This window comes from Idiotropiscis lumnitzeri, chromosome 21, assembly GCF_059441095.1.
Source record: "Idiotropiscis lumnitzeri isolate Australia: NSW breed Sydney's pygmy pipehorse chromosome 21, RoL_Ilum_1.0, whole genome shotgun sequence".
NCBI classification, from domain to species: Eukaryota; Metazoa; Chordata; class Actinopteri; order Syngnathiformes; family Syngnathidae; genus Idiotropiscis; species Idiotropiscis lumnitzeri.
Genome location: NC_142411.1, coordinates 6,144,566 through 6,205,513, shown reverse-complemented (window position 1 = coordinate 6,205,513; position 60,948 = coordinate 6,144,566). Strand labels below are relative to the sequence as shown.

Here is a 60,948-nt window from a genome sequence, read left to right as displayed (position 1 = left end):
GTGTTTGTATGTGCTGCTACTCGGTTAGTGAGGGTATAAACGGGCACTAAGGAATGATTGAAAAAGTGTGTTGTTTTTTTTTTTTAAGTATAAGTGTGTCTTAATAAATTTGAATGAGTTTAAAGTGTGTGAGAGTGGTAAGGGGAATAATGAAAAAAATTCCAATGTTTTTTTTTTTTTTTGTTTTCCAATTTTTTTGTACTATTCTAGCAGAATGTAATATGTCCCAAATCTGAGATTGTTTCATTTTTTTTTTCTTTTTGTGTTAAGTGCCGCTCTAATACTCCTTTTCCACAGCACAGCTTGGCTAGGCGCAGTAAACTTGAAAACTATGCTGCATTACATGCATCAGAAATGATCAGCTGAGAAGGGGCTGTCTCTTAATTCCTCCGCAGCATGTGGCTACTGGCCACAGTACGGAGACAATTTGATCCGCTGTATGAAAGCAAAGAATGGGGAGTACAAGACTGCCGTGTAGAGCTACGAGACGAGCTATCCATCCATTTTTCATTATGCTTGTCCTCATTCGGGTCGCGAGTGAGTTGGAGCCTTTGCCAGTTGAGGTAATCTAATAAGTTTTGTTTTATTAACCAAATCATCTATGGGCACATTTTAACCTCCCAACTCTAATATATATATATATTATTATTATTTTTTTTTTCATTAATTGATTTTTTTTTTTTTTACCTCATCTACAAATGGCCCATCTGTCCGTTTCAAATGTTGCACTTGCGCTCAAAAGTTTGCGCACGCCCGGTGACAAACTGTTGTTTGTGCATCTCACACAGCGACAGAAATTCAGATTAGGAAAATTATTGTATATTTAATGTCAAAATGAAGTGGAGAGGTCCGTATCTCTTGTCACATACAGAGATCAGTCAGTATAAAAGAAAAAAAAAACAGCACCCTCCCAAGGTCACATTGCTATAAAGAATTGTATTAAAAAAAAAAAAAAAAGTGAAACTGTACAATGAATGTAGTGGGGACACAGCTGGAGGTACCCAAGGGTGCGGGGGACGGTCATCTCCTCTGGGTAAAGTCCTCGTAAGGGACGGTCTCTGTGGTGTCTGCCGCTGCTATACGACAGCATACTGCTGATACAGCAGATCCCGGATCTTGTAGTAGTCGTCGCACAGGCAGCCTTCCAGGCCGATGCGTCCTGCTTCCGTCTTGGATGTAGAACACACACAAAAAAAATAAACATAAGTCCTCATTTTCACCTTTTACACACTCGCAATCTTACTCGGCACAAAAACTAACGGAATCTTCACCGGTTTGACATCAAAGCTTCAGACGTTTCAAGTTTCCCCCCACTTTCATTGCGCTGACGCCGACTGCTCAAAGTGTCTCTTTGAGTTCATGTTCTGGGTTGCGTCTATTTTAAGTTCTTGTCAATTATACATTTTCATGTTGATGTCCTGGTTTGCTCCTGCTTTTCCTTTTATTTGACTTGTTAAGTTTCACTCGTGGTGGTTGTTTTTTTTTTTTTCCCTTTTCCTGAGGCGAGACGCTTCACAAGCCTCTGGGTTTTCTGCCCTACTTTGGCAAACTGCGCTTTTTTGGTTAGTTAATGTGACGTTGTGTTTCATTAAGAAACACTCAATTCTTTTCATAAAACAAAGGACTGGACACTCTATAATTTTCACTGAAAACATCTGAATATTCTTAATTTACTGGCGTTCTTTTAAATGACAGTTATGCATAATGTCTCATTTTAAAGCAATGCAAACAAATATTACTCACTCTGCGGACAGCCACCAGGTTGTTGCATACCAGCACGCCTCCCACAAACTCAGCCTGGATGCCCTCCCTGAGGAGGACCTGCTTAAAGTCGGACAGGCGGGGCTCGTTGATGAACACCGACTGATGTCCGGGCGCCTGGAGAGAGCAGAACCGCCGGATAGTGGTTGGACACAAACGCCAAGGACGGGCTGGATTGGTTTTATGCCCTTGTGAATGCATTACCTTCATACGAATAAAACTCATCTCAAGTCAGTGCTAAAATTTATAGCACCTAGACCTTGAGGACGCCCAAATACCAGCAGTGCATCAAACAGCCTGTCGCCTTCATAAAGAAGATGTGCAGTTTTGACTAACACTGTCACAGGGGTATTCATTTAACAATATCGTTGTGGGTTTTAGTCTGCTGCAATACATCACAGTGAGAACAGCGGCTAAGATTTTTTTCACATAACCAAATGATGTAACTGCACTATGTAACTTGTGACACGTAAGAAGATAGTCATTTTCATCATGAAAAGTGTGTTTGTGTCTACGTGACGGAGATCAAACATCCCTCTGTCGTTAAGCACACAAGAGAACATTGTTAGGGTGGAGTTTTAAGTCATTAATGTGAGACCTTTTTACAGAATAGACCAAAGAGTCATCTACTGCTTGGAGTTTCTCCTCGGGTTAAGGTTCATCAGTTAGTCTAACCTGAGAGGCGAAGGAGACGGCAAAAAAAAAATACATTAACTCATTCAATCCATCATCCACAGTCCCCGCCTCCCAAAGACGTATTTATACGTCTTAGCACTTTTTTTGGGGGGGTGGGGGCTTTATAGCTCCGTGTTTTTGTGTTTTTATAGCATTAGAACACAACGTTCTGTTGGCCTCACAAAATCAGTCAAAATCCAGAAAAACACTGGAATTGAAGGGTTTCCTCTTGTGAAAATTTCTGTGATTAAAGGAGTTAATTAATCAGTTCCCTCACCTCGTGTGAGGGCAGCGGCTCCAGTGTGGGAATGACATCACTCTCGTCAGACGGCTCCTTCTCGTCCTCTCCAAATAGGTTCTTCATGGCCCGTTGAGCCGCCACCATTGCAGCACTATGATCAATACCGAGATCTGGAGCGGTGTCCATGGGTAGCTCGCCATCCTCAGGCTCCTCCTTGGTGCCTTCCTCGAGCATCACGCCTGTGTCGACCTTGACTACGCGCATGTCCAGCACGCCGTCAATCCACGCCAACTCGGTGTCTTTGGCCTTGCAGAACTGCAGGGAGCTCACCAGGAAGTCTTTCAACCGCACCTTCACCACAAAATAAAATGCCGGTATAGTGGTTTTCACCCAGAAAAATTGAAATGCTACAAACACCACCAACACTTTATAACTAGAGGTGTGAGAAATTAATCGGTTAAGCTACAATTAATGCATCATCAAATTAATCGACAACCATGTTGATAATGGATTCATTGTTTAAATCCACTATTTCTCTTAAAATTGTCAAATACCTCCCAAATATTCTCAAATTTCTTTAGCCCTTCGTGAAAACAGACTGATTTTATTATATAAGACATTTAAATACATTTGAAGACATTTACAAATATCTGCTTTTCCTGCATGTTTTGCACCAAAGCATGAACTGAATCATAATCAATTTCTAGAAAAAAATTGAGATATGAATCAGTTTCAAAAACATTAGTGAGTAGAATTTCACTCCATATTTAAGACCATTGCTCAGCACCAAATAAACAAAAATCATTACTTAATAAACAGTAGTTGGGGAAAAAAAACATTTTTTTCAAATATATATTTAAAGCAAAATATTTTTGTATCCAATTATTCAACAAAATATATTCAATAGTGACAACCCAACAGATGAACTGTTTTTTTTTTTTTTTTTTAAAGGCAGTTTTGGCTTTGAAACGTGAACATTAATTGCCTTACTTTATTTAATGTGCCTCCTGTTTAAATTTATTCCACAGTCCATTTAGCTCAAAATTTAATTACAGGTGCCCTCTGCTAGTTGCTAAAAGTAAATCCACGATGTCCAAAAATGACAGGCGACTGTAAACATTTTTACAGACCAAGGATTGATAAGTTAACTGAGCGGGCCCGTCGCTAGCTGGAGAAGAGGATAAACTGGCTGACCTGGTAGATGTGCGTCTCGCTGGTGGCGTCCACCGTTTCCTGCAGTTTGGGCGTGTACACTTTGAGATCCTTGCTGAAAGCCTTGCAGGACTCGGCCAGGTCCAGACTGGCCTCCGGAGGCCCGTGGACAATCACCAGCTGCCTGGGCTTCATCTGGTTGATGATTTTCTTGATGGAGTCGCCGTCTGAGCGGCCTTCGTAGTCTATGTAGGTTATTCTGGCTCTACAAGTAGGCGGCAGAATGTCTCAATTATGTTTCTTGAATTTGAACCTGAACCGTTGAAGTTGGCGATCACTCACTTGATTTCAAGATTCTCAATACTAGAAATGCATTTTGTGGGAACAACAGAGAGGTCCTGGTCCATGGGCTCATCGCCGTTGGTCAAGCCGGATTCTAGTTTGCTTTTCTCCTCTTCCGCGGCTTGCAGCTCAGGAACCAGAAAATCTTCAATCCTGCAACCAAAAAGGATTACAGGCACATAACAGTTGGACCTCTCTTTTACTTTCCAAATGTTGCAGCAATTTCTCAAACGGGATACCTGATGATCTCTCCGTACTCGTCCCATTTGATCCTGTCTTCGTGTGTTGGGAACATCGGGTAGGACTTTTTGGCTTGTTTGAAGAAACTGCCTTTACGGCTTCCCTCGCTCTTCATCATCAAGTCGTGGTGTTTGGTTTTTACCGCCGTCGGCTGATCCAGGTCGTCGTCCAAGTCGCTCTCGTCGCTGGAGTCCACATCCACCCTGCAGGAGTGCAGATGTAAAATGTCAACTTTGTATCGTAATGCCACACTTTTGCCCACTTAGATACAAAGTTACTTTATCTTTAACATCCCGTAAAGATCAGACTAATTTGTATTTTTTTTCTCTGCATCTTAAACAAAGATGCAGCGCATTTGCCGATTTTCTAATCCTGGGAATTTACAGTTCATGATTTTTTTTAGGTCCATGTGGAAGTATTAGCTGTTCATATTTAAAAAATGTCTAATTTTCCTTATCATAAAAGCACTTTACAATCAACTTGACTTACTCCTTTGCCTGTTCCAGTTTCTTCGCCGCTTCTTTCTTTAATTTGTCATTCTCAAGGTATTCTTCAAGCTCCTTGCCTTCGAGCTTCACTCTTTTTCTCACCTGTCAGTACAAATAACAGAGAAACACGTTTGATTGTTTTATCAGTTCTTCCTTTTTTCCACAGGAAAAAAAAATGGAAATCGCCTCTTCGTATATTTGTCGTGTTCCTTCTTACCTCCAAATCCAGCATCTTCTCTCCCGGGTGGTCAATGAGATAGCGGGCCAGTGTTCCAGGAGTGGTGCGATACGTCAGGATGACCGAGTGTTTGCTGTCTTGACACCACTTGATGAAGAGTTCTCGAGAGAAGCCAGACTCGAGGTCCGGCTGGCTGCACAGCACCACTTTCGGGTTGGGAACCCGAGCCAGGTCGGCCAAACTATGACAGAGGGTCAAATGGCGGAACTGGAAGGGATTATTCCTCTTGTCCTCGAAACACCTCATGAGCTTGTCGCTCATCCACTCCACCTGAGGGTAAAATTGTGCATCAACTCAAGCTGTCGCATTTAAACTGACATGCAGAAAAGTGTAGGCGAGACCGATACCTGTGACTTTGAGAACTCCACAACATTGTAGCTGACATTGTTAAGTAGGGCGAGCGGGTAAGCTCCGAGGCCGGCATCTTTTGTCCTCCAAATCTGGTCCAGGAGCTGAGCCAGCTCCAACACCCGCCCAGCTGTATCCACAGCGATAAGCACATTGCCATCCCCACGGAGTGTCTCCATTACATTGGCTTTGCAGGGAGGTAATAAAAAAAAAAAAAAAGGACAGAGATGAGGGGGAAGCATGTTTAACACCTTGCTTTGAATTTTACCTTTCTCTTGCTGTACATCACATATTAGCTAGACAGGCGGAACTACAACAGTAAATGGACTTCGTGGTGTGCCTGAGTTTTTTTTTTCAACAATGGTTGGGGAAACTGACTAGATCAGGCGGGCATAAAAAGTAGCGTTTCACAATACTGTCGTTGCTACAGGTAACAATTACTTACTAAGTAGCTGCTCATCTCTTTGTTTGCGGCGCGGCTGTACATATGCTGCATTGAAGGAGTCAGTAATGAGCAAGGAAGGTCGACTGATGCTCTCCATAGTGCAGCCATTCAGGTGGCTTGAAAGAAAAGCATAGAAATGAAGAACTACTTTTATTTTTTATTTTTTTTAGCACTTGTTGTCATTAATGTTGATGGTGTGCTTGGCAAGCTGAGGTGAGAGGCGGAGTACAACCTGAACCGGTCCCCAGTTCAACAACAGGTCACACATATGCAGTAAAACCTCTCACATTCAAGCCTTTTTGCAATTTAGTGTCTTGACATGCAATATTTATTCATTCTTACATTTCTCTTTTGTGGTTGAAGTCCACAGCATAAACAACTTCCTCCTCCCCATCTTTCACAATCTTCCAAATGGTCCCACCAATCATGTGACCGGCAGGAAGTGGTGTAATTGAAAGACCGTGTCCTTTTCCTATCAGAAAGGGAAAAAATGACAATGACATTAGATGCAGCGGATATAAAGTCGACGAAACCTGAGATCACAAAAAAAACTGAATTTTTATATGCTCTGTGTCAAGTCCGACTTTTAGGACATGGCAAAATCAGAACACATTTGAACTCACCTTTCAGATTGACAATCTGTGAATATTTTAACTGCTGAATCTTATCAAAAGCACTGTCCACATCATCAAGGGTGAACAGAGTGAAATCTTCACTGTTGTTTCGGGACTGAAGAGGAAAACAGATGAGAGATGAATTAATTCTGGACGCAAACTTGAGCTTGTGAAATATGGAAATGCACCAGTGACTCCTTCTCACCTGATAAAGATCATACATGAACATTTGACCCATCTTGTAGACTGGTATCGTTGCATATATGGTACAATTCAGACCCAATTTCCCCACAGCATACGGCAAAGCTCCAAGGTGTATAGGATCAGGATGGGAGAGAAGCACGGCGTCAACCTGATGAACATGCCTGCAGGAACAATTATAAGCATCACACAGATTACTTCATGGTAAAGGAAGTGACACCTCTTTGCCTTGTACCTTGCGACTCGATATAAAGTATCACTCCAATGCCCAACCTGTCCAAACATTCACAATCTGGCCTCTAGCTTTTTAGTCTATGTTTCCCCTTTGATGAGCTCATTCCTGATCCTGTCCCTCCTCGTTAGCACTGCCACAGAGAATCTCAGCCTCTTCACCTCTGCCACCTCCAGCTCTGCATTCTGTTCTGTGCTACCATTCCCAAGTGTCAAAAGTCAATTGTCAATCTTTGCTTTCACTTGGGCAGGTGCTTTTCTGTCACAGATCACAACTGCGAGTTTCATCACCAGGTCCATCTTGCCTGTGCTCTATTTCACACTCTCCATCACTTAGAGCAGTTGATCCCCAAGTACTTGAAAGCCTGCACCTTCCCCATCTCTTTTCTTTATAAACTCCTTCCAAACAAAAAAAACAAATAATCCAATTACCTCTTTATGGCATCGATGATGTCCATTGAGAAGTTCTCATCCCAGCCACAGTCCAAAAGGAAGCGGAATTCATCCACCTGGAGAAGGTAGCAGAGGGCAGACTCCTCCTGAACTCCTGACAAAGCTGTCAGCTTGATAATGGACGTCATCGTGGCTCATTCACTTGTCTTTACGCTAGAAGACAAGAAGTGATTACAACCAACTTCAAACACGGAATTGCGAGCGAAGTGTCTGTCTGAGAAGATACAAAAAAATATATCGTTATCTAAAACTGTATCGTTCCATGTTGTAAATGCAAATCATTCAACTTCAGTCGCTAATTTGTAAACACATTTGAATACAAATATATATATATACTCACACAATAGCGGTTCACGCTTCAACAACTACCCGGTAAGTCTATTAGCCAACTGCATTTACGCTTTTGCGTACGATCGCTAAAATAACCTTTGAATTCTAAACGTACCATTAATTTAGATAACGTATAAATGTTTAATCCGGGTGATTCAATAAACAAATAACAACGTTTTATTCTTCGTTAATATCGCTTTTCGGACATTTTTGCTAGCGTCGTAGCATCACCATGAGCAGCCATGTTTGCCGCTGTATCATGTGTCAAAGTGCATGAGAGCGTACTAACTTACTATCAAATATTGACGAATATTATAACTTATAAGTAATTGTTTTCGGTTATCTAAAATTATTTGACTTAAATCGTATAAGATAAATTCATACATTTTAAATAAATAGTTGCCAAAGGCATATAATGTATTATATTGATGCCTATATCTCGCTTGACCACCCACTCTTCTCGGCACAGATAGTATATTCCAATGTCCTCTGTTGAGTGCTTAGCGGAAGGCCGTGTTTAGCTTTCTGGAAACAAAAGGTAATTTTTTAAAATAAAAATACAAGTTTGCTCTGTGACTGTTAACTCCCTTTTCCTGCTATAATTGTTCTTTAATTATTGCCATCCACTGTATAAGTATTAATAAGCATTGTACATTGTGATAGCTAGGCTAGGCGATAAGCTAATGTGGTGCTGTCAGTAAACTAGAAGATGGGCTATAAAACAAACATTTTAAAACATTCGGTAATGCAGCGCTTGTGAAATGTCCTTAAGTGAGCTTTGTTTTACTCACTGATCACTTTTACGGTAGTGTCAAGGTAGAATTGGCCACCGGTCTTGTAGAAGTGATTGCTACAATGCTATTTGTTATGAGTTTATGTCTAAGATATCACAGAAATCAACTTTACTAAATAATGTTTTAAATGTTAGTTTATAGTTTGGTAAATATGGACATTTTACTGAATAAGATCCACGCCGCAAAATGTTGTGATTTTTAATGCAATTCTTTATGCTTCATATATTTTAATTAAAGAAAGTAAATATTTACTTAATCGATCACTTTTAAAGTGTTGCTGGTGCTATGTACCGTATTTGCAGCAAACATGGTCAACTTTGTTGCTTTTGCCCGTGATCACTGGATGAACTTGCTGGTGCCCATGGGCTTTGTGGTCGGATGGTATCTCGACAAACAACAAGACAAGAAACTGACGGCTTTCAGGAACAAAAGTCTTTTATACAACAGGTTTGGAATCTTGTTGAGTTCTATAATATATTCTGAGGTGGACTCGCAAAGCAAATGCGTTGATTGTCTCGCAATTCATATTCTTTGCAGGGAGCTGAAGCCTGGCGAAGAGGTGACTTGGGAATAGACCTCTTCACCCCAGTGTTAGTCCACTATGTCTGCGGAGTGATGAGAATATTTAAAGACATGTGAGTCTTTACTTTTGAGTTGTATCAACCAATAATAAATATACTTTCAGATGAAACTCAATTGTTTTCTTTTTATTGAAAAAAAAAAATCAGATCCTGTACAAGACAGTTGCTCAGTTTGAACATTTAAGTTGAGTTCAATGGTGCAGATCGGGTCAAAGATTGGGAGAATCTCATTTAGTGTGTTACGCAAGTCTTCGAATCGTTCTTTCATTTTCTATTTATTTTGGGCATGTTTCTCACAATGCTCAAACTGTAAGAAACCAAACTTGAACACAGGGTTAAGACAGAGTATTCAAGAGCCACTGAAAAAAGAATGCTATGTGAATAAACTGTGGAACATCATCAATTTTTTTGACTGTAATTGCCTATTTCAGAGAAAAATCATCTGCTCATTTAAATTTCGACCTTTATTACCAGTGAGGCCTTAATGTTCCTTTATAGGAGAGCAACCAAACTTAAAATGCAATAGCATTCACTTGGAACTCATTTGGCGATCGTGTATTTCTTTTTTTTTTTTTTTCTGGGGAGTTCTTCAAATTATGTTTTCTGAAGAATGTGACGCCACTACTCCTGAAGTGATTCCATCTGGATGACGCCCTTCTTAAAAAGTAGCTGGGCCAAAGATAGCTGGTGAGGAAAAGAAGCACATGTACATGAGCAACATTCATCCATCCATCCTTCAATCATTCATTTCAGTGGCAAGCAAAACACGCACCTTCTCCTGTGCAGAATCGCATGGTAAATCTTCCACGCTTTCAAATTTAGGATACGAGTGGATCAGAAACTCAATGGCATCTGTGTACTGGAGGAAGGAATTTTTTTTAGGAAGACAGCGACAAGGCAACAAAGTCAAAAGTAAAAGTTAGTCTAGTCCCGTGCCTACCTCCGGTTTAATTTCAAAGCTTTTCGGCTCCTCTTTGTGATAAACTCTGGAGTTGTCTGTGGTGTAGTAAAGATGAACGGCATCTCCGTCGCTGCATAGCCTTAGGAGATAATAAATGCAAATACTGTGAGCTAAAAATCACTTCTTTGAACACATTCTGGAAGTCAAATTACCTGGCACATCCTGCTCGGAGGAGTCCGACTCGAGTCTGGCTTGTGATACACGCGCCTGCATCCCTCACGCTCCCGTCCTCCCACCTAGCAGGTGCTCCGTGCACGCTGCCGGCTGTTTCCTCTACATTTCAAACAGAGCTAGGCCCGATTACATGCTCAAAACAAATCCATGCTAGATTATTTTTTTTTTTTTTTACATTTTTAACTGAGAACTACAGTACATAAAAAAAAAAGCCTCACCTGCAGTGAGCTTCGGAGGCAAGCAGTCATGAAGGAAATCTCTGGCTTTAAGATCCACAGATGCGTCAACTGCAGCAAAATTCCGAAGCTTGTTCATTAGGGTATCGATTTTGGAGAAGAATTTTGTCCTCCGTGGGTCATCCTTGTCGGAGTTTTGAACGCCCATGTACGAGAGGTAGTCCAGGGGTAAGCCCTGACGGAACTCGACATCCTCCTCCATTGCGATTTCAAGAGCGGTGGGAACCATCTGGAGAGAGAACGGTAAAAGATTCACCCAACAAAAAGCACTTGAAAATTTGGTCCTCGTTTTGGTTATTATTGAAATCGTTTCACCTCCAAATAAATCCCTTCACAAAACCTAAGTCCTTTAACTGTATTTTAGTTCTATTTGTGTCATCTTGAGATTTGTAATTTACTGTGTAGATGCAAACCTTCTGCAGCAAATCACCCCAGCTGTTCTTCTGGAAGGACGAGACGGTGATATGCAGGGAGTGCGCATCAGGGAGGCAGTTGCCCTGGTGGATGAACCCTCGGGGAAAGTAGAGCAGATCACCTGGCTCCAGCACCACTTCCAAAATGGGCTTCCCAATCTCTGCCTGGTTAAAATTAGCTGGAAATGCAAAAAAAAAAAAAAAAAAAGTGTACGCAATACAACCACTAAGACAAATTACTTCTACTTCAATGTGTTTTTCTGATCACTTACGGCTTGAAAGCACTGGCAGGACTTCATCGTCTGACCTGGAGGAAAGTTAGAACGTGACATTTATTTTATATTCTTCATACCATACCATAATATGTCTTTGTTATTCCAATTTCACCAAACGTTGGATCGCGACGATCACACCGCTTTCAACACAATATCTGCATTTAATCTCTCAATATTTGGTGTCTTCTCACCTCGGGTTGTAGACCCTCCAGTGCTTCTTTCCCTCCAGCTGAATGACAAATGCCTCGATGTCGTCATAATGTGGGGCGAAACCTTGCGTTCCGGGTGGCGTCAGGTAGCTGGGGTGATAAAACATGACTGGGATTAAAAGCTAATCTTCCGTCGTGCCACAAGTAGATGTCTTACTCACACATTGGCGCCTGCCATGCTGCCAAAATGCTCCTGCAAGATGGACAGCACATTCCACACGGTGGAGGAGAAAGCCTGAGGATTCAGCATACGGAGAGAGCAGCCATTCTGGGAAAATAGTAATTTTTTTTTTAAGCATTTGAAGTTAAAATGAAATATTTTCAGAAAAAAAAAAATAAATAATACCTCATAGAAGTCCCAAACAGTGTATGGCAGAGCTCTACCAGGGGGGTTGTGTGTTTCCCTTTTGTCATCTATGTAGCTTGTGACATCTAAATTCACGCCATACTGAACATCCTCCTGTTTTTTTTCCCCCAAATAAAAAGTAAAATAGCACCAAAACCATGTAATTGATTTCGGTTTTGAAAATTAAAAAACGGACACTGAAGCATATGGGACTGTTTTTGAGGTTTTACCTGTCGAAGGATGCGATCAAATTCTTCCGTGGAAAATAATCCCTTGTAGTAATCTGGATTTTTACGCTGAACAAGAACAGGTTTCTTCTCCCATGTTTCCCTTGGAGATGAAAATAAGTTCGGGATAATCACCAATATAGAAAAAAAGACAATTACACCAGTGTAGGTCTTTAGCTTTTTAAGGTGCAAAGTTAATGCCGGAGGTTTGCACCAGAATTCTAGAAGGAGGTAATAAAAACTAAGAAAAAAACTTGATTAGAATTATGTTTTTGCCATGAGTATTTTCCATAAATGTAGGGGGCAAAAAAATGTGGATTTTAAGGCCACATCGCCCAGCCGTTGTACAAGAAACAAATGATGGTCAATTTTTGCCAAATGGTTTTATCTGTTTACCTGAAGAAGGCTTTGGTGGGAATAGGGTTGATCAGCCACTGGAAAAGTGTGCTGGCACGCTCCTTGCTGTTGTTCATTTGCGCCAACTCAGCCAGTAAAACATTTAGTGCCTCCTCGCCCGCGTTCACACACTCTGGCTGTATTTGAAACGTAACAATTCTTAAAAACCTAACCATATATTACAGAGTGCATAATGAATCCATAAAAAGCTTGGATCAATTTAGGTTTTGGTCTTACTTCAACCGTTCCCTGTATTGTAACCTCTGCTGCAGGATTCTTGGCTTTCGTTTTCTTCTTTTCCCTTTTTGTTACAGTATTAGCAGAATTAACATTTGCATTGTCATTCCCTCTTTTCCTTTTCTTAGATTCCATCTAGAACATGAAACAAGATGCAACATGAATACATGTAAAAGCATGGGAACATGTAAATAAATGCATTTATCTCTGGGATGAATTAGACACTGACATTACTTTCACTCAGAAAATAAATTAGGATACCATTGGCTACACTGCACATATATTTGATGTGCATTAAAATACTTTACGTCACGTTGCCAACATCACTTTCACAACCAGGTGCCTTGTTGGAAGAGCGCAATGACTCACATATACAAAACCTAAACGACCTAAAAATGATGACTTTTACCTGCACTGGACGCTTCTTAACAGAAGATAGCAATTGAGTTGGTAGCGTTTGATACATGGAGAAAGCTGACATGTGTTTTCTCTCCATTCTCCCACCGTGAGTGTTTACGTCATCAAACAGCGACTAGCTGCATGTCTTCTTCGGCCAATATGATGTACATTTGCACTGCAACAGACACTCTAGCGCCCTCGCAAATAATACACGTGCGTAGAGCACGTGTTGGATTCCGTCATCTAACTCGTATTTTTGAATTTGAATTGCGTCTTTTAAAAAGACACAACGGGAATGTTGCATTTGTAAATGAGAAGGAAGGGGGGAAAAAAAGAGCATCGCCCAACGTGGGGCTCGAACCCACGACCCTGAGATTAAGAGTCTCATGCTCTACCGACTGAGCTAGCCGGGCGTTATCTGCTCCTTCAATGTTTTACCTTTTATAGCTCTTTAAGTCTTGATTTTGAATTTTAAATATTTAATACTTAATTCCGTCGGTAAAAAAATAAGCGCCCTTCAGTGCATTAAAGTTTTGCATGAATATGCACCAGACACTTGCAGTACCATTTACAACCAGAAGATGACAGATTTTCCCATCTTTTTATATTATACGTGGTCCGACCGTACTGATTTCCCACAATGCGTTGCGGCACAGCGTCGCCGCTATTTGTGCTGCGGTAGCCGTAACAATGCAGTTTTTAATGATGATGCTATGCGCCACACCGTTACCCTGTCCTTAGAATCGCTTCGTTCCAAATTAACACAACTGGGGGAATTTACGAGTTGGCAAACCTTCATAGCGGCTGTGGTTTATGTTGTTGGACAACGCGTTGAACCCGGACGATCTGAGACGGGTGAGTAGCAACCGAAGCTAGCATTAATGGGCCAGTAAAGAGGATAGAACATCATGCGTTATGTTGTGACCACTGCTGGCGATAACAGGCTAGCTAAAGTGGCCAGATGAGGTGTTATGTTTTGCCTCCTTGTATATGTCCCTAGTTTCTTATTTTATGTTAGTAGCTTCCGACGTGATTACAGTTAAATAACGGTGGACTTATCGAGGCTAATACGGAAGGCTTGCTCGTGTTATGCAGCCAAGTCGTGTTTGTCTGTTTGGACCGAAGGCGCACGTCAAACCGGACCGATTCGGTGTACTGATCCGCATGCACATTTGGTATTTTGATGCGCACTATATTGTATGTTTTTTGTTTGAGTATCATGTTTGCCATATTAAAAAAAAGCCACAGCAATTACAATAAATAGCTTCTATTTATTTGCTGACAAGCATAATAAGTATCAAATACAATTTGGGGGATTAATGAGACCATGTTACAGTAGTTCTGGGTGACAAAACTGTATCCCAAGATCGGTAGATTTTCATCCCTGTTGCGATTTAGTATGTCAATTTTCTCAGTTTCTCCATTCTCCACACAAAGCACATTTAAATAGAAAACACAATGAAATCAAGAAAAATATTAATAAAAAATAGTGCCGAAGACAAATATCCAGTGGCCAACTACATACAATTTTAAATATGTGGTACTACTACTACCATGTTACAAAGCACATAATAAAGTGCAAAAGATTAAAACAAATGCAATAACAATAAAACACTACTACCATTGAACCGGTGTATGTGCTAATAAATAAACCGTTTCAGATGTTGAGTTTTTGTAACGCAAGTCTGTCAGCTTGTTCTGAAGGTCATGGTTTACTCGAATGTGGTGTGTCAAGGCCTTTTCACACTGCACTTGGCAAAATGTCAAAGAAACTGCGGAACGAGGGCTCACGGTGTGTTTCCTTATGCCCTTGAATTGACAAATATTCTTTTTAGCGCTAAAATGAATCCTCAAATAATTCACCTAACTTGATTTCAAAATAATAATAACGCAACGAGTAGTGAATATATGGCCATCAACGTCTTGGAGTGCTTTTATTTTGAAGTTCCCGCCAGCATGACTCGTTTTACGCTGACATTGTTTTGTGCTATTACTCGAGTAATCGATAGGATAATTGATTCTAAAATGATTAGTTTATAGCAGCCCTAGAAAAAAATATTCATTGTAATTTTCAGACAATTGCAATGAAATTTGATAACTTTTGTCTACAGAGACACATGAGTAAAACTTGCTCCATCTTCTCCTGTCAGCAACAGTGATTTCTGGTCACAATTAATAAGAGTGGTTGTAAAATTACATGACTATTTGATCAAGTGGTGTTTGTGAGATTTGCGTCCATCTCTGGCGAAACCCTTCTGCACTATTGCGACAGGGCTCCATCGATTGAATGTGACCTTGGCAGAATGAAACCAGTCCAGAAGCGTAACCCGTTTCAAAAGGTTAATACTGTGTCCACTGAGATATAACTCACCCTGTGCACAATTATCTGCAGGTCCATAACGGTTACATAAAAGCAAGCAGAACCCATCGTTCAGAAACTTCAGCCATATGGCGCGCTCCTCCAACCTTGGCAGCCTAAAACACAATGTGCTTGCACACTCAGCAGGAAAATGTACCTTGCTTGTGTGATTGCTTTCCCAGCATACTGCTAAAAAAAAATAATAAAAAAATACATTCTTAATTAAGGATGGTTCAAACGTTGTGGTCACTTCGAGTGCATTTTCACGCTTTTGCAGTCTGTCTCTCCCCCGAGTGGTAACGCTATTTGCTGATATTTTTTTACTTTAAGTGCGTCATCATGCTGATGAGCTTCCAGGTCATGACCACCTGCAAAGATTCAATCGAGGCAACTGGACTGTTTTTGTTTGTTGGAATTGATTGAAAAAATTTAAACTGAAGAAGCTTTTTGGATTACAAGTGAAACGAATAAATATGAAATATATTATTATTATTATTATAATTATAATTATTATTATTATTGTTTTTTCTGATCAACTAACTTGGAGTACGTATCTACCTTTGGATTAAAGCCCAACCAACTTTAACTTTAGAATTCACAAATGACTTCTTGGCTTCTCTTACATCCAGTCTTACAAAAGAGCTGCTAAGATACAAAAACTGTCTGACCTTATTGGCCTTTTCAGAGTTAATTTATTTATTGAGATTCTCTGTCAAAGCACAGAAGCTGTTCTTTTTGAATAGCATGTGACATAAGAAGACTGAGGTCAGAGACGCCATTGATTTTATTCGATTATTTTTTTTCATTCATTTTCATCTGACTTTCCTCACGAGAATCCACTTGCTTTCTAGTTTAATAAGAACTCCGTGAACTGCTGTCGCTCAGTGTCCTTGAATGTTTCAAGTTGGACTTCAATGTGAAAAATGCTATAGATTTTTTTTCCTCAATGTCCCTATTGACATTTTCTGTTGTTCCAAATGGATCGTACGCAAAGTGCAGAACAATGGCGGAATCAACACTGTGTGATCCTGTCATAATCTTCCATTATTGTGAATCTGGAGGAAAAGAACAAATTTCATTGACCTTCGCGATTGGAGATGACTATGAAAATAGGTTGCAAAACTAACGATCGCATTTAATAATAACACAAATATTAACGTTTCATTCAGTTTAATTGACATGGACTGACTCTTCTCTTCAATTGATTTAAGTAAAAGGTTTAATGACCTGCCTGTCAGGAGGCACTGATTTGATTTGATTTAGCTTTTTCTCAAGACACAATTAAAAATGTCTTTGCAGGTTGAAAATTCCAGACAGCTGAATGAAAACGCAGCAGTCCGTTAATAAAAAGAAGACAAAACCGTTTGCATCGGTTTTCAATCCTCACCCATTGCACAATCCAGCCCTAATGTGGGCTGCTGTAGCAAAAAAAAAGAGAAGAGCAGCAAAGAGGAAGACAGGAACTGATTTTTGAGCTGCCATCTGCTGTCGGCTCTGACTGGTTCACCAAATGCAGCTGCTGCCTACTCGCGTGGCCCTGCCCTCCAAAACCGCGGAATTGTCGCTAAAACCTTCTTCCTGTTTTTTTCAGAGATTGGGGACTGACTTGTAACTTCCTGTAAAGCGCGTGAGCCCAAACGAGCAAAGCCAAGTGGCATGACATGTCAGAGTTTTGACAGTGCCATCTCCTCACGGCGTTCCAACACTTAACACCAAAAGCAGGTGATAATGCATTTTGCTGTAATTGCGTGAGTGTGAGACAAGCGAGTGCCAGTCGACGACTATTCCGTTCAAAAGTCCATCATGTCGAAAACTAATCACTCTGGCTCGCCTCCCATCGGTGTACTGGAAGATGAGGCTTCCGTGGACTTCTGGCAGCTGTTGTCGGGCCTTTTGTCAATCTGGTCTGGTTTGTTTGGCGAGCAGAGACTCTCAAGAGGATTCCGCAACAAGGGCCGCTACCAATGCAAGATAACGTCGTTTATTTTTCAGAAATAGCGTTCGACAAACGCTTACCTAAGGCCAGTGAAGCTTAACTCATTCACTACCATCCGAAAAAAAAAAAAAAAAAATGGATCTTTGACGTCTTTATCCGTCAATGGCAGTAAATGAGTTAAAATTATTTAATGAGAGCCAAGGTACAACCGTGACATTTTCTTTTCCTCACGAAGGCCGTGGGAAGAAGTTTTAATCCTAACCTTGAGGTAGTTAAAAAAAAATTAATCGTAATACTTGGACGATATGGTAAAAACAATTATTCCTTATTCCGTTGGTCCAAAACGCAAATTGTTGAGTCATGGCCTCAACATCTGCGCCCTTCCCCAGCAGCTGCCGCCATATTTTCTCCCGAGTGAGCCGCCTCCCGTCTCCGCGTGCTCAATCACAGTTAATGACGACAAGGGTATGCTGCACGAGCAATGAGCCAGCGAGGACAATTCAGGAGGGTCGTTTGGCGTCCCAGCAGACACGGTGACATTTTCTTGTTGAGGCAGGTCACCTCCACAGCTCGTATTTCATTTTGTTTTATTTTTTTTTTCCTGAGACATTAAATCAGCCCGTGAGTCAATTCGGAGTCATAAAACACATTTGTACCACACTGAAGTGCCATGAAAGGAAAAAAAAATAATAATCTCCCTATCACCTTTTGTGTGCTCCTGTCACACGAGGGATTGTCCTTTGAAAAAAAAAAAAAAAGACCCTCAAGCTCACCTTGTGGAAACGAAAAAAGAAACCCGTATTATTGCCATGCCTCACATTTGACAAGCGTGTAATGTCAGAAATAAATGATATTCCCGCTTGATCTTTGAAATTATTTTTCATCATTAAAGGAAAAATAGACGATCCATGTGTCTGCCTCTTGGAACCTTGATACTTGAGGCCTCGTTAAAAATCCAATTTCTGTCTGATCTCAAATACTTCCATACAGTGCTCGGAGGCAGGAGAACAAAAGTTTTTATTCTCAAGTTGTCCTCAAATGTGGATGTTGCTTTTCATAATTGTAATCTAACACGATGAAAAAAAAAAAAAAGTTCAAACTCGACATAGCTGCTCTTGCTTCTCTTTCATGACAGGAATTAATTTTTGTCCTCAATTGCCTGCCAACCAGGTGGCGGCATTCATCTTTTGATATTACCGATAATGACTCATACTTTGCACAAATCAGACACTTGCAGCACTATTCAGAGCGGCTCACTGTTTTGCATTTCTCTCAAAACGTCGTCACAATCGTTTGGTAATCAGATTGCCGACAATGTCTCCGCTCCTCCTAAACCGCCAAAGATATTTGATTTTGATGCTCATAAATCATAATGTCTCGCTTAGCTTGTCCTATCAGGCTGATTCTTTGGCACAGTTTTCATGCCAGATGCCCTTCCTGATGCCACCCGAAACAAAAGTCAAATAATCCACTGTGTTCTTCGGTCATTTTCGATCTTCGTGGCAGGAAGTTATGACGTGCACGCTCCAACTGGAGGGATTAAGAATCAACTTTTGCCGCTGTGTTGTTGCGTTTTGGGACACAGATTAGGCAGAGAGGCAGAAAACATTTGCGAACATCTGTCTGCCATTACCCTTGCGTCACTGTACTCATGCTACAAGTAATCAGCCTGTCTATGTTTGACACACTCCCTCGTGACTGAGCAGCAGGATGCCAAGCAGCATTCTTGGGTCGGACTAACTTGCAACAGAAACAAATGACTTGCAATCATTTTCTAAAATCTGATTTAGAACAACCATCAACGGATTCAGACCGAAAAAGTCAAAGAAGTTTTATTGTTATATTGTAGTAGTTTTTTTGATAGATGACATCTTAGAATTTCTCCGACAAACAATTGAAAGAAGTCCGACTATCCGATTGATGAAGTGCTCTCGATCTGGGCTTCGTTCCAACTAGAAAGTAGTAAAACACCCACAGAGATGCACCCCATGCTTTGTGCTCAGGCTGTGATGATAATTTGATATCGATATTTATCGCGATAGTTGGGGGATTGGTATCAAGAGGAAATGATATCAATAAATTATCGATCAAAAGCCCCCCCCAAAAAAACCTAAGAGGCGCATTCGACCTATCGCGGTCGACTTGCGATAATGGCACGCAGCTCCATCACACGAGAGCTCCGGAGAAGCGAGGCCAGCGTACGTAGCATTTAAGCCGCGAACGAGCACCTTCCGCAGGCCGGCGTGCGTTTAATTTTTCCAGTTCATTTTGAAGGACAAATGTTACATTTTAAAATAAATTAAATCGGAATTCAGCCCTTTTCCTTTTTTTATTTTCAATCGTAAAAATAAATAAATAAATAATAATAATATATATAATATATATCAATATCGACCAATATGACATACTTGCGTCACAGTCAGATTTTCTGTTGCGACATTTGCATACTCACAAATTAATTTTTTTTAAAGATTGTCCAGCTCGACATTGCTAACACAGTCAACATGAACACTCGGCTTCCCTTTCGCCTATTTTATTTCGATCTTGTGAAAAGGATTTAATTTCATTTCCTTAGATTGAGTTTTCATTGACTCATTCTTTTGACAATTATTTTTCTAATCATTGACTTTGTTGTGGAGCCAACTCTGCAAATCCCTTCAACATTTATCTTTTTCTGTTCTTTCTCAGGCTCGGGAAGAACATTTTCCCGGGGGTCAGAAAATGGTTCGACTCCAGATGGAAGCAACGAGGCCACCCAGTTTTACCTCTCTTTGAGCCACCATGCTCAACCCTCATCACCCATCGAGGGGTGCTCCCCCCCTCAGAAGTGGAACTGTTTCCTAACTTGATTTGGAAAAAGTGCGTTGCATAAAAATGGCCTAAATCTGTTGAGGCTATCACAGGGTACGATCCAAACGAGTTCTCACTTGATAGTCACAGGACCCAGAGGAGGCAAACGCTGCCAGTTACCTTTTTTTTTTCTGTTGTTGAAGGGCAACGCATGAACCAAGCTTTGATGATATAACATCCTCCCACCCTCTGTCTGACAAGGTCGTATCATGGCTGCTGCAGAACCTCATAGCATTGATTTCTTGATGAGACAAGGGGCGGACTGAGTTAAATATGCAGCGCAACGGCGGCGGACTAGGGGGTGGTGGCCAGCCATGGGTGTTAAGGCGCGTGCGTCTCACCTGGCTCAGTTTCATGCTTTTCTTCATTCTGGTTTTCTTCCCCCTGATTGCCCACTACTACCTCACGACCATCGATGAAGCCGGCAGTCCCGATAAACGCATCTTCGGGCCCCGGCCCGGTGGCGAATTGTGCGAGGCTAAACACGTGCAAGATCTGTGCCGCATACGCGAGTCCGTCAGCGAAGAGCTGCTGCAGCTGGAGGCCAAGAGACAGGAGCTGAACGGGGAGATCGCCAGGCTCAACCTGCGCATTGAGGCCTGCAAGCGAAGCATCGACAGCGCCAAGCAGGACCTTCTGCAACTCAAGAATGTCATCAGTCAGACGGAGCATTCCTATAAAGAACTCATGGCCCAGAATCAGCCAAAGCTGTCCTTGCCTGTCAGATTGCTTCCCGACAAAGAAGACCCGGGGCTCCCACCTCCGAAATCTTCCCGATCCTGCCGCCTGCACACCTGCTTTGACTACGCCCGCTGCCCCCTCACGTCTGGATTCCCCGTTTATGTTTATGACGCCGGCTCCTATCCATGGGGGGAATATGTTGATCCACTGGTTAAGCAGGCTTTTGCCATGTCGGTTAAGAATAATATTTATGTAACGGACAACCCCAGCATCGCTTGTCTGTATTTGGTTTTGGTCGGGGAACTCCAGGAATCGCCTACTTCTTTACCGCCAAATCCGTCGGATTTGGAGAAGCAACTTAAAGCCCTTCCTTACTGGAGATCAGATGGACACAATCACGTACTGGTGCATCTTTCGAGAAAGTCAATGACGCAGAATTTCCTGTATAATGTAAGCACAGGGCGAGCGGCCGTCGTCCAGTCCACCTACCTGGAGACGCAGTATCGTGAAGGATTTGACTTGGTTGCCTCGCCACTGGTTCACGCCCTCTCTGAACCCAACTTTTTGCAAGTGCCTCACCAGGTACCTGTGAAAAGAAAATACCTCTTCACCTTCCAGGGGGAGCGAGTGGAGTCGCTGAGGAGCAGCTTGCGAGAGACTCCTCCTCAGTCGTTTGAGGACGAGATGGACGGAGATCCGCCGGCCGACTATGACGATCGCATCATCGGCACGTTAAAAGCGGTGCAGGATAGTCAGTTGGATCAGGTGCTAATAGAGTTCACGTGTAAAATCCCCAATCCGAGTTTGCCAACGGAGTGGTCTCTTTGCGGAGAGCGAGCGGACAGGCTGGATGTACTCAAGGCATCTACTTTTGCTTTGGTGATCGCTCCGGGAGATGGGCAGCTGGTTGCCTCAGCGGGTTGTGGAATGAGACTTTTTGAGGCTCTTGAGGTCGGGGCCATCCCCGTCGTTCTTGGCGACCACTCCAAACTACCCTACCACCAGTTTATTCGATGGAGTGAAGCTGCCATCATGGTTCCAAAGCCTCGTGTGACAGAACTACATTTCCTGCTGCGCAGCCTATCGGACAATGATTTGTTAGCCATGAGACGACAGGGTCGCTTTCTGTGGGAGACGTACTTTTCCACCTCAGAGAACATGCTTAATACTATCCTTGCCAACATTCGCACCAGGATTCAGGTTCCTGCCGCAGCCATTAGTGAAGAGCCTGCACAGGAAATCCCTCATAAAGCCGGGAAACTCGCAGGGACTGATGCCAACTTGGCAGACAATGGCGATCTGGATTTGGGTCCTGTAGAAACGGAGCCACCGTACGCCTCTCCGCGGTTTCTCCGCAACTTCACGTACACGGCGGTGGACATATACCAAACATGGAACCGTGCTCCCGGCCCTTTTCATTTGTTTCCCCATACGCCGCTGGACCCTGTTCTGCCCTCTGAAGCCAAATTCCTGGGCTCAGGTACAGGTTTCAGGCCCATCGGTGGAGGCACGGGAGGATCGGGGAAGGAGTTCCAGGCATCTTTAGGTGGGAATGTTCCCAGGGAACAGTTTACTATGGTCATGCTGACGTATGAGCGGGAGGAAGTGCTGATGAACTCCTTGGAGCGGCTGAATGGACTGCCGTACCTCAACAAGGTGGTGGTCGTGTGGAATTCGCCCAAGCCTCCTTCTGATGACCTCCTGTGGCCTGATATCGGGCTACCCATCGTGGTGAGTTTCAGTCCAGCGAACAAAAGTCCAGACTTTTCATTTTGCACTTTTCAACCTGAAAACCATTTTTCCTCATTCTGCAGGTCGTCCGCACCGAAAAGAACAGCCTCAACAACCGTTTCCTTCCCTGGGATGTCGTGGAGACCGAAGCAATCCTTTCGATTGACGACGACGCCCACCTACGTCACGATGAGATCATGTTTGGGTTCAGGTCTGTGATATTGACTCAAGTCAAGCGGTAAAATGCCTTTTTTTTTTAAACATGCACTCTCTGGGTGTAGGTCCTGTAAGAAAAGCGGAACATGATGATGCTGATAAATTATTCTGATCAAAGCCGAGGAGATAAAACCACATAAGGAAGTGAAATGAAAATGTTGGCATCTTGTTGACTAGTTATAGATGGTCTGTGGTTGAAGCCGCTCCCCGTCGCCTTCAAAATATGTCTGCACTAACAGCTTGTCTGGACTTGTGTGCGTGTGTGTGTGTACACGTGTGTGTGTGTGTGTGCGCCTACGTACACGGGATCGTTTGTGGGAAGATTACTCCAAAGTCCTCCAGAATTACTCTGGAATGTGCCCCGAGCTGTACTTGAGCGAGAGGAACAATTTGTAGTGTCTGCCTGCCAAGGGATCTCGCAGCAGATCACTCAAGGTGTTAAATATTTGCACCCAACGTTGTGTCTCACTGAGCATTGTGTACTGCGATCATTCTAAAATTTGTAATTCTTATACCGGGCTCGACTGCCTTGGGTCTGTCGAAAGCAGCCACGAAAGCCACGACGACTTGACTTTCACTGGCCTCCTGTTGCGTCTTTTCACACACTCTCTTGTTTGTTTTCCTTATCTCAGAGTGTGGCGAGAGGCCAGAGATCGTATCGTCGGTTTCCCTGGGAGATATCACGCCTGGGATATCAACCATCAGTCCTGGCTCTACAACTCCAACTACTCCTGTGAGCTCTCCATGGTCCTGACCGGAGCAGCGTTCTTCCACAAGGTTCGCAACCCCACTCCCTCCGGAGAATAATGCAAACCCACATCACAGGATGTATCTTATTGTGTTTCCCCGTCAGTATTACGCCTACTTGTACTCGTACGTGATGCCCCAGGCCATCAGGGACATGGTGGATGAGTACATCAACTGTGAGGACATCGCCATGAACTTCCTGGTCTCGCACATCACCCGCAAACCACCAATCAAGGTCAGTGATAGCGTGCGGTAAGCCGTGTAACACTCGTCTCCTCCCCCCGCCAGCTTTTGTTACCATAACGACCAAGAGCGGAATGTTGCGACCAAAGTGGCTTCTATTTGTGGAAGCAGCGAACCAGAGTGTGGAGTTAAAACCAAGCACCTAGAAGGACAAGAAAGGCATTTTTTTCTTTTAACTTTATACACACACGAGTGTGTCATGAGAGATCATCTGGGGGAAATTATCCAATTTGTGAGTGATTTTATTATTTATTAACTCATTTGAGTTCCCCATATTGCCAGCTGTTTGGCAGCATTCCGCAGGATATTGTGTTCTGGGACAATTTACCAAGGGTTTTTTTTTTTTTTCAAGCTTTTTGAGTTGTTTTCACCCAAAATACCCGTTTCCAACCCAAAAGTGGACAAAACAAGCTTTTTGTAAAAAGTGACTTCAATCAGAACGGTGACTTTTGACGCTAATATTTTTTGCTTTTATGGCTACTCAAACTGTAAATGAAAAAAATTATTTAAAAAAAGCAAGACAAGAAAGGGATCAGGATGGCAAAATTATTACCAGATGAAACGTAAGATTGCTTGTTTAGGCGTTTCAATTCCTGAAAAGGATTGTCATTTTAAATTAATTTGCATGCGGAAAATTGATTAGATATTAAGTATAAGTGAATTTGCTTAAAAGTTGGGTCATGGAAAAAATCAAATTTCTCCCACAAATTTCAGACATCTTGAATGGGAAGCTACACTGTTTTACCAATAAAACGTCAAGGACAAACAAAAATTTGACGTCGTCTGCTTCACCCCCCTCTCAGGTAACATCTCGCTGGACCTTCCGCTGCCCCGGTTGCCCTCAGGCGTTATCGCACGACGACTCGCATTTCCATGAGCGCCACAAGTGCATCAACTTCTTTGTCAAGGTGTACGGCTACATGCCGCTGCTGTACACGCAGTTCCGTGTGGACTCGGTGCTTTTCAAAACGCGCCTGCCACACGACAAGACCAAATGCTTCAAGTTCATCTAGCGGAGGGCCGAGGAGCCAAAGCACGGAAGGAAGCGATGATGACGTTGAATGGATGCTGGGAAAGGGCCCCACTGCCAACCTCGAGAAAAAGCCCTTCAAGTGGATCACTTTCCCCCTTTTTGTGTCCTCAAGCTTCGGCGTGAACCACTACGGATGTTTTATACTCCTGGAAGCGGTTGTACAGAGTGTACAGAAATGATCAACTCTATCTAAAGATGGAAACGACTTCGTCATCTACGTTGACCCGCCGACGGTTCCGTTGCCTCTGGTTGGTTGCATTTCACCGTAATGAACTGTACTTCCCGTACATGTATGTGACGAAATCACTGGTTGTCAAGTATTTTATTGACTGTTTTTTTATTTTGATGTGTAAATGGACATTGTTTCCATCCCATAGACTCTTGACTTAAGACGTTGACAGAAAGTTTGGGCTCCGTCGTGTTGAGTTCAGCAAGTCACCATAATGCCTCAATTTTGTCATGGAAACCAGCTGACGACCGTTTTGTTTTGTGTGCGTGCGTGCGTGCGTTTTGACAAGCACGTATTTTGCGGCCCGCTTTTTTAGTCTACTTTTATTTCCAGGAGTAATAGGGCCACGCTGGAAGGAAAAAAAAATATATACTAGAATTTTAAAAAAGCTGACAAAAGTCATAAAAAGTGCTGCGATTGGCAGATGACCAAGATTGTGCCCGGTCTCTTGCCCAAAGTCACCTGCGATATGTTTCAGCTCACGTATCAAAAAATGGATGAGAAAAGTCATAAATTAAAAAAAAAAAAAAAAGTGATGAGCAGATGTTCACCCCATGTCGAGACTGCGAATGAATGACGCCTGCGCAAAGTCACTCCTCCTTAGTATGTTCTACAGAATCCCTTTGACCAAAAAAAAAGAATTAAAGAATGGTTTGAAAAACAATCCAATTTTACCAATGTTTTAAGGAGGAAAAGTTTTACAAAACCAAAAAGGCAAAATAAGCGATGAATCCATTTTTCTTTTATGTAAGGAGTGAAGGGTGAAATTCTCTTTAATCCACTTGACTTTTTTTTTTCTAAAGTCACAATGGGAAAAAAAATGATAATACATATGGGGAAAAAAAATAACTATTCCAAATATAAAGTTTAAAAAAAATAATAATTTTGAAATAAAAAATGGAACAACTCCTTGGCTGTGCTATCGATATCGTCGAGAAATAATAACTACATTTATTTTTTTTCCCTCAGCGTGGCCCTCATATTCCTTTGTAACAAAAACCGCATTTCAGAAAGTGTCCCTTTGTGACGTGCACAAGCTCAGCTGCCAAACACCACGTTTGTTTTTTTCACCTTGGTGATGTGAAACTATTAGGATTAAGGTTAAATAATGTCGGTGCACTACAGAACACGGTTCGTCCTAGCGATGTATGACCCACTTGTACAGAACTCTCCCAAACACACATGTAAATGTCACTTTAAAGTGTCGCCATATTGGTTTCACTTTTATTTTTTTAAAAAAGTACTTGCTCCATGAATGTTTTGTTTGCCAAACAGGTACGATCGATGCAGTCCGTTACGCCCGCAAGCCATGTGATCCATTTGAGCATCATGCGATCCCAAAGGAAACAAACTCGATGTCGCAGCTCGTGTCGGGATGCTTTTTAAAGAAACATACGCGAGTCCATAGTTTCTGTATATTTATTGAATATGTTGTTTGTTTGTTTTTTTTTTTAATTGACACATGCAATAAAATGACAGGACATTGGAGTCTCTTGTCGATGGAGGGCCAAGGAAAACTAGCTCGTGCCATTTTCCTCTCAGGGGCGTGTTGCTGTCTCTAAACGTTTCAATCGGCAGGAGGGACAAATTTAGGTGGCAGTTTTTTCCTTAAAAGTTTCAAACTTCTCCACGGCTCCGATGCCCCTTCACATTTTTAATAGAAGACTTCCTGACTCTACAACCCCATCTGAGGCACTAAACGGTTCGGCTGTTTTTTTTTTTGTTTTTTTTTAACCCGCCCTCGGGGTGGGGACTTGTGGCACAGCTGGTTTTCCACGGCTCGGAGCAGGGGAACATTTCTGCGGAATGTTGCAGTCATTCTGCAAGGTGCACCGAGTAAATCCCATCCTCGGGCGCGTGGTAAAATGGCTCGTTATTCGGAACCAGCAGGAGACAAAAAGGCAGGTGAATGGAAATAAAAAAATATATATTAACATCATTTTGACATTTTTTTGTCTTGATTTAAGCGAGTCATCTTTTCGTTGATTCATGAATGTCATTGTCGTGAAGTAATTTCTGTTGAATGTGTGACAGATTATTCCATGCAGGAAGACTCAGCTTGGGTGCCACCCTGACACGAAAGGAAATATTTTTCTAGACCCACGCGGAGGGAAAATGCTCTTCTAAAGGTTTGGTATGTTTTACTCCCAATTGTGGAAACTCTAAAATTGAACATAATTTATTCTGTAACTACACCGCACTGGAGACACAGCTCCTCTCTTGGCTTCTCTGTACGGCAGTAATATTAGTTCTATGCGGAGGACAAAGAAAATATGCGTGAGTGCTTTTTTTATTGTCTGTCTCCATTTGAGTTAAGAGATTTGTACAAGTACGGCATCGTCACTCCCACGGAAATTTTATAGTTTTGTTTAGTAAGCTGAGAGAGGTGATAAATTTGAAGCCCATTTTTTTTAATGACTCATTCTAGCCGCTTTTTGTCATGAATTAAGTTGAGTCACTGGAATTTTGTGGCAATTTTAGTTTGTTTGTCTTTAAAGGTTCCACAGATGGATGCTCAGTTTTTTCAGTGAAATAAGACGGCCGACACGGCGGTTTGCATATCTCTCCGCAGAAAGTGCTGTGCATGAGTGAACTCGGCCCACTTGTTAGATGGCTGACTGGTTGAAAGAGGCTCGGTGCGTTTTGACACGAGAAGACGAGCTGCACTTGGATAACCCTCGCCGAGCAGCTGCGCCCGATTCTTTCTGGAAGACTGCAGAGACATGGTTTGATTCCGCTCCCTCGCATGACATGTAGCCAGTTTTGCGAGTTCATTGTGGAAATCTGGTAAACCTTTTTGACTCGTAACAAAAAAAAGGGTGAGCTTGCATAATGCATGTCAAGAAACTGTACAAAAAAAAAAGCACAGCTTGTGAGTGTAGTTGCAGCATGTAGTATAGGCCCCTTTTTTTTTTTTTTTTTTTTTTAACAGTCAATGTGTTTTTGCATGGCATTGGCTGTGACCCGTGAAGTGTCTGCTATGCTGGTGGCTGCAAAAGGAGGAGCCCGCCGGCCCCGTGCTCTTCAGTCCTTAAGGTACCGAGCATGACTTTTTGCTGCGTTGGAAAGGCTCCTCGTATTGTAAACGTTTGCTGCAGATTGCATGCAAATTACTGCAGGCATGATTGTGGACACTCGACCCTGTTAAAATACAAATTTTTTTTTTCTTTCTCTGATTCGTTCCAATCCCGTTTTAATGGAATGCTATGGGGAAATAACATACAGTGGTTAGCATATCTGCCTCACAGCTTTGAGGTTCTGAGTTCAAATCTCCCCACTCTGGCCAAAGCTGCTTTAATTCCCACGCTAGTCTAATAAAAAAAAAAAATCTTGTCTTTTAACAGGGGTGTGTTCTATTTTTTTTTTTTTACATCCACTATAAAAGTCGTCACTTTCTTCATGGCTCCTTCAGGATTTTTTTACTTCCACCCACAAGGGCTCAACAGGTAGCATCCGCCTCTTTTCCGACATTATGGGCCTGATTTACAAAGATCCCAAATAGCAGGCGCTAAATTGCACGCTCATGCTAACAGATTACGCAAGCTGTTCGTGGGCATCGGAGGCGTGATCAACACTCGGAAAACTGCTCTGGGAGAGAACCAGTTGTCACCGCGAGCTGAAATTGCCCAGGAAATGCAGAGTTGAAAAGAGATTTGCCATCGGTTATAAGGCAGGACTCCTTCTTGTGACTCAGCCATTAGATCACTCTAGCTTCAAAATTGCATTGCTGACTCGGCAATATGTCACGATAGTTTTTGCTTCTGCCGTTTCAAAAATGTTCAGGAAGATGAAAATGTCCTCCCCCGTTGGCTCTCATTTTGAAAACACAGAGGAGACACCCTCTGCTCAGGAGCCTTCGAACAGAGTAACCAACTGCCCCCAAAAATTGTCAACTTGTTTCCAAATGGGCAGTCTTCTTCCAGTTCTTCGAAACTAAACTCACTGAATTCACTTTCCGAGGTTTTGAATGAATTGTACAGCACTTTGGTCCACCCTGTTTCATATGTGCGCTATAAATTGAAAATTTGGATTGCATTTTGCCTGTACTGCTTCCTCGCCACAATTATGACACTGTCGCAATTTGTCTCAGGTTTGGTAAATCGCATTATTTGTCTATTAATAATAATCCCAATTTTTAAATTATTTATCTCACAACGTGCAAAATGTTTTGGTCATGTTTGGCAGGAGCGTTCCTGGATGCTGCCGGTTAGTAGCGTAGCTTCCACATCTGTTAGCGTGAGCAATCAAGTTGGCGCCCTTCAGTAAATCAGGACACTCAGTAAATCAGGCTCTTTGTGTCGGTGAGTGTGTGCCAGTGACACACCTGTTGGCCCTCAGCCTCCTTCATCTCGGTCCAGTGGGCCAGTTGTTCCTCGCTGGTGCTGCTGTGTCCCAAGGAGACCCAGCCCAGGCGCTCCCGGGGCCTCATGCTGCTGCGGCGGCAGAACACCGACAGCACCAGCGACACGTCAGACAGCTGGAAGAGCGTCACCTGGAAGACGAAAGTTTCCTTGTAGGCGGGGCTGGGCTGCCCTCGGCACACGGCGGTCTTGAACTTGGACATCTCCTTCCCTTTGGAGTCCAGCATGGTCAGCGTCACGTAGGTGTCTGCAAGGGAGGATGTTGGGAGAGCGCCATCAAGTGGTGGACTGTGAGCATTGCAGCGAGCGTCACATTGCAGCAACAAGTCTCGGAGGTTTACAACCATAAATTGTACCTCAATAAATAAAATAAAAACATGATAGAAAATAGGGCTGAACAAGGAATTATTATCCTCCCGAATGAGTTGCGTTTTTGAGGGCCTACATATGAATGAAAGCTCGCCAAATTTTGCACGCATTTATCAAAAATGCAGTATATTAAGAGCACATATTTTACATGTATTTTGATCATATCTAAAATAACATTTTTGTCCTTCATCTGATTTGTAAGTAAGTGGTCCAGTATTTAAGTTCATTTTTTTAATCAAACTACTCAAACAAATATTTGAATTTGACAACTAATTGTGTTTTGCCGACGTCAAGCTTACAAAGTTGATCTGTACAGCCCCTACTTCTACTGATATTTTTACCAAGTAGGTTCTTACCTCTCATTATATAAAGCTGTCCCCCAACGAAATGCTTAATACAACAAAACAGACCATCTGTGGCACACAAGATTGGAAATGAGGAGAGGCAGAGGTGAAAAGCAGCACGCGGAGCCAAAAAGGTTGCAGCAGTTGCGAAGAATGTCACGCAAACAATTCGATCATTCGAAGCTGCTTCACTTACTGACGGGTTTATCGGATGCCGTGCTTTTAAAGTGACTCCCCTGGATCACCTCGGCGGATAGATGTCCCGTGGCCGAGTTGTACACGAGGCCCAGGAGGATCTCCGGCGAGGACGAGTCCTCGGTGGAGCGGTAGGACACGGCCCCTGCGCTGCGGGACACGCTCACCATCGAGCCACAACCCTGAGGAACATATTCAAAGCGGTTAAAAAAAAAAATTGTTTATTTTAATTATTATTATTATTCCCCTGCTTCAGACAAAAAGTGCTTCCATGGAGTAAACTGATAAAAAGCGCTCACTGTAAGTTCTGAGCCAGGCTCCAAGGTCACAGGCAGAGCGATTTTCCCCTGCAGGTTGAGCTTGGTGAGGTGGAACACCTTCTCACCCAGGACTTTCTCTTTTTTCATCCTTCTGATGCTGTACAGGCGAAATCGAACGGCGCAGTCGCTCAGCGCCTCCTGTTCCACTCTGGAGAACTTGAACGTCTCGGTGAAGACCGGACACGGGCCCTTCTGGACGCCCGTTTTGGCCCGCTGCTTCTTGGTGGGCAGCAGGACGAGGTGGACCTGCCACGAGATGTTGCCTGTCTGTTTGAGAGCTGGGATATCCGTCGCCGCGGTGACCGTGACGGCCAGCCACTGCTCGTTGGAGTCGTACTCAAAGGCCACATCCAGCGTGCCGTACTTGGCGAGGGGCTCCGGCTCGTAGGCTGAAGGGAGCAGTGGACCAGAGCTGTCCTAAAATAAAAAATTACATTCAGGACCGGCGACGGATAATTCTGTTCTTTTTCAAACAGGAACCTTCCACTCACCTCCGGCCCCACCACAGCTGTGCTGTCACTGGGTATGTCCTCCTCGCCGCCTTTGTTGAAGTAGCTCTCCGTGTCCTGATCCACGCTGGCCTCACTGGAGCAGCGCTGAGAGGATGACCCCCTGCGGACTCGGGAGCGGGAGGAGGACACGCGGGCCACCGAGACCCGGTCCTGGTAGGGAGGAGGCTGGCCCTCCGAGAGTGACGGCGCTTTCTTTAATGTCTGGATGCTGCTGGCTACTTTCACCGCCAACACACGGAGATGTCAAAGTGAGGTGAGTGACGTCATTCCACACTAACATTTTACTCTATTTAAGCAAACTCACGACAATAGAACATCGTGGTTCCATTTGAAACTAGGCCTGAGGCTTGTTGTCATTCAGTAAAACAACACTGAATTGATTCCGGTAATCCCCCTGAAAATTTAACAAAAACCCCATTTAAAATTTGGAATGAAAAGAGCTCCCCTCCATCCAATAAACTCCCATTCAACATGCAAATAAGAGTATCTTCTCTCAGCATTTTCACAAAATGGGATTTTCACGACTCTGTACTTGCATGAAATCTGATTCGTTCCATTCAGGATTATGCTAAAATATATTATTCGCAGCCAACCTTTTTTTTTTATTTTTTTTTATTTTTGCAGTTTACGACACATAATACAACATATCTGTTGAAGTGACACTCACCATGTACACTGGAGGCCTCACTGCTGTAGCCTTCCAGTTCTGTCGCCTCCTTGTTTGTGCTGCTGCACGCTGTGGTCACGTTGGACTGGACCACAGGCTCTGGGTCTCTGTCCTCCTCGCTGTCTGTCAAAACTACTTCTGATAGAACACACAGGCAAAAAAAACAAAAATAATTTTGGTCAGAATCAAAGTCAGGCCATATATTAGTGTATATAACGACACACAACTGCGCCATGTGTATTATCTGGAGCAAGGGTGGGCAAACGCTTTGATTGGCGGGCCACAATGGGTTCTAAAATTTGACAGAGGGGCCGGACCAGGAGCAGATGGATGGAGTGTTTTGGTAACTTCACCTCTAGAGAAAAAATAATAATTTTAAATTTTTTAATTTAATATTCATTTAATTTTTTTCAAGTTTGGCGGGCCGGATTAAAACGTTTAACGGGCCGCATGTGGCCCCCCGGGCTGTCGTTTGCCCACACCTGATCTGGAGCATTTCAGAATTAATATTTATTGAAGTCGAACTTGACCAATCAGAGTATAGAAAAATGTTGATATTAAGAATTTTGAACTCTGACTGGTTAAAGAAACAGTGCAGTTCCGAGTATGGTTTATGTTAAACCAAGCCGCACTACGGGTGATTCTGAAGGCGCTGAGTGGATTAGATTGACATGGAAACACATTATAAGGCTCCACTTACAAATATTAGAAGAAGTGCGGCCAAGAGAAACACTATGAAAGGAAGACATGAGACTGCTGGGGGGGAAAAAAAGTTGAAATTCCTTGCTGGCTTTGGTCCTCCAAATGAAAAACCACCACCAAGAGTCAAGAAACGATCGAAACATAATCGAGTGACCATGTCCGATCCAGTAAAGGGAATTTCAAGGAGGGAAGGTTGAAAGCAGCCAAGTCGCACACCCTCTAACCTTGTTGGCTTTTGTCTTTCTTTTTGCGCTTCTTCTTTGCCTCTTTCTCTGCTTTCTTAGCTGCTTTCTCCTTTTTTTTCTTTTTCGCTTTGGTTCTAGAGGAATCCAACATCTCTTCATCGTCATTTTCTTTTTCAAGGCTGCACATGTCCTCCTCATCTGACTCGTGTTTTTCCTCCTTCTGCTCAGATGACCTCCTCTCGCTTTCATTGCCTGACGATGGAGGAGGTTCATCGTGCGCTTCATGTCCACCAGGCTGGATTGTGTCTTCGGCTTGACTCGCTTCTTTGTCTGTTTTTGGAAAGTCATCAGCTTCTGCGTCCTCTTCGTGTGGCTCTACATTTTTGGTGGTCACCCCAGCCTTCTCCAAGCGCTTCTCCCTCCTCTCTTTCCTCCTCTGCTCCCTCTTTTCCAGCAGTTCTTTCTCCTCCTTCTTCCTCCTCTCTTCCTCTGCTAACTCGGCTTCCGTCTTCTTCACCCGCCAGCACCCGTCCCTCCATTCCCACTCTAACTGGCTTTGCGCGTCGTCCGCGTCGCAATTCTGGTTGTTTTTCGAGCTTGAACTTGTCGTTTCCGGCCACAGGCTTCTAGATTTCCCGTCCTGCGCGGTGGACGACTCCTGCTCTCCGTCCTCCTCCTCCTGGACCTTGTTGATGATGGTGTTGACCTGTTCGGTTAGCTGGTCGCTGACGGCGTATGTGACATCACTGACAGCATTAGCTAGGTCGTCCACTTTGCTACTGACGGAGTCCAAGATGGAGGAAATGTTGACGGACGGGAGGTTCTGCTGAAAGCTCTTGAAGAAGGCCATCTCGTCACTGGGTTCACTGTCAGGTTAGCTCATCACGGACACTGACACGGACATGTAGTCGTTAGAGAGATGCACGCCACGGCTATGTCACATTTGCACTCGGACAAGTCCAAATATACTTTGACAACAAATGATTTTAGTAGTTCAATTCTAAAAGTGAAATTCATGCAGTATTAAAGTGGGACCTTTACTATTGAATTTAATTTGTTCCGTGACCAAATAAAAAAAAAATAAAAAACTATCTCAAATCATTACCCAGGGAAATTAATGGAAAGGCCATTAATCGGTTCCGTTTTATGTGAAGTTTTACCATAAACATAACCGGGATGGGCAATGAGCCTGCGGCCGCTTTTCTGAAGAATTGTTCTCAAGCTACCAATTTGCTGCTCGTCGTAAAGTTTACCGACATGATGTAACGCTCGATGAAAGCTAGATAAGAACAGACCATTTTTCGCTGAAATTATATTTTATAAGTTTTATAAATGTAAGATGCAGCTTTTTATGCGTTAATAAAAATCTATTTTGTATTTATTTATTTATTATATTTATTTATTTTATTTATTTATTTTATTTTATTTTTTCAATTTAATTTTTAGGTAGTTGTTAGTTTTCAAATTATAATCTTGGTGCACACAGAGAGAATTATTCCCTCAATGGATCCAAACACTTGAAGACGAACTACAACAGAGATTGCGAGGAAGGCAACCAACTGCAGTAAAAATCAATCTGTGTCGCGAATGTGCAAAAAGCAGCCATTGCGCTGTGTGGGTGTGTGTGTGTGTGTGTGGGTGTGTGTGTGTGTGTGTGTGTGTGTGTGTATTACCTGCGTTGTTGTTCTGATAACCACTGAGATGTGACACCTTGTCCGGGGTGTCCACTGACAGTTTGTTGCTGAGGTAAAGAAAAAACAGAGCCATCACGGCCATGAAGGCAGCGATGGACGACAGGACGCCCACAAGCTCAGGAGACACTGAGGACGAGATAAGCACAGATGGGAAAGGAAAAATGTGTGATTTATTTAACTCATTCACTACCAGCTGAGTAAAAAAATATATTTGTATTGATTTTTTTTTTTTTTTTTGAAAATGCTTTGGTTGAGTTTAGTTTTTTATTAGTTTTAGGTTTTTTTTTAAATTTAGTATATTTCTTGTGTGGATGTTTAGAAACAAATAATGGTGTGTATTGTGTACTAAACAATCCCAAAAAATATTTTAAAATAGTTTTTGTTGAATTTTTACTTGACAATACTTATTTGTGATTTGTTTCTAAACAGCCACACAAGAAATATAAAAATAAAAAAAACCCAATACTAATAAAAAAAAAAAAACTCAAACAAAGCATCCCCCCCAAAAAAAAACAAATCAATACAAATATTTTATTTTACTCAGCTGGTGGTGAATGAGTAAAGAGCAAGTTTACACGACGTAAATAATAACGAGAACGGTCCTCGTCGGGGACTGCTGCGGCAATCAGAGTTCTCTCCACTTCTAAGGCGCAGCAGCTCTGTATGTAGGCCAGTCGTGGTGCATGAAATCATGCCTGCGCTATTTTTATAAGAGCCATCTGACTGCATTGTAGACCTAGTTAAACTCACAAGCGCCGCAGTTCGCCTTCTTCGTTAATCAGACCGATTTTCACACACGCATGAATGCCGGGTCACACAAAGGTTACACGAGAAGCAGTCGTGTCATAACGACAAAACTTCTTTCAATGCAGCGTAAAATATTTAATATTACTAATCTCGTTCATTTATCAGCAAGTTGGAGGTGTGAACAGCACACGTGACGGAAAGTTCAATCCTGACAGATAAAGAATCCTCTGCCGCAGTTGTCTTACCATCTGAAAATCCTCTTTCAAGTCGCACTTATTTCCAAAGAAGCTCCTCCTAGTATGCTCTAGTAGATAGTAAAGGATTCGTAAACGCTAGCACAGCCAGTCGCCCGATTAAAGGAAATATACCGCATACATGTAGCGAGCTCGTACTCCTATCCGATATGGCAACAATGGCTGAATAATTTAAAGCCCTCAGGTAAGTTGACCTCTCAGCCCTTGTATGTTGGAAAGTGGAGATGAGGGAGCCAACCTTAGAAAACACCAAACTTTTTTTTTTTTTTTTTTTTAAATATAACACCCATTATTTTGATTATGGTTAATTTTTTTTCTTTTAACAGTACTGTGACAAAATCTCTTTATTCATGACATAATTTTCAATATACGGTAAGTCAGAAATATCGGTAAGTTCAAACCGGGGGAAAGAAATTGCCCAAAAAAAAAATGGTAAGCAGGTAATTACTACTGACACAATTTTGCAATAAAAATGATTTTGCACAAAAATACCTGCAATATTATAATCATAACGTTGGCTGCGATTTGTATTTGTAATTTTGGTCAATCGGTTAGCTTTATTTTTTTACGTGTATTATGCCTTTATTTTAGTGTAGTGACAAAAATACTGTATTAGTAAATATTAAAAAAATATTTTTGTAAAATTAGGACTTTTTTCTCTGAATATTAAAATTTCAACAGTTTTTTTTTTGGGGGGGGGGCTTTTCTTTTCCTCAATTCCTCAATTTAAGATAACCTTATTAATCTGATACCATCTTCTGTTTTTTTATTAACTTCTCCAATGATGCAGGGAAATAAGATGTGCTTGTTTAAAAAAAAAAAAAAAAAGGTACCGGTGATGGTTGCTTACACATGGCCCTCATATACAAAACCTCTCCGTCTGAATAAATCATGAACACGTTGCCGCCTCCTTTTGCTGAAGTGAACTTAAACTTGATCCATCATTCATAATTCAGCGACATGTCAAGGGAAGGAACTCCCAAATCAGAAGTGCGCCAAACACATGGAGGAACATCAAGACGTGGCGTGCTCACTTGGCGTTACCTCGTCGGGCGCAGATGAGCTCGTGAACGCCGCAGTTCCTCCCGCCCCCTGGTGAGAGATGAGAAATAGGATTACAGGTACAGTCAAAGCATATTTTCATGTCTGACAGATGTTCATGCCACCTTGCATGAAATTTAGGAACTAGGAGTTTTTTTTGTTTTTTTTTTATATAATTTTGTTTGGTGTAGTGCCATGAGATTTTTTTTTATGTAATGTAGTGTAAAATATTTGTATTGGCTCAAATAAATTTGGCAAACTCTGGTTGAAAAACATTTAATGTTTAAATGCATTGAGAAATCTGGATGTTTCATTTTGAAGTTCGGAACGAAGCTCTACGGAACCCAACCTGGCAAAGACCCCGTCAAGCTGTGAGAAAAGTTCCATATTTATTTGCAGTATCAGTTGACTGTGGTTGGTACTCATTTTTTCCAATCATGATCAGATTCAATACACTTTTTTCAAATGATTACTATTATGTAATGTATCGTGCCGTTCGGTCTTAATGGACGTTCGTTTTGTTCACTCAATGACACAAATGCAACCTCACATGGAGTCGAAGTGTTGTGAGCAGATGAATCCAAATAAATAGAGGCTGATTTGTTTTTCTGTCGAAACGTTGACACAAGCACTCAGGCCCAATCACTTAAAACTCTCTGCAGGGCAATTCATCCACAGGCCAAACGCCAAAAAAAAAAGTGTCGCAATCAGCAAAACACTGAGCACCACTTTCGTGACGTGTCTGATGAAAGGCAGTAATATGAGAGGAAAGCATTTTTATGCATGCTTATTGCAATGATCTTTCTCCATGGGTACTATCGTTTACATGCACACAAACACAAAAATTAACGGCTGAACCCATTTGGTGCCATCCAAAACAGCAGCAACTGAAGCATGTCAACACAGATGAATGAAAGCTTGGAGACATGCTGCATGTTATAAATAAATTCCCTGCTCAGTACTAAAGATGATCTAACATTATGTATTAATGGACATGCATTATGAATATTATACTCTACCAGTCAGTGGGTGCATAATTCACTGATGGACAAATGCCTCTATTATTATTCACACTTTATTGCTTTACTTATTTTTTACTGCTTAGCCCAGTTGAACTATGTGGCTAAACAAAACAGCAGCACCTACCAGGCAGTAATAAAGACCCAGATGTGATCCCTCCACATGCTAATCCGTGTTGGATATTTTCTATGCTATAATAAAATTATACTTCAATATACATGTATTACATGATAATACCAATGCAAGATCCGTGTGCACCACTAACAAGAATCGTAAAAGTGCACATCCCGTTCAAGTGTCATTGAGTTGTGCACGATCCGTGGTGCACACATGACACGTGACACAATGTCCACAGCGGGACAGTGCAACGCACGTGCCACTCCACTCCTCGTTTGTCATTTTCCATTGAAACAACCTTTTGAAGGAGACCGTGAACACACCACGTGGGTCACGTCCTTTGTACGTACAATTTCACGGCGAAAACAATCCGTCGCCGTCCGCTAACCAATATAGTCCCACCAAAGCAAAAGTGTTCGCACCTGATGGTACGGCACGCCCGAACCCACGTGAATTGCGGATCAAGTTAATTCCAATAATGAATATGAATCACGCATTCGTTCGGTTGTGTTACAAACGTGAATGGGAGCACCTGAACGCACCACTCCATCGTGATTTGACGAGCACAAGCGCATCCCGTGTCGGGATTGTAACGTTCATCAGTATCATGCAGCACCCCACGAAAACCACCACCCTTCCCCTCCCCAAAAAACACCCACCCACGTTTTAAAAACATAATAAATGTGCTTTTAAACGAAGACGTCACTGTGTCCCGCACTAAAGTTTCATGAGAGTCTCCCATGCACGCCCCCCATCACCACCCCCCAATAGAACACCTGAGAACAAACGCTTACCGTCCACCGCCATGATGCTCCGTCCCGGACTCTACCAAGTGTGAGGGAGGGGAGGGGGGCGTGATGGTGTTCTTGTAAACACATTGAAGTCATTCATACGTGAGATACATACCGTGTTATACTGTATTGTGCAATATGACTGCAGCAGACCACTGCAGTCATAAACTAGACCAGGGATAGGCTACTTCAATGCCACAATTTTTCATCAGTACCTCTAGGGGGTACACGATCGTGTGAATGACAAAAAATGCTATTACGCGGTCGTAATATATTTCATTCATAAAATGTTTCAATGCATGTGCAAAGTATGAAACATCCAATATTCTAACCCAACAACAAAGTGTTTGAAGCAAACATCCTAATAACATTACTGTGGTTTTTTTTCCAGCGCAAATGACTCGCTTGCATTAAAAAATACATTCAAGGATGGCACAAAACCGAAAGCTTAAATATTCTGCGCAGTCAGTTAGAATCATTGCTGGAACGTCTTGGGAGATAAAACACATCTGTCACATGTTCCATCATTTACTCACGTGAAAAATGGGTGGATTAAAACAATTTCTTCAAAGGTATAGATCAGATCCAGATGAAAATAAGGTACCTGGGGAAAAAAATGGAAATGGAAATCTACTCTTTGTCTATTGATGTTAAACCCAACAATTCTCTCAGTAGCAAAAATAAAGACTGAGACTGTTCCCATTTCAAGAATTAATATTATTTGGTAGAGAAATATTACGTATTACTATGTGGAACGGTGGAAGTGCAAATATGATTATGAAGAATCATGAAAGTAGAGTTGAGTATCAACTGTTTTGCTGTTGAGATATTTTAACCAATCATTTAAAAGGTCACAAGATTGTTAGTGCATTTTTTTAGAAAAAAGTCAAATACGGATATGTTACAAAACGTAAAATAAAAAAACGTTTCAGTCCATTAAAAAGGGGGCGTTCGCTTCCGGAATTGGCACAAGAATGCCAGCCGGCTGGTGACGTCATGGTAGCGACACGCCCACTATATTTTTGTTACGCTTCCGCAAACTTTTTTTTCTTTTTCTTTCTCCTCGTTTTGTGGATAGACTTTTCCTCAGCGCTGTCTAGCATTTTCCTTTTGGAAAATGAGCGATATAAAGATAAACGAGTCAAGTCAAGAGGGGGACAAAGAGGAGGAGAAAGACTGGGCGGCGCCCAAAGCGTTTTTCGAACAACTCAAAACAAACAAACCGAGACCGGTAAGTACGCAAGTTGGAGGCGCGAGCTTTAACTTCACGTAATTGTTATACACAATTAAAAAAACATAATTATTTATATAGTGTTTTCATAACAGCTGCAAGCGACTGTGTTTCTCAAAAGTGACGTTAGTGACAATTTATTTTAAGTTGATGATTTTGACTGTCCAGCCTAAACCCAGGTTTGCGGTCACCATCGCCGTGTCCTCCCGGACCCTCTTCAACATGGTGGCAGAGAGGCTCATCTATGAAAAGGAAGGAGTGGAGAGATACGTGGCCTATCAGGTCGAACACGAGAATGAGCCTTTGAAGCCAGGACCTGCTTTCCCATTCGTCAAGGTGAGCTCGCAGGCATTTGACAGCAAGTCCCTGCAGGGTACTTGCTTGCTTGCAGGGTGTGGTGCTTGAAATGCTTCACTTGGTCTCACAGCGCTCTATGTTCACAGGATTGTCCAAATTTGAACGCAGTCCACATTGTCATACTTCCTTGTTCAGTTTTAAATTCCTACTGAGATCAGTTATTGTATAAGAAGAGAGAAGCACAAGCACGTCTGCCACATAGTTGTGAGTTTGGGGGTTGGGATTCTGTGTGGGTTTACGTGTCTTACTTTGTTTGAGTGGAATTTCTCACTGTTGTAAATATTTTTAAAACATGCATGAAGACTGACACCGAAGACTCAAAATTGTGATTGTCAATGTCACAAAAATTCACTAACAGGTTTCCACACCACACATCTCAACCTGAAATTCAAGGTCCACCACACTCATCAAAACATGGCATATTGCTGTTTAGAATGAAGCGGGGGTGACTTTTTTTTTGTAAAACATCTGTTAGTGTCTCAACATCTTCTAGGGGTGTTAAATAATGTAAATGACTCGTTCGCTTTCCAAAGCGCATTTCTGAAATGCCTTGCTTGTGTAACATGAGGAAGTTGCATGTAGAATAAAGCAATCAGGTGTAAGCCGTTGTGATTCGTCGCTGTCAGTTAACAAGTTCCTCCATTGTGTTTAATGCTGAAAGAATGTTCTGAAACAGATCCACAGAGATGAAATTCTCCCAACATGGTTTAGCTGTTAATTGAGTCTTGTGGTCCCGGAGCTCAGTGCAGTTTTGAAACGCGACAGAGAGTGTGACGTATTCAACGAAGCACACCAGACGCATAACAATAGCTGTTGTAATCGTAAGACTGACCTTGAGCAGCACAGCGGCAGACTGGATATAGTTATGGAGTAATTAAAAGCATGAAGAAAAGGCAGAGAAGGTCCCCAACGGAGATAGTTATTGTCAATTTTCATCTTTTCTATTTTGCGGTATAAGTTAGCATTAAGAATGGTAAAAATGAATCGGATGAAATTATTGGTCTGGCAGCTGGGTCACGAGCATCACATTTTGAATGATTTATAAAAAATTCACCACGCTCTTACAACGCGCAGGCACTGATGGCGGTCAACTCGCAGCTCAGAAAGCTCTACCCGGACAGCGAGGAGTTGTTCGACATTGTCCTCATGACCAACAACCACGCCCAAGTTGGCGTGCGCCTCATCAACAGCATCAATCACTACGGTACGTTGAATTTTGGTGGGATGTAGAAAAGCACTGATCTGCTAACTACTCTTTCTTCCAGATTTGACCATTGAGAGATTTTGTATGACCGGCGGGCAAAGTCCGATCGGCTACCTCAAAGCTTACATGACCAATCTGTATCTCTCCAAGGACGCTGAGAAGGTCACAGAGGCCATTGATGAAGGCATGTGGTGCCACCTTTTCATTCTAAATAAGATATTACATTGCCCTTCACGTTTATGCGCTTATTTTTTTGCATATAATTTAAAAAAATATATTTTTCATAAATTCTGTTCAGGCATTGCCGCGGCCACAATGTTCATGCCCGAGACGGAGAACGAGCTGTGCGACAATCAGCTTCGGGTGGCTTTCGATGGCGATGCCGTCCTCTTCTCGGATGAATCGGAGATCATCGTTAAGCAGAGCGGCCTGGATAGCTTTTTTGAGCACGAGAAGGAATTTGAGAACAAACCACTTGCTCAGGTACCTGCTCGAGTTTTTAAAGGAGACATTTTACATTTAAATGGGTTATTTTTTAAGGAATAAAATGGTCGTTGTTTAAGAGGTGGATTTTATCGGCTGAGTCCCACCAAAAGCCCATGTACCAAATGCACGGCCCGCTTTAAATATAAATAAAATTAATTAATTAATTTTATACATGAGCTTTCTGGTTTATTTTAAATACATTTATTTCAGTGGTACTTTGCTGCCATATAGAAGAAAGAAGATCGAACAATTCTTATTCAATACCCCCCCAAAAAAAGCAAAACATTTTCGCTGATGTTCTCTCTTTTTAAGTTAAATACTAAAGTGAACAATGAAATCTCCCTCTTTATTGTTGTAAGAATTGAGGAACCAAAAAAAAATGTATTTATTATGTATTTTTTTCAATTAGTCGGCCAATGCATTGGCAATCGGAATTTTATTCTGCCAAATATAGGAATAAAAAAAAAAAAACAAGTCCGTACTGGCCACCATTAATTCTAAACCAGGTGTGACATTAACAACATGTTAATGAACTCAACACTTGTGTGATATTTTCAGGGCCCCTTGAAGTGCTTTCTGGAGGCTTTGGGGAAGCTCCAGAGAAAATTCTATGCCAAAAACGAGCGTTTGGATTGCCCCATCAGAACCTTCCTGGTCACCGCCCGGAGCGCCGCTAGCTCCGGGGCTCGAGTGCTGAAGACCCTTCGCAGTTGGGGCCTTGAGATCGACGAGGCTCTCTTCCTGGCCGGCGCCCCTAAAGGCCCCCTGTTGCAGAAGATAAAACCGCACATCTACTTTGACGACCAGATGTTCCACATTGAGGGGGCCAAGGAACTGGGCACTATCTCCGCTCACGTCCCGTACGGGATTGGACAGAAGTACCACAGAGGCAAACTCATCGAGCAGCCGAAAAAGGAGTGAACTGCTTAAGGACAAAAGATGGCACTTTGAATGTGTACTACACTGTTATATGCTTCGAAAAAAGATGATTTTTTTTTGTAATACCACCTTGTGATAATTTTTGCAGTTTGCAAAAGACTTTTGTTAAGGAATAGGTCTTTTTTTAGTCAATAGGTCTTTCTTATTTTATATTTTTTTAAATAACTTTTGAAAGTACATTGCTGTGTATTTTAAAGCTGAGATTGACTCTAGCTCCCCCTCACGCTGTGAGGAGAAGCGATATTTAAAATAAATCAATGAATGAATGATTTTTTTTTTAAACCAGAAACACTGATCCCCTCTGTTGTTACTGCCTTTACTGGTCAAGCACACTCATTATTGTCACAGTCAGACTCTGTGAGTTGTTTATTACGTTTCACTCTTTTCCAACATCTTATAATGTGCCGTTTTTTTTTTTTTTTTTTTTTTTATGTGGGTGGTGTGGGTAAAAATTCGTTCAAGATTATGTATGACTCGACGTGATATCCAAGCGTTCAATGGTTACTTCCTGTCAGCACTTAAGTAGACTTTTGAGATTGCGTCTACCTTGTTTTGTGTCATGTTTGAAATAAAGGCGTCAGTCACTCGTTGAATTATTTATTTTGTCTTTTGTGCCAATTTTTTTTAATTACCGATATACTTTGAAATCACTGACACCTATTGATTGCTATGTCTCTTATGTACAGGAGATGGCGCTGTGTGCCAGAAAACGCAATCCGCCTTTCTCGTGAAGAACCGCAAAGAAGATTATTTTAGTTTTTTAATTTTTTTAACCTAGAGTCGCTCAAACGACAGTCTAACTAAATAGAGGTGAAGTATAATTCTTTATTGACAGTGAACCCCTCATTCTAAAGTATGTTTTACGTTGCTTCCCTTGCGACTAAATGTTTAAAATCACTTCTGTATTCAGATAGGTTGTTTTAAATGGGCAGCGCCCTTCTGTAGTTTTGCTACAAGCTAAAATTACACACGTTGTTGTTAAATAGTCTGTTAGCGCTCTCTGCTGGTAGAAAATTCATCTGACAACTAGTATAAATGAATATTAAACATAACATACACAGTAGTGTATTTACCCTTTTTTTATCCTTTTATAAATAATTAAAATAATGTAGTCTGGTAACAGTTAAAAACGTACCATCATAAATCAGAATGCTGTAAAATACAGCCTTGTGTATTTTAAATATTGTATCCTTCAAATATTTGCTAATGGTTGTTGGAATAGTTAGCTGCATATAAATAAACTCATTCGAATAAAGTGGGGTCTAATATGCCGTACTGTGACACAATGAGACGCAAATGGCAAACGGAAGAAAGTCCAAACAGATATTTTAATTATATTTACGTTTCACCTCAATAATTTAGCATTTCAACACTTGTTTTATTAAAACATAGACTGGGTCAATGAGTTTAACCAAAATATTATGCCTAAATTGAATGGATTCGATAACACATAACATAAAATCCATTCGTGAATGAACCTAGCTATGAGTATAAATGATATGCTAATTTTGTTCAATCCAAAAATGGATATTCATTGTTGATAAAGTGTTTCCAAGTTTTTTGTGTTGCGGACCGCCAGAGATAGCCAAGGAGAAAATATTCATTTCAACCACTTCGATGCTTTGATTTACTTTCCTATAATGCTCATTTTACATGTGCATGAAACATGGAACCACAAGAGGGCGCTCCCGCTTTGTTATACTGCAATAGCCTCTATTTTGAGTAGGGAGAATAACAAAAGGCACACAAAAAAGAAAAACATTACATTTTAGGGGTACTTTACACCATTTTAAGCAAGCCATTATAATTGTATTAAAGGTAGTAAAATAACAATGTTCAGCATACAAAAATGTCACTTTCTATACATACATACTTACATATTGACTGTTTTTTTGCAGCCTAAAATAACACATAATGAAAACTGTTATGTCAAGTGAGTTTTATTTAAATATTTCTAGTCTTTCTTATTAGTTTGGCAGCGTCCATCACTCATTGAACATGAAATTAATAACAGAATTCTCAGCTAAAATAGCATGGAGCTTAGGATGTGAAATCCTCCTCATTATGCTCCTATAAATAGCACAAAGTTTGAGTGAGATCGAGTGAGAGTAAAGTCGTTCATGCAGTAAACTGCTTATTTAAGGAACAAACATTCAATCAACTAAATGCAAACTTTAACTTTGGAACCATTCAGTCAATATCATTAAAAAAAATGATTCTTTTCACACCGAGCAAGAAAACGTTTTTCTAAATGCTCTTGTCAAAAATGCTTACAGTGATTGTACTTTTTACTTGTTAACACCACAGTCACAATGCAAATTGTAAGAATTGTGACAGAGAATTAACTTTCAAACAGTCAAGTCAAAAGTTTTCTTTGTAATATGTTCAATGTGTCCCCACTAATCTTAACATGGTATCCTGATTAAATCTGCGTTTGTAACCATCTCAGGGGGCTGCCATTTTGTCCTGTACTGCCACCTGCTCTCGACTGAAATTGATGTCACAGTGACTACGGGCTCAGCTTCAGAATGTCATGTGACCAAAGCCAAACACAGGTGAGCCGAGGAGCCCCTTGTAGCCGTGACCACCCTTAAACTTTCGCCTTAACCTTTTCATTTTTTTTTTTTGTCGTAATGCTAACAGAGAATGTACTTCTAGTTACAATGAGGTCAGTTGGAATTTTGGGAACCGAGGTTTACAAAGAACTAAATGTTTTAAAAAAAATAATAATAAATTTGCGTCAGGCAGTACAGGAAAAACTTCCCAACACATGAGGCTATTTGTTTGGGACAAAAAAAAAACGTCACTTTCATGAGGATTGACAATTTTTGTCAATTTTACAAGGTCTCCAGTTTAAATAAAAACTCAAAAAAGTTGCTCAAACAATTATTTTAGGTTAAGGAGTACCTTCCAAAAACTCATCAGGACTTTCAGTGCGGCCCCAAAATAATAAAAAAAAAAAACCCTGCACTTTCACAAGCTTCTTGTTGTCTCTCCTGCGCCAACGTCTCCTTTTCAACAGCGCGTGCATGTGTGCGGCGGCGCTGTGCGTGCTTTCGCTCAATCCGGGCCGTCCGGATTAGTGACGTCGGCGTCAGCACTCACCCTCGCCGCTCTGATAAGAGCGCAAATGCCGAAGCCTTCCTGCCTTCTCGCCTGCCTGCCGCTTCTCCGCTCCCCGTGCTCATATTTCAGATAGCGCTAATGGAATCTGTCCTGCACGATTGTAATGCAAGCGAGACTCATTCTCCACGGAGCTTGGAGCTGTCAGCTTGGCGTGTGTGTGTTTTATAAGAAGGGGGGGGGTCATAGAAGGAGAGGATGATGAAGAGGTATACGTGTGTGTGTGTGTTTAGTAGCGTGTGTATATAAATATATATATGACAGGCCCCTTCCTTCTTGTCATGTCGCTGTTGTGTAACCTACTGTAGTAGACGTGAGCCATGACACTCACCTTGTGTTTTTTAGCGAGTAAGTCGTGAACTTTGTCAGAGTTATGATTTCATTGTTTACGTCCAATGTTGGCGTAACGCAGCCCGTCTGTCTCTTTTCACCAACAAATCAAACTGCCTCCATGTCAAGAGCTCATCTCTGGCCTTCCAGTCTTGGCACTGTGTGGAAGTTTTGTGTTCTGTGATTGGACATTCATTACCTGAGCTCTGAACAACAGTAATGTCGTTTTCGACAGAAGTGACAAAATGGCCGTCCCCTGAAATGGCTAAAAACAAGTAGATTTTACTGCTTCACTCATAGAAAATTTGATTGCAAAGAATTTTTGGGGGGTTAACCTCCCCTTTAATCATGATTGGAGTTTCCCAGGAAAAGCTTGAGTGGATTAAATCCTCAGAACTGAACATTAGAAAAGTGTAGAGTTCATCTCCTAGACAGATGGGGGAGGAAAAAGGCAAATGGTTATCTAGCAGAGAGTACGAATCAGAGGCTGCAGAGTGTGATACTGACGGGGAAGAAAAGACGCCACGTGGTGATGAACACGGGCCGATTAAAAACAACGGGAAGGCGGGGCCTTGGCAAATTGGCAAAGTCAGGGGGTCTGTCTCTGCTTTGCATTTCATTTACATGGCTGGCCCTATCGACCAATCGGATTGGGAGTGCAGCCCATGGCTTAGGAAAGCAAAGAAAGACTCCAAATGCCTTCACTGCTCTCATCCCGCTCACTTATAATACCCTGTCTGCCTCTCTTTTCTCTCTCCCTTCCGTAATTCCCTCACTTGGTCGCTCTGGAAGTAAACCCTGTCTGCTGTGATAGTGGGATGAGGTTGATTGGGAGACGTGCGGCGAGGGGGGGGCTTTTACTGCGGCTGCCACCACTGAAAAAAAATAATAATTGGGAGCTCATATACAGAAGGAGCCTGGCACACGTATTTAGTAAGATTTTGAACGAAAAGTAAAATCAAGTGGAAGGAGGTTGTTCCACCTTCACTTTGTTTGGATTCTCAATCAGTTTTCCTTTTAAAACAATCAAAGTAGAATTACAGTGGCTCCTCCTGTTCCGACGTAACCCGAATTACTACTTGTCTAAACGGGCTGTAGTCTATCACTCACCCACACATGTAGTATAATCATAATTACATTTCATATTTACGGGTAAAAATGTCATGAAAGTGTGCAAGTGATGCTGTTCCACTCCAGTCCCGTAGGTAGCGCTTTGTGTTTTGTCTGTATTATTATTACTTTTTAAAAACACTCAGTAATGTTGTACTTAACTCATTCAATACCATTGACGGATAAATACGTCAAAATCCTTTTTTTTTTTTTACTGGGCTGGTCGTGAATGAGTTAAACGTTAAATGTTTTTTTCCCTTCAACTCAATGGAGTTTGTGCCTGTGGACAGTATATAATACAGACAGATGAATAATCTGGAGATGGAATTTGTCTTAGCCACAATTATATTAGTTGTGTTTGGCAGAGGATAAAGAATAGAAGCCTATGAGTGTTATGTTGTAGACAAATGCTTTTTTTTTTTCTCCTGAAAACTATAAATATCATGTGATGCCGTGCCATCAGCCAAACACACACTTCAGGGAATACCGTTTATGCTAATTAATTGAGAAATCATCTGATTAATGAGAGGCAAGTGGTGGTAATTACTTACTACACACATTAATGAATGATGATAACCATCCACAGGCATTAAAAAAAAAAAATCTTATTATTATTGATGCACGCACACACTTGAATTCATTTGAATAATGAATCCTCGACAGAAATGGAAAAATCCACAGCTGACCTCGGGCGCTTTCTCACAAGAGACTTGTAGCCACTTAGCACGCGCACACAACCACATGCTCGGCTCTCAAGGGTCTAATTTTGTGCTTTGTTACACGCGTGGAAGAAAGGGGCTGCCGTCTCTGACAGATAAATCAAGGATGGGTAAACGTTTGAGCTCAAGGGCCACATTTAATTTTTTGGAAACCGACAAAGGAGCCAGTTCATTTGGAGATGATGTAGATGAAAAAAAGAAAAAGTCAAGGTAAAATAGTGCAGCTCATTATAATAATTTGTAATTTGGTATAATTAGTTAATTAAATAAATATATTGTTCCATTTATATTTTAGTTATTTATTTCCTCTATTTTATTGTATTTACCGTCAACCAACTGTGTATTTATTTGATTTCATTTAATTTTTAAAACTGGACAAATAGGCGATGAATTGCAAAAAATTAGCTAAAATGTAAACTTTCAATGTGTGTGTGTGTTAAACTGTTGATAAATACTTAAAATATTTCAATGTAACTTTTAATTGTTTTTTTTAAGTTACAATTTGTATGTAAATGAGTTAATTGTAATTAAATTGCAATTATAATTACCTCTCTTATGAGTCACCAATTATCTAAAATAAAAAAATGCACGTCATTATCATCACTGCAGTGCTTGAATTTAATAGGTTGCACAATTCTAAATGACTCCATCATTGTCATAATTGTTTTGTCATTACTTTGCCTCACACTCAGTCACTCACTCCATTGCCGTTAATCATCAATAACAATCCCTTATTTGTCAAGGAGGAGTGTTTACAATGGGACGTAGCCCCCCCCCCCTCCAAACTCCGTCCCACCCTCTTTCAAACCACCACGGTGTGTCAGTGTGCCACCAATTACCCAGCGCAACTCGAATGAGGTCATAACGGGATGGGGTCATTAGCAAAACAAACCCAGCAACCCCGTGGGGACTAGGAAGGGGGGGGGGGTAGGAAATCTTTTTGGAGGGAATGAGGTGGGGGATACTGTACTGGTGGAAGGCCTCACTATCTGTATACGCCACAAATGCAAGTTACTCCTTGAAACATTCGAGAAAGACATTAAAACTTTAGCTCGACCGAAAAAATAGCACTTAGCCATCCAAGTGCTGCCCTCATGGCCAACAGTAGCATCGTAAGCCTAAATGTTCATCAAAACCAAAGGCCGAGGTTTTATTCCTAAAAGGTATATTGTATCAATATATTTTATTAGGTATCATAGCCGAAATGCAAAACCTCTGCTCACCTTTAAAAATATTCTTCTTTGAAAAACTAACTAAAGTTTTCTGTCAAAAAAAAAAAAATGCATTTTTCATAACGGAGGTTTGCGTTCCATTTGATGCTTGAGCCGCTGTAACAAAACGGTGTCCTTAATTATTCAATCTCTGATTGTACTGTAGGTCATGGATTTTTTTTTTTGTTTAGTTCATCAGGAATGCCATTTTCCATATTTTAGACATGAACAAAGTTTGAACAACCATTGACGGCTAAAAACGTCCATTTTTTTTACTCGGCTGGTCGTGAATGAGTTAAGAAGTTTTCGATTTACTCTAACCTACAGATTAACCATGGACTTTGATTTTTAAACCATGGTGGCAGTCTTCGGGTTAACAGAATTGATTTAGTAGTTCTTGTGTGTGGTTTTAATAAACCGTCCTCTCTGTAGTGCATCAAAGAATTCTTGTTCATGCGTACAGTGTAACGTCCGATCAGGTGAACACATTGCCTCGAAATAGCCCTCCGAACAAATCCAAATAGAGCATATTCACAGATACCGAAGATGCTATTAGCGGCCGGCTTGGTGCGCGTGTGCCTACATGTGCGCGTCCATATTTGTGTTTGTATACCTCCATTGTGACGCGTGTAATCCGCACGCTCGCTAATCCCCGAGCAGGTGGCCCTGCGTGTGGCGGCTGCGGGGGTTTGCGTCGAGGGCGCACGCTCCCGGCATCACACACACAAGATTGAGTCACATCCACACAACAATGCCCTGTGTTGTCCGCAGACACGCACTTTGAGGGGAGAATGGTCGCCGACTGGCTGGCGTACAACAAGCGATGTGTCGAAAACACAACGGAACTATTCAACGCCGTCGCTCAGTCGCAACAGTTTGCTCGATGATATGCACAGAAACGTCATTTTTCAGGAGGACATAGTCACCAAAAACTCGTCAATCGGTTCACTTGCACTTCCTTGGATCATTTATTGTACTACTTTCCTTTCTCGACAGGGCTTTGGCATCTTAGGAACGTTACGGAAAAAGCACAAAAAGTTACGATAACCATGCCTGCCGCGGATAGGTTATTTATCCTTGTTGCTCGGTGCACGAACACAAGCCCCGCCCCCTGCACGCCACAATCTCAAACAGACACGCTCGCCTCCGGGAGCTGATGACGAGGCATCTGTCTACTGTACGATGCCTCCATCTGCCTTCTAGACGCACTTAACGAGCAGGAAGGAAATTAGCGAGCCGTAATAGTTGTTGCCCACTTGCGGCTGTAGAGGAATACACGACACGGGCGAGCGAGCGGCGTTTGTTCGACCTGGCCTCACTGTAAGCAGCACGACTATGAGGCCCCTCCAACTTTGACCTCTGCATTGTATGTAGGCGGGCAACATACTTTTGGCGGTTGAGGAGGCCGCGCGACACGCTCGTGTGACCTCAGATGAACCCCCCCTGGAGTGACTCTGACTTCCTTAACTTGCAAGGTTTTTGGTCAACTGTATTTTCTTCAGTTGGGCCACTTTAGTTAACATCTCATTGACGTGACTTTGAGGATTTTTTTTTTTTTTTTTTTTTACACCAGCTCCCTGTTGCTCTTAGATCAGGAGATTTATGATGCGTGCCCTCGTCACTCGTTATATGGCCCATTCTTTTTTTTCTTTTTGAATGAATGCTCTTGCAAAAAGTAGGCCCGATTGACGATTTCGATTATAATATTTGGCAAAATAAAATTCTGGTAACCGTTTCATCGTTTGATTAATTAAAAATATAAATGATTCATAAAATAAATTATGAAAGATTTTTTTTCACTGATCCCCGCTCATTCACATTTCTTTTTAGATTTTTTTTTTTTTTTTCATGGCAATTAGGAGCGATTGTCAGATTGCAGATTTTCACTATTCCCGGTCGGGTTTGGTTCTATCAATAATCCAATGTACAACTTTTTTATTATAACTTTTCGTTTACTTGTAATATTAAAACTGAATGAACTGTTTGATTTCATGTTTGTCTTGATATTATTTTTTTAATGTTCACTATTTTTTTTCCTCTTATTATATCGTTTCTCATACTCTGACTTGATTCTCATAATTTTGACTTTTCTCGTAGCATGATTTAATTCTGTTCACATCTTTATCTTTTTTCTCATATCACATTTCACTTTTTTGTCGTAATTATTTGCTTTTTAAAAGTTGTCTTTATACCTGAACCTTACAGCTTTCACAGTGCGTGGCAATTTTTTTTCTCATAACAACACAACTTTTTACGACTTCGCTCTTTGCACAATTTCAACTTTTTTTAATTTAACCGATTTGATTTCGAGTGGCATTTTCGGGAGATTCCTGATGTATGCGCTAAAATAGCCCCGCGACAAATTGCAAATTGAATCCACGGCTGCCGTTTTGTGTCTCGCGTGAGCGCGTTTTCCTCAACGGCCCGTCTGACTCGGGCACACAAACACCATTGTCTCGCTCATTCAAATGAGATTCCGCGAGTGGAGCAGCAGTGTTGTTGTTGTTGTTGTTGTTGTTGTTGTCGCCGATGAATTATGTATGCGCTGCCATGTTGATATGTGATAGAATGTAGGACACATGCTTATGCATAACAATAGTCTGCAGTTGTGTTCTCACCAGCATAATTGGCCGCTTAGCTCCCACGTTCGCTTTCTAATGCCGTCGCTGCTCCTCGCCTTTGACGGTTGCTCAGTTGCCCTGGTCTACTTTCACTCCTTTCTTTTGTTTCTGCCACAAAAACCCAAGTCATATGCTTGTCACTGCACAGCTGATCTCATCACAATAACAGTCTATATCATCACAACACCCCCCCCCCCCCTCCCAATTGCATTTTTAATCAGGAATTGTCCGTTTTAAACGTTTTTGTCGCGCCTTTGCCCGCTCCCAGACACTAATTGAGCTTTCACTTTGGTGTCGTATTAAACGGGGTGTCCGATAGGCTCGCAAAAATGTGCGCTAACTTGCCTGAAAAATAGCCAAACAAAAATAGCCTTTAATGGGAAAAGGCATTGATTTTTAAATAGTACGTTATAAACGATGACTGAGCAAAATATAATAATAAAACAGTAATAACATAACATTTCGAGCGTAATCATACTTTAATTTGTCACATTGATGACTCTTGGCTATTTAGGCACTTGTGTGCTAGGAATTGAATCAAATCATTACTTTTTCCTCCGATTATATATTTTGTGACATTTCTCAAAAAATTGTACTATTGCCGTAACGTTGACAAATTTTGTACTTGTTGTTTTGAGAACTATTCTCGCACCTCGAACTTTTCACCCATAATCTTGTTGGCTTTTCTTTAGAAATTCTATTTTCCACAACAATCAATTTTTGCCTCAAGTTTTCAAAACAATTTTTGCTAGGTTTGGTTTTAGGATTTCGTTTAGCGGCGTTGTACATAAAAATGATGACTGTCGTCTCAACTTTGATTCTCTCTTATAATGATTGACTTTTTTCCCCATTTCTTTTTACTTTTCTAATTTTTACAATTGCACATATTTATTTTTTTACTACAGTTATATGCAACGGTGTTGACAATGTTTTGGTGTTGAGGGTTTTTTTTTTCCGTAAAATGCTAACTATTGTCGTTACTTTGGCTTTTTCCTCGTAACTTTACTTTTTTCTTGTAATTTGTGAAATTTAAAATTAATTTTACAAAAATAGCAATATCTAAAAAAATTCAACACTTTTTTTGGTGTTTAGATTTAGTTTTTTTTTTTTTTAATAGTGTGAAGTGGTTCAATGGCGTTTAACCACAACCATTTTTTTCCTTTTCAACCGAAGCTTAAAAAAAAATATTGACTCTTTTTGCATAGATTTTTTTTTTTCATAAAGTCATCATACAATTTTTGACCCATTAAGTTAAACACTCCAGTGTGGGTTACCCGCCACGCCGTGGAATTCCCAGACCCACGGTCAAGTGGATCCGCTTGGGAAAGCCTGGCCTCGAGGACAAATGCGTTAATAAAAAAAAGGCAGCCAAAAGAAGCTTCCGAGGCTTGCTCTCTTCTACTTTATTGTTTGCCATGCTCACAAGCGAGCCGGGGATTAATGAAGCACGTCTGGTGGGTCCATATGGCCCCTCTGGTGGCGCTTGTGCTTAATTAAAAGCCAATGGATACTCGAGGGTCTGGAGCAGGGGAGGTTTGGGGGGGTGTCTTCCCTTGTCCGGCTACATGAGGACCACTCGTGACTTTCTGCTCTCTGCTGCCATTTCACCATCGCAACCTGTTGAAGTTGTTCCTAGATGCCGTACGTTGACATCTACGTCGGACCACTGACGCCGATATATTATTCAGTATTGGAGCATGTCAACCGTCAAAGCCCAAAGTCGCTAAGCACGTCTGTATGACAAATGTGACATCATCAAGTCACCCTAGCAGACCTCAAGAGTCAAAATCAAAACTCAAGACTCATTTATGATAACAAATCACATAACTGATGTGATAAATATTTTATTCGATGTCATGTTTGAACTCCCTAACGCTCTCTTTTTTTGTAAAACCCCATGAAGTAAGTGACTCACTGTGTTTTGACAAAATAAACGACGTGTGCTCTACGTTGTTCTTGTTTGAAATTGACTTCTCTGAATTACTTAATAAAGTATCTCCTCCAGTTTCAGGATTCCCAACCGACGCGGGTTGAACAACAATTCTCCTTGACTGGTAAGTTTCTCACTTCTTACTGATTTTTTATTGATTACACTGTACATTGCCCAAAAATAAAACTTGATACTGATAACATTTAGTGTTATATTAACAATTTATTACGAATAAGTAATAAATCCAACATAGCAGCCGCTACTAATGTCAGCTTGTTTACAGTAGGCCCGATTGATATGGATTTTTTTTTTTTTTTGAAGGACGATGCCGATTACAATATTCGGCAAAATAAAATTCTGATGACCGATCCATCGTTTGATTAATTAAAAACATAAATGATTCAAAAAGTAAATGTTTTGGGGGTCTCTTAATGCTTACAACAATAAAGATATGATTTTTTTTCACTCATTCACATTTCTTTTTAAATTTCTTTTTTTTTAATGGCAATTAGAAACGATTGTCACATGTCAGATTTTCACTTTTTCCGGTCTGGTTTGGTTCCTATCAATAATCCCATATACAATTTTACTATTATAACTTTCACATTACGTGACAATCTTTTTCCCATAACAATACAACTTTTTACTACTTTGCTCTGTGCACAATTTCAACTTTTTTTTCTTTAACCAATTTGATTAGACTTTTTTTTTAATCTACCGCTGTTTGCAGTCGTGTGATTTGATACAAGTTGAAGACTGACTCGTCTTTATGTATCATTGGCTGCTAATTGGAGGTCAAACGGACAACAAAGCAGTCCTCTCGTTCTAATTAGAGTGATAGCGCCATGCCTCTCCTCGCCTGTAATCCTGCACATAGATGCCCCCCCACCCCAAAAAAAAAAAAAAAACTCTTAATCCTTGCAGCAGATGGAAGTGATTTTATCGATTAATCGGCTCTTGGGTTGATTTGGAAGAGATCCTGGGTGACAAGTTGAAGTAAATACCTCAGTGTTTATCGTCTATTAATGTGTGTGAGCACTTGTTTTTTATGTTTGTAAAGTGCATGTTGTACTCTTGTGAGTCCCAGAATTCAGGCTAACAATATCAATATTTTTTTTTTTATTTGATTATCATATCACACATTTCCAGCCAGTGTTTATCAAATGTAAAATGTATTATTTTGTGTCTATTTTGTGTGGACAAAATCTAAATTTATGACCTGTCCCCCTCATTTTACAACTTAATAAACTGACCAATGTGTTTTTCTCACCATTTTAAAACATTATTTTGAATTTGACAACTTTTTTTTTCCTTGACATTTTTTTTAAACAAAAATGACAGTTGTTATAATATTACATCTTTTTTTCTCAGAGTATTATGACTTAATTCTTGCAACTTTTCGACTTTATTAATTGTACTATTTTTTTTTGGTTTTGACTTTGCATCATTATTCTCAGAATCTTACAACATAATGCTCATAACATTGCATTTGGTCTTGTAATGTTATAAGTTTATTCTAGATATTCTCATGAGTAGAACTCTTTATCAACACTGGTTGGTAATAGTCTTACTTGTAACTTAATGATTTAATTCTCGTAATTGTATGACTAAGTAGACAACTTATTTTCTCCTAATTTTGTAATATGCATTTTCTCATAAATGTGCAAAGTGGTAGAGGTCACAAACAAATCAAAAACAGCAGATATAGGCTATGTACACATGCACCGTGGCTCATGTTTATTATTTTTTTTATTACTGAGTGTGTCTGTGTCCGTTTCAAATCCAGCTATAACCTGCATAGTCCCCCTTTTAACTATAATAATTTATCATTAAACAGCTGTTTGCAAAATATATATATAAAAAAAGAGGGAATTAATCTAAAATAACATTGAAAAAAACAGAAGTGGGTGAAGACGAAAATGGGGAAACTTTTGATTGTCTTCGTTTTTAAACACATTTGTCATAAATTAAATAGTGCATCCATGTCAGAGTCTCACACACAACAACTTTGCTCACACTGGGGACGCTTAAGAAGGAAGAATTAAACATTCCCCGCATCAAAAAGTTCAATTCTTGATTTTTTTAAATTGTTCCATCTCGCTCAAAGTTGGGGGGGAAAGAGGCTGCAGTCCTGCTTTGTCCGCCCGAGGTAGAAGAGGAGTCCCCCGGCCAGCTCTTGCCCGCTCCTCGGGGTCCTGGAACTCCGTCAGATCACAAAACCTGGAACTTCCACGCCGCCTGCTGCTCTTTATAATCCAAACAATCCGCGTTGAAGTTGAGCTTCCATGTGGACGAAGCCGTTTGCTCCTTATAGTCCAGGCAGTCCGCAGTGCCTCCGTAGCCGTACGCCGAGGAGGAGAGCGACGACGCCGGGCTCAGGTGGCTGGACACCCCGCCGCCGCCACCGCCTCCTCCCCCGCTCATGGGGCTCATGGCGGAGCTCAGCTGGTGGTGGTGGTGCATCGGCGACAGGTACGAGCCGCAGTCCATGCCGGGGAAGTAGGACGACGAGCCCGTGTAGCCCTGGTTGTAGGCGGACGTGGCCTGGGTGTACGTCACCGGGTAGGAGCGCTGCATGCAGGAAGAAGCCGAGGAAGTGGACATGGGATCGGAGAGAGGCGAAATGGAAGCCGGGCTCCAGATGGACACCGGCGCCGTTGCGCTGCTCACGGCCGGCAAAGTGGCGTTGGAAGGAGGCGTGAACTGGCCGCTCGCCCCGCTGTCCGAGCTGGCCTCACGGACCGGGGAGGCTTTCTTTTTCACCGGCCTGGTGCTCGACGCTTTGCTCGGTGCTCCACTTTGAGTCTGCTGGGCCTGCTGGCGGTGCTTGGCCCTTCGGTTTTTGAACCATACCTGCAGGGGGAAAATGTTTTTTTGTTGTTGTGTGCACAGAATCTACAAAATGTTGTGCAACAAGTATTATATAATTTTCGTAAATTAAGCACAAGATAATTGCTTCATCAATTAAGCTTATAAAACAGAGAAAGCTTGCAAATCAAAACAAATTTAACCCAAAAATACTCACGTAATAATAAAATTAATTTGTTGCATTATTTTTGCAAACATCTAAAACCTTTACAACCAATTAACCACATTTAGATACTTGCATATAAACAAAAACAAAAGACATTTTCCCGGAAATAGTCATATAATGTTAATTAAAATGTGTTGCAATAAATTTCAGCCATAGTCAATTAAACATTTAGTACCATAAAACGTTCATATTCGATACGAATTCATTAATTAATTTGTCGCATTATATTTTTACACACATTCAAACCATTTCCCCACCAATTAAACCCAAAGCCCTGCAAGTGATGTCACATAGGTGCAGCTCAATAAATGAGAATAATTATTTAAGTGAAAAATATTCCCTAGAGATAGGAATATTTCGAACAGTTTTGAATACCCCGAATTGTATCATTTTATGAATTTATAATATTTCTTAAGAAACAAAATGGTGGGGTTTTTTTTATTCGGCCTCACCTGCACTCTGGATTCAGGCAAATTGATTTTGAGGGCCACCTCCTCCCTCATGAAGATGTCCGGGTAGCGAGTTTTGGTGAACAGGTTCTCCAGCACGTCCAGCTGGGCCCTGGTGAAGGTGGTCCTCTCCCGTCTCTGCTTCCGAGGCGTGCCTGCGTGCAAAATTTCGAAAGGTGCATGAATAAAACTCCCACCTTTATTATTTTTTGGGGGTGACGAGATTATTCTTTTACCTTGGTATCCCACGGAAGGGTGCAGTAGGTCCACCCCAGGGCCGGATAAACTGAGTCCGTTCACCGTGTAAGGGGGCTGCTTCAAGTAGGACATCATGATGATGGCTGGTAACACACGCACGCGCACCCAAAAATAGGATCGAATTAAAAAAAATAATAATCCTGCTCTTTTAGTTCCAATATGATGATGGAAGTGCAGCAAAAGAAGTGACGGTCCCGAAAGTGTGCGAGGACTCTTAAATCCCGAGGCCCGCACCCCTCCCCTTTTCCCCCGCACCCCTCACCTCCCTCCCAGCTGTCTGTCGGTCTGCCCCCCCCCCTAAAAACACACTCCTCTCTTAAAAACAAAACATTGTCGTTAAAAAATGCACCCCCTCCCACTCCTCTTCATCAAGCATTACCATATATCCCCACAGGTTCGGCCGCAGCGAAATGGGCAGCTGATTGGGGGGCCATTTGCGCTGACAAAGCTCACTGTTGACGATAAGTAACGCTGATAACAATAAGAAGTTGCAAACAAAAGATGCAAACTGAGCTGCGCCATTCAGATACAATGAAGACGACCCCCCCCCACACACACACGCACACACATTTTCACGGTGCGCCCCCCACCTACACGTCATTTATTTTTTTTTTGTATGTGTTTCCATTAAAAGTAACGCAAATATCAATGTGGCCCAATTACAATACGAAGGACAACTTTGGGGGGCAGTAATGAAAAAACTGGGCTAATTCCGACAACATATCGACACTCTTAAATGCAAGCAAACACTCCCGCCTCCTCTTCACTTTTAACACCCCCCCACCCCCTCATCCTCCCGCGACTCCCTCGTCCTCATCTCCTAATGAATTGCTCCCGGTAATTAGATTTGGAAGGTGAGACGATCGCAAAGTGTTGATTAGGAGGCAGCCCTTAATCTTAATCTAAACAAACATGGAGCTCGACGGATTGTTTTTTAAACGTGCACATTGGATCCGTTCTTCTTTATTTTGTAACTCCTCTCGACTCATGTCATTTTAAACGTGTGTCTATTTTTAATTGATTACATCGCAGCCTCATGCAATTGCAGTATTTTTTTTTTAAAGATTCATTGTCATGAAAATCTGACTCTTGTGATTTTTATAAAAATGTAGGCTTACTTTTAAACACGCTGTTATATTAATTTTTATTATGCTTGCATAGACAAATAAGCAATTGGCTTTCCCATATGGGTGCATATAAATGGCATTGCAAATTAAAGTGCAATAATCAAATATGGAATCATAAAAAAATCATAATCGAACTGTGAATAAGTGGTAGGTAAAAAAAAAAATATGAGTTCTCATTTTGTTAGTATTAAAGGGGGAAAATGATCATGCAAAATAATATGATGATGTTTTATGCATGCTTTGAATTTAAGAATACACTCTGTATAGGCTACAGCATATAAATATATATTTTGTTTTTGGTCAGTCCTTCTATTTTTTTAATTGAGCCAATAACGGACACTGCAATCTGTCACTTTTTTTAGAGTGTGCCCCCACCCAGACTGCACCCCCCGCCCCTCCACCTCTTAAACCACCGGTTGCTCCACATCCGTTCAATAATAGTCATCATAAATGCCAGTCTTTAATTATTATTGGCCTGCTACAAGAAGAGCTGATTTTTTTTTTTTGACGATTTAATCAGGTTGGCACGCGTTGGCCTGATTAGGGGGACGCTGTGCAAGAGGGTGGGGGGCTCAATGTGTGCACAACACACTAGAAGTCTACTAGAACAGCTGAACTTTATTTGGGGTTAATCAGCGACACGTTAAATGATTGTAGGAGTCGTGTGCTGACTCACTTTTAAATTTTAAAGTGACTTAATTGTAAACAGACAGATTTTGAATTATGTGAGCGTATGCACTCTTGTGCAACCGCGATTTATTTCGCATCCTTACTCAATTTTTTTCCCCCGATTGAGTTGTGCAGGTTCTAAGACAGTTTTGAAATGATTTATCATGGTCTCATCGTGTATGACATAAAATAAAAAACTGGAATTTGAACAGGGGTGTGTAGACTTTTTATATTCACTGGCATTATTATATTTAGTCCCACCTCCCTCATTTTTGCGTCAGCACACCCAAGACAAAGAGTGGCATTGTGTGATCACACCAGCTGACTGCCAGACACACACCAACACACACACACCCAAACACGCCCCCCCCCCCAAAAAAAAAAAACAGCACCCCCAATATGCACCTTAACAACGTACCATTTTTATTGCTATTATTGTAATTAATATGTTAGGGTCCTTTTATGTAAATTTATGAATTTTGCAGTTCCAACAATAATAATTTAAAACATGAAGTATAACAAAAGCACAATTAGATGAATAAAAAGCACACGTTGAAGGCTGTCAAATTCAATATGAAAAAAAAAAAAATAAATATATATATATATATATATATATATATATATATATATATATATATATATATATATATAATTTTAATTTATAAAACTTTATTATTTTCCACACTAGTCATGGTAACATCCTGGTGCATGCATTCAAATGGTTTTATCTCAACTTGTGATCCATTAAACGCTTGAATGCCTTTTTGCCTGAAGGGGCGTCAACACGACAAAGTTTCCTAAGAGAAAAAAAAAAACACGCCTCCTCAATTAACTCCCTGCATGGACTCCCGCCTTGCTCCTTGTCCCCCCACCCTCCTCTTGCTCTGCTCAGCCGCCATTTGGGAGGGGATGGGTGGGCGAGTGGTTCCTCAACTCCATTCAATTTCAGCAAAATCAACTTTTACACTTACCTCGATGGTGGTGCGTTCAAGGGCCTCCCCTCTGGCTGCTCAATTCCAGTTTTAAGCAGATGACACTTGGTGACGCGCACTATTTATGCGCAAAAAAAAGAGAGGGAGAGAGAGGCAGAGAGAACAAGAGCGAGAGAGGGAGAATGAGAGACTTTTAGGAGCCAATAGAAAGGAGAGAACAGGACTGTAATGTGGTGATGCACTGCATGACGGATGTCCATTTTTAATACTCAAACTCTGCCTTTACAAAGATGACTAGACTCTGCTCTTTAAGAAGTGAAGCTTGACGAATATAATAAGTCATATTTTGTAATTCGTCTTCTTGTGAAACATATCAAGAGCTGTTTCTAATATTTTGACCCTCATCGCCATATTACAGATGTCAGCAAACTATTTAACTTACATTATTTTTTAAAAATGGTGTTGTCATTACCAAATATATACGAATGCAAGTGTTTTCTTTCTTTTTATAATAGTAACAAAAATTATTATTCTACTGAGGACAATTCCACAGGAGGGTGCAAATTCCCCTTACAAACACTAAAGAGTGACATTTCATGCCATTACATAATAGGAAAAAAAAATATTTGACATGTCAATTTTCTGAACTTCTAAAATGCTTTGCCGCCTCACTCGTGATAAAGTTGCACATTACGCGCATTCCACTTCAATTAATCCTTGTTTTTTTTTTTTAATGAGGTGAAATGGGATGAAAGACAACACACCAGTTGATCCGGGAGACTATTACCGTCATTTGGTAGGTGCTGCTGTTTTGGTGTGCTCGACAGTCAACAAAATCATTGCCTCAACTTTCTTTCCAGCGAGGGA

The 60,948-nt window shown here is 41.3% G+C and overlaps 7 protein-coding genes and 1 non-coding gene across 12 annotated transcripts; 3 read left to right on the top strand and 5 right to left on the bottom strand.

The window, feature by feature from the left end:
• Window positions 1-803: 803 nt before the first annotated feature.
• Window positions 804-8,033, bottom strand: cpsf2 (cleavage and polyadenylation specific factor 2). The gene is made up of 15 exons (XM_088286524.1): window positions 7,770-8,033; window positions 7,409-7,582; window positions 6,750-6,909; window positions 6,554-6,659; window positions 6,273-6,402; window positions 5,931-6,046; window positions 5,485-5,672; window positions 5,117-5,407; window positions 4,901-5,001; window positions 4,411-4,614; window positions 4,172-4,324; window positions 3,872-4,094; window positions 2,714-3,028; window positions 1,744-1,878; window positions 804-1,169 (listed from the first exon to the last, which is right to left on the bottom strand). The coding sequence occupies exons 2-15, from the start codon at window positions 7,555-7,557 to the stop codon at window positions 1,077-1,079; spliced, it is 2,364 nt and encodes a 787-aa protein (XP_088142650.1). The 5' UTR covers window positions 7,558-7,582; window positions 7,770-8,033; the 3' UTR covers window positions 804-1,076.
• Window positions 8,034-8,178: 145 nt separating this feature from the next.
• Window positions 8,179-9,249, top strand: ndufb1 (NADH:ubiquinone oxidoreductase subunit B1). Its single transcript, XM_088286526.1, has 3 exons — window positions 8,179-8,297; window positions 8,856-9,000; window positions 9,091-9,249. The coding sequence occupies exons 2-3, from the start codon at window positions 8,861-8,863 to the stop codon at window positions 9,125-9,127; spliced, it is 177 nt and encodes a 58-aa protein (XP_088142652.1). The 5' UTR covers window positions 8,179-8,297; window positions 8,856-8,860; the 3' UTR covers window positions 9,128-9,249.
• On the bottom strand, window positions 9,245-13,183 carry riox1 (ribosomal oxygenase 1). Its single transcript, XM_088286525.1, has 14 exons — window positions 13,018-13,183; window positions 12,609-12,743; window positions 12,372-12,508; window positions 11,979-12,078; window positions 11,749-11,862; window positions 11,564-11,670; window positions 11,385-11,492; window positions 11,191-11,225; window positions 10,919-11,097; window positions 10,488-10,734; window positions 10,248-10,368; window positions 10,075-10,174; window positions 9,907-9,993; window positions 9,245-9,818 (listed from the first exon to the last, which is right to left on the bottom strand). The coding sequence occupies exons 1-14, from the start codon at window positions 13,102-13,104 to the stop codon at window positions 9,756-9,758; spliced, it is 1,620 nt and encodes a 539-aa protein (XP_088142651.1). The 5' UTR covers window positions 13,105-13,183; the 3' UTR covers window positions 9,245-9,755.
• Window positions 13,184-13,347: 164 nt separating this feature from the next.
• Window positions 13,348-13,420, bottom strand: trnak-cuu (transfer RNA lysine (anticodon CUU)). Its single transcript has one exon. It is a non-coding gene; the product is annotated as a tRNA-Lys (tRNA).
• A 233-nt stretch (window positions 13,421-13,653) lies between these two features.
• On the top strand, window positions 13,654-26,272 carry extl3 (exostosin-like glycosyltransferase 3). Its single transcript, XM_088285838.1, has 6 exons — window positions 13,654-13,862; window positions 19,991-22,564; window positions 22,648-22,775; window positions 23,413-23,557; window positions 23,634-23,762; window positions 24,574-26,272. Exons 2-6 carry the CDS (start codon window positions 20,426-20,428, stop codon window positions 24,781-24,783), a joined length of 2,751 nt encoding a protein of 916 aa, XP_088141964.1. The 5' UTR covers window positions 13,654-13,862; window positions 19,991-20,425; the 3' UTR covers window positions 24,784-26,272.
• A 163-nt stretch (window positions 26,273-26,435) lies between these two features.
• On the bottom strand, window positions 26,436-38,519 carry syt14b (synaptotagmin XIVb). Of its 3 annotated transcripts, XM_088285840.1 has the most exons (9): window positions 38,355-38,519; window positions 36,427-36,474; window positions 34,361-34,507; window positions 31,801-31,938; window positions 31,113-31,351; window positions 30,601-31,038; window positions 30,303-30,483; window positions 30,119-30,175; window positions 26,436-29,640 (listed from the first exon to the last, which is right to left on the bottom strand). In XM_088285840.1, exons 1-9 carry the CDS (start codon window positions 38,365-38,367, stop codon window positions 29,309-29,311), a joined length of 1,593 nt encoding a protein of 530 aa, XP_088141966.1. In that variant the 5' UTR covers window positions 38,368-38,519; the 3' UTR covers window positions 26,436-29,308. The 3 variants fall into 3 exon arrangements, with proteins under 3 accessions (XP_088141966.1, XP_088141967.1, XP_088141968.1); XM_088285841.1 differs by lacking the exons at window positions 34,361-34,507; window positions 36,427-36,474; window positions 38,355-38,519 and adding an exon at window positions 32,727-33,733; XM_088285842.1 differs by lacking the exons at window positions 34,361-34,507; window positions 36,427-36,474; window positions 38,355-38,519 and adding an exon at window positions 32,727-33,733 and having other exon boundaries at window positions 31,113-31,348.
• Window positions 38,520-39,347: 828 nt separating this feature from the next.
• Window positions 39,348-43,161, top strand: LOC148316711 (cytosolic 5'-nucleotidase 1A-like). Its single transcript, XM_088286915.1, has 6 exons — window positions 39,348-39,582; window positions 39,751-39,918; window positions 41,014-41,143; window positions 41,205-41,327; window positions 41,442-41,626; window positions 42,188-43,161. The coding sequence occupies exons 1-6, from the start codon at window positions 39,469-39,471 to the stop codon at window positions 42,548-42,550; spliced, it is 1,083 nt and encodes a 360-aa protein (XP_088143041.1). The 5' UTR covers window positions 39,348-39,468; the 3' UTR covers window positions 42,551-43,161.
• A 12,182-nt stretch (window positions 43,162-55,343) lies between these two features.
• Window positions 55,344-60,169, bottom strand: LOC148316710 (homeobox protein OTX2-A-like). Of its 3 annotated transcripts, XM_088286022.1 has the most exons (4): window positions 60,121-60,169; window positions 57,332-57,436; window positions 57,099-57,250; window positions 55,344-56,507 (listed from the first exon to the last, which is right to left on the bottom strand). In XM_088286022.1, exons 2-4 carry the CDS (start codon window positions 57,426-57,428, stop codon window positions 55,824-55,826), a joined length of 933 nt encoding a protein of 310 aa, XP_088142148.1. In that variant the 5' UTR covers window positions 57,429-57,436; window positions 60,121-60,169; the 3' UTR covers window positions 55,344-55,823. The 3 variants fall into 3 exon arrangements, with proteins under 3 accessions (XP_088142148.1, XP_088142147.1, XP_088142149.1); XM_088286021.1 differs by having other exon boundaries at window positions 55,344-56,465; window positions 57,099-57,436; XM_088286023.1 differs by lacking the exon at window positions 60,121-60,169 and having other exon boundaries at window positions 55,344-56,465; window positions 57,332-57,533.
• Between the last annotated feature and the right edge of the window lie 779 nt (window positions 60,170-60,948).

What these genes read in the sequence shown, in the direction of transcription:
- cpsf2 (XM_088286524.1), bottom strand. Translation starts at nt 7,557, where the DNA reads ATGACGTCCATTATCAAGCTGACAGCTTTGTCAGGAGTTCAGGAGGAG. An exon ending in ACAGATTGTCAATCTGAAAG is followed by an intron (nt 6,403 to 6,553) that starts GTGAGTTCAAAT and finishes CCTTTCTGATAG; the next exon opens with GAAAAGGACACGGTCTTTCA. An exon ending in AGCCGCTGCCCTCACACGAG is followed by an intron (nt 1,879 to 2,713) that starts GTGAGGGAACTG and finishes TGCTCTCTCCAG; the next exon opens with GCGCCCGGACATCAGTCGGT.
- riox1 (XM_088286525.1), bottom strand. Translation starts at nt 13,104, where the DNA reads ATGGAGAGAAAACACATGTCAGCTTTCTCCATGTATCAAACGCTACCA. An exon ending in TGGAGGGTCTACAACCCGAG is followed by an intron (nt 11,226 to 11,384) that starts GTGAGAAGACAC and finishes ACTTTCCTCCAG; the next exon opens with GTCAGACGATGAAGTCCTGC. An exon ending in GCCTCCGAAGCTCACTGCAG is followed by an intron (nt 10,369 to 10,487) that starts GTGAGGCTTTTT and finishes TTTGAAATGTAG; the next exon opens with AGGAAACAGCCGGCAGCGTG.
- extl3 (XM_088285838.1), top strand. Translation starts at nt 20,426, where the DNA reads ATGCAGCGCAACGGCGGCGGACTAGGGGGTGGTGGCCAGCCATGGGTG. An exon ending in ATATCGGGCTACCCATCGTG is followed by an intron (nt 22,565 to 22,647) that starts GTGAGTTTCAGT and finishes CTCATTCTGCAG; the next exon opens with GTCGTCCGCACCGAAAAGAA. An exon ending in GAGATCATGTTTGGGTTCAG is followed by an intron (nt 22,776 to 23,412) that starts GTCTGTGATATT and finishes TCCTTATCTCAG; the next exon opens with AGTGTGGCGAGAGGCCAGAG.
- LOC148316710 (XM_088286021.1), bottom strand. Translation starts at nt 57,428, where the DNA reads ATGATGTCCTACTTGAAGCAGCCCCCTTACACGGTGAACGGACTCAGT. An exon ending in TGCCTGAATCCAGAGTGCAG is followed by an intron (nt 56,466 to 57,098) that starts GTGAGGCCGAAT and finishes TTCCCCCTGCAG; the next exon opens with GTATGGTTCAAAAACCGAAG.
- ndufb1 (XM_088286526.1), top strand. Translation starts at nt 8,861, where the DNA reads ATGGTCAACTTTGTTGCTTTTGCCCGTGATCACTGGATGAACTTGCTG. An exon ending in AAAAGTCTTTTATACAACAG is followed by an intron (nt 9,001 to 9,090) that starts GTTTGGAATCTT and finishes TATTCTTTGCAG; the next exon opens with GGAGCTGAAGCCTGGCGAAG.
- syt14b (XM_088285841.1), bottom strand. Translation starts at nt 33,537, where the DNA reads ATGGCCTTCTTCAAGAGCTTTCAGCAGAACCTCCCGTCCGTCAACATT. An exon ending in GAAAGACAAAAGCCAACAAG is followed by an intron (nt 31,939 to 32,726) that starts GTTAGAGGGTGT and finishes GTGTTCTATCAG; the next exon opens with AAGTAGTTTTGACAGACAGC. An exon ending in GGCATCCGATAAACCCGTCA is followed by an intron (nt 30,176 to 30,302) that starts GTAAGTGAAGCA and finishes TGTGTGCCACAG; the next exon opens with ATGGTCTGTTTTGTTGTATT.
- LOC148316711 (XM_088286915.1), top strand. Translation starts at nt 39,469, where the DNA reads ATGAGCGATATAAAGATAAACGAGTCAAGTCAAGAGGGGGACAAAGAG. An exon ending in CAACAGCATCAATCACTACG is followed by an intron (nt 41,144 to 41,204) that starts GTACGTTGAATT and finishes TCTTTCTTCCAG; the next exon opens with ATTTGACCATTGAGAGATTT. An exon ending in AGAACAAACCACTTGCTCAG is followed by an intron (nt 41,627 to 42,187) that starts GTACCTGCTCGA and finishes TGATATTTTCAG; the next exon opens with GGCCCCTTGAAGTGCTTTCT.